This window comes from Hemibagrus wyckioides, linkage group LG01, assembly GCF_019097595.1.
Source record: "Hemibagrus wyckioides isolate EC202008001 linkage group LG01, SWU_Hwy_1.0, whole genome shotgun sequence".
NCBI lineage: Eukaryota > Metazoa > Chordata > Actinopteri > Siluriformes > Bagridae > Hemibagrus > Hemibagrus wyckioides.
The window spans coordinates 6,870,345-6,930,336 of NC_080710.1; the positions used below are offsets into that span (position 1 = coordinate 6,870,345).

At 38.2% G+C, this 59,992-nt stretch overlaps 1 protein-coding gene, 3 non-coding genes and 1 pseudogene across 4 annotated transcripts; 4 read left to right on the forward strand and 1 right to left on the reverse strand.

Moving 5' to 3' along the window:
* Nucleotides 1-24,495: 24,495 nt before the first annotated feature.
* Nucleotides 24,496-24,610, forward strand: LOC131361796 (U5 spliceosomal RNA). The gene has a single exon (XR_009206086.1). It is a non-coding gene; the product is annotated as a U5 spliceosomal RNA (small nuclear RNA).
* A 346-nt stretch (nucleotides 24,611-24,956) lies between these two features.
* LOC131361777 (U2 spliceosomal RNA) lies at nucleotides 24,957-25,112 on the forward strand (annotated as a pseudogene).
* Nucleotides 25,113-25,374: 262 nt separating this feature from the next.
* LOC131361790 (U5 spliceosomal RNA) lies at nucleotides 25,375-25,489 on the forward strand. The gene has a single exon (XR_009206083.1). It is a non-coding gene; the product is annotated as a U5 spliceosomal RNA (small nuclear RNA).
* Nucleotides 25,490-26,295: 806 nt separating this feature from the next.
* Nucleotides 26,296-26,409, forward strand: LOC131361781 (U5 spliceosomal RNA). Its single transcript, XR_009206080.1, has one exon. It is a non-coding gene; the product is annotated as a U5 spliceosomal RNA (small nuclear RNA).
* Nucleotides 26,410-45,371: 18,962 nt separating this feature from the next.
* On the reverse strand, nucleotides 45,372-50,558 carry tgif1 (TGFB-induced factor homeobox 1). Its single transcript, XM_058389209.1, has 3 exons — nucleotides 50,262-50,558; nucleotides 48,530-48,759; nucleotides 45,372-46,933 (listed from the first exon to the last, which is right to left on the reverse strand). Exons 1-3 carry the CDS (start codon nucleotides 50,275-50,277, stop codon nucleotides 46,439-46,441), a joined length of 741 nt encoding a protein of 246 aa, XP_058245192.1. The 5' UTR covers nucleotides 50,278-50,558; the 3' UTR covers nucleotides 45,372-46,438.
* Between the last annotated feature and the right edge of the window lie 9,434 nt (nucleotides 50,559-59,992).

Sequence of the window (59,992 nt, forward strand, 5' to 3'; positions counted from 1 at the left end):
CTGCACACATGCGATTGTCTGAAAAACCGCTTTCCCTTGCTCGTAGAGCGCTGAGACTTGCGGAATCGCATTTTCAGCGCCAGAGAAGCACAATGCAGAGAGCACACTGCACTGAGGCAGGAAACGAGCCAGTTCGATGAAAAATGATGAAAGTTGACTATGTTAAGTGAATTTTCACGGAATATCAGCTTTTCCATGATTCATATGATTTTTTGCACTTTGATGAAAAAAATCATATTTCATATCAAAATTCATTTTTTTTATGATTTTCCTATGTTTATTATGAATTTTGGCATTTTAACGTAAACAATCACATTTCATATCATAGTCGACCCCAAACATGTGACAAAAGTCAAAGAAAACTGCCCCATTCAGCTGCACACATGCGATTGTCTGAAAAACCGCTTTCCCTTGCTCGTAGAGCGCTGAGACTTGCGGAATCGCATTTTCAGCGCCAGAGAAGCACAATGCAGAGAGCACACTGCACTGAGGCAGGAAACGAGCCAGTTCGATGAAAAATGATGAAAGTTGACTATGTTAAGTGAATTTTCACGGAATATCAGCTTTTCCATGATTCATATGATTTTTTGCACTTTGATGAAAAAAATCATATTTCATATCAAAATTCATTTTTTTTATGATTTTCCTATGTTTATTATGAATTTTGGCATTTTAACGTAAACAATCACATTTCATATCATAGTCGACCCCAAACATGTGACAAAAGTCAAAGAAAACTGCCCCATTCAGCTGCACACATGCGATTGTCTGAAAAACCGCTTTCCCTTGCTCGTAGAGCGCTGAGACTTGCGGAATCGCATTTTCAGCGCCAGAGAAGCACAATGCAGAGAGCACACTGCACTGAGGCAGGAAACGAGCCAGTTCGATGAAAAATGATGAAAGTTGACTATGTTAAGTGAATTTTCACGGAATATCAGCTTTTCCATGATTCATATGATTTTTTGCACTTTGATGAAAAAAATCATATTTCATATCAAAATTCATTTTTTTTATGATTTTCCTATGTTTATTATGAATTTTGGCATTTTAACGTAAACAATCACATTTCATATCATAGTCGACCCCAAACATGTGACAAAAGTCAAAGAAAACTGCCCCATTCAGCTGCACACATGCGATTGTCTGAAAAACCGCTTTCCCTTGCTCGTAGAGCGCTGAGACTTGCGGAATCGCATTTTCAGCGCCAGAGAAGCACAATGCAGAGAGCACACTGCACTGAGGCAGGAAACGAGCCAGTTCGATGAAAAATGATGAAAGTTGACTATGTTAAGTGAATTTTCACGGAATATCAGCTTTTCCATGATTCATATGATTTTTTGCACTTTGATGAAAAAAATCATATTTCATATCAAAATTCATTTTTTTTATGATTTTCCTATGTTTATTATGAATTTTGGCATTTTAACGTAAACAATCACATTTCATATCATAGTCGACCCCAAACATGTGACAAAAGTCAAAGAAAACTGCCCCATTCAGCTGCACACATGCGATTGTCTGAAAAACCGCTTTCCCTTGCTCGTAGAGCGCTGAGACTTGCGGAATCGCATTTTCAGCGCCAGAGAAGCACAATGCAGAGAGCACACTGCACTGAGGCAGGAAACGAGCCAGTTCGATGAAAAATGATGAAAGTTGACTATGTTAAGTGAATTTTCACGGAATATCAGCTTTTCCATGATTCATATGATTTTTTGCACTTTGATGAAAAAAATCATATTTCATATCAAAATTCATTTTTTTTATGATTTTCCTATGTTTATTATGAATTTTGGCATTTTAACGTAAACAATCACATTTCATATCATAGTCGACCCCAAACATGTGACAAAAGTCAAAGAAAACTGCCCCATTCAGCTGCACACATGCGATTGTCTGAAAAACCGCTTTCCCTTGCTCGTAGAGCGCTGAGACTTGCGGAATCGCATTTTCAGCGCCAGAGAAGCACAATGCAGAGAGCACACTGCACTGAGGCAGGAAACGAGCCAGTTCGATGAAAAATGATGAAAGTTGACTATGTTAAGTGAATTTTCACGGAATATCAGCTTTTCCATGATTCATATGATTTTTTGCACTTTGATGAAAAAAATCATATTTCATATCAAAATTCATTTTTTTTATGATTTTCCTATGTTTATTATGAATTTTGGCATTTTAACGTAAACAATCACATTTCATATCATAGTCGACCCCAAACATGTGACAAAAGTCAAAGAAAACTGCCCCATTCAGCTGCACACATGCGATTGTCTGAAAAACCGCTTTCCCTTGCTCGTAGAGCGCTGAGACTTGCGGAATCGCATTTTCAGCGCCAGAGAAGCACAATGCAGAGAGCACACTGCACTGAGGCAGGAAACGAGCCAGTTCGATGAAAAATGATGAAAGTTGACTATGTTAAGTGAATTTTCACGGAATATCAGCTTTTCCATGATTCATATGATTTTTTGCACTTTGATGAAAAAAATCATATTTCATATCAAAATTCATTTTTTTTATGATTTTCCTATGTTTATTATGAATTTTGGCATTTTAACGTAAACAATCACATTTCATATCATAGTCGACCCCAAACATGTGACAAAAGTCAAAGAAAACTGCCCCATTCAGCTGCACACATGCGATTGTCTGAAAAACCGCTTTCCCTTGCTCGTAGAGCGCTGAGACTTGCGGAATCGCATTTTCAGCGCCAGAGAAGCACAATGCAGAGAGCACACTGCACTGAGGCAGGAAACGAGTCAGTTCGATGAAAAATGATGAAAGTTGACTATGTTAAGTGAATTTTCACGGAATATCAGCTTTTCCATGATTCATATGATTTTTTGCACTTTGATGAAAAAAATCATATTTCATATCAAAATTCATTTTTTTTATGATTTTCCTATGTTTATTATGAATTTTGGCATTTTAACGTAAACAATCACATTTCATATCATAGTCGACCCCAAACATGTGACAAAAGTCAAAGAAAACTGCCCCATTCAGCTGCACACATGCGATTGTCTGAAAAACCGCTTTCCCTTGCTCGTAGAGCGCTGAGACTTGCGGAATCGCATTTTCAGCGCCAGAGAAGCACAATGCAGAGAGCACGCTGCACTGAGGCAGGAAACGAGCCAGTTCGATGAAAAATGATGAAAGTTGACTATGTTAAGTGAATTTTCACGGAATATCAGCTTTTCCATGATTCATATGATTTTTTGCACTTTGATGAAAAAAATCATATTTCATATCAAAATTCATTTTTTTTATGATTTTCCTATGTTTATTATGAATTTTGGCATTTTAACGTAAACAATCACATTTCATATCATAGTCGACCCCAAACATGTGACAAAAGTCAAAGAAAACTGCCCCATTCAGCTGCACACATGCGATTGTCTGAAAAACCGCTTTCCCTTGCTCGTAGAGCGCTGAGACTTGCGGAATCGCATTTTCAGCGCCAGAGAAGCACAATGCAGAGAGCACACTGCACTGAGGCAGGAAACGAGCCAGTTCGATGAAAAATGATGAAAGTTGACTATGTTAAGTGAATTTTCACGGAATATCAGCTTTTCCATGATTCATATGATTTTTTGCACTTTGATGAAAAAAATCATATTTCATATCAAAATTCATTTTTTTTATGATTTTCCTATGTTTATTATGAATTTTGGCATTTTAACGTAAACAATCACATTTCATATCATAGTCGACCCCAAACATGTGACAAAAGTCAAAGAAAACTGCCCCATTCAGCTGCACACATGCGATTGTCTGAAAAACCGCTTTCCCTTGCTCGTAGAGCGCTGAGACTTGCGGAATCGCATTTTCAGCGCCAGAGAAGCACAATGCAGAGAGCACACTGCACTGAGGCAGGAAACGAGCCAGTTCGATGAAAAATGATGAAAGTTGACTATGTTAAGTGAATTTTCACGGAATATCAGCTTTTCCATGATTCATATGATTTTTTGCACTTTGATGAAAAAAATCATATTTCATATCAAAATTCATTTTTTTTATGATTTTCCTATGTTTATTATGAATTTTGGCATTTTAACGTAAACAATCACATTTCATATCATAGTCGACCCCAAACATGTGACAAAAGTCAAAGAAAACTGCCCCATTCAGCTGCACACATGCGATTGTCTGAAAAACCGCTTTCCCTTGCTCGTAGAGCGCTGAGACTTGCGGAATCGCATTTTCAGCGCCAGAGAAGCACAATGCAGAGAGCACACTGCACTGAGGCAGGAAACGAGCCAGTTCGATGAAAAATGATGAAAGTTGACTATGTTAAGTGAATTTTCACGGAATATCAGCTTTTCCATGATTCATATGATTTTTTGCACTTTGATGAAAAAAATCATATTTCATATCAAAATTCATTTTTTTTATGATTTTCCTATGTTTATTATGAATTTTGGCATTTTAACGTAAACAATCACATTTCATATCATAGTCGACCCCAAACACGTGACAAAAGTCAAAGAAAACTGCCCCATTCAGCTGCACACATGCGATTGTCTGAAAAACCGCTTTCCCTTGCTCGTAGAGCGCTGAGACTTGCGGAATCGCATTTTCAGCGCCATAGAAGCACAATGCAGAGAGCACACTGCACTGAGGCAGGAAACGAGCCAGTTCGATGAAAAATGATGAAAGTTGACTATGTTTATTGAATTTTCATGGAATTTCACTTTTTCCTTGTTTCTAATGAATTTTTGGACTTTGATGAAAAAAATCATATTTCATATCAAAATTCATTTTTTTTATGATTTTCCTATGTTTATTATGAATTTTGGCATTTTAACGTAAACAATCACATTTCATATCATAGTCGACCCCAAACATGTGACAAAAGTCAAAGAAAACTGCCCCATTCAGCTGCACACATGCGATTGTCTGAAAAACCGCTTTCCCTTGCTCGTAGAGCGCTGAGACTTGCGGAATCGCATTTTCAGCGCCAGAGAAGCACAATGCAGAGAGCACGCTGCACTGAGGCAGGAAACGAGCCAGTTCGATGAAAAATGATGAAAGTTGACTATGTTAAGTGAATTTTCACGGAATATCAGCTTTTCCATGATTCATATGATTTTTTGCACTTTGATGAAAAAAATCATATTTCATATCAAAATTCATTTTTTTTATGATTTTCCTATGTTTATTATGAATTTTGGCATTTTAACGTAAACAATCACATTTCATATCATAGTCGACCCCAAACATGTGACAAAAGTCAAAGAAAACTGCCCCATTCAGCTGCACACATGCGATTGTCTGAAAAACCGCTTTCCCTTGCTCGTAGAGCGCTGAGACTTGCGGAATCGCATTTTCAGCGCCAGAGAAGCACAATGCAGAGAGCACACTGCACTGAGGCAGGAAACGAGTCAGTTCGATGAAAAATGATGAAAGTTGACTATGTTAAGTGAATTTTCACGGAATATCAGCTTTTCCATGATTCATATGATTTTTTGCACTTTGAAGAAAAAAATCATATTTCATATCAAAATTCATTTTTTTTATGATTTTCCTATGTTTATTATGAATTTTGGCATTTTAACGTAAACAATCACATTTCATATCATAGTCGACCCCAAACACGTGACAAAAGTCAAAGAAAACTGCCCCATTCAGCTGCACACATGCGATTGTCTGAAAAACCGCTTTCCCTTGCTCGTAGAGCGCTGAGACTTGCGGAATCGCATTTTCAGCGCCAGAGAAGCACAATGCAGAGAGCACGCTGCACTGAGGCAGGAAACGAGCCAGTTCGATGAAAAATGATGAAAGTTGACTATGTTAAGTGAATTTTCACGGAATATCAGCTTTTCCATGATTCATATGATTTTTTGCACTTTGATGAAAAAAATCATATTTCATATCAAAATTCATTTTTTTTATGATTTTCCTATGTTTATTATGAATTTTGGCATTTTAACGTAAACAATCACATTTCATATCATAGTCGACCCCAAACATGTGACAAAAGTCAAAGAAAACTGCCCCATTCAGCTGCACACATGCGATTGTCTGAAAAACCGCTTTCCCTTGCTCGTAGAGCGCTGAGACTTGCGGAATCGCATTTTCAGCGCCAGAGAAGCACAATGCAGAGAGCACACTGCACTGAGGCAGGAAACGAGCCAGTTCGATGAAAAATGATGAAAGTTGACTATGTTAAGTGAATTTTCACGGAATATCAGCTTTTCCATGATTCATATGATTTTTTGCACTTTGATGAAAAAAATCATATTTCATATCAAAATTCATTTTTTTTATGATTTTCCTATGTTTATTATGAATTTTGGCATTTTAACGTAAACAATCACATTTCATATCATAGTCGACCCCAAACATGTGACAAAAGTCAAAGAAAACTGCCCCATTCAGCTGCACACATGCGATTGTCTGAAAAACCGCTTTCCCTTGCTCGTAGAGCGCTGAGACTTGCGGAATCGCATTTTCAGCGCCAGAGAAGCACAATGCAGAGAGCACACTGCACTGAGGCAGGAAACGAGCCAGTTCGATGAAAAATGATGAAAGTTGACTATGTTAAGTGAATTTTCACGGAATATCAGCTTTTCCATGATTCATATGATTTTTTGCACTTTGATGAAAAAAATCATATTTCATATCAAAATTCATTTTTTTTATGATTTTCCTATGTTTATTATGAATTTTGGCATTTTAACGTAAACAATCACATTTCATATCATAGTCGACCCCAAACATGTGACAAAAGTCAAAGAAAACTGCCCCATTCAGCTGCACACATGCGATTGTCTGAAAAACCGCTTTCCCTTGCTCGTAGAGCGCTGAGACTTGCGGAATCGCATTTTCAGCGCCAGAGAAGCACAATGCAGAGAGCACACTGCACTGAGGCAGGAAACGAGCCAGTTCGATGAAAAATGATGAAAGTTGACTATGTTAAGTGAATTTTCACGGAATATCAGCTTTTCCATGATTCATATGATTTTTTGCACTTTGATGAAAAAAATCATATTTCATATCAAAATTCATTTTTTTTATGATTTTCCTATGTTTATTATGAATTTTGGCATTTTAACGTAAACAATCACATTTCATATCATAGTCGACCCCAAACACGTGACAAAAGTCAAAGAAAACTGCCCCATTCAGCTGCACACATGCGATTGTCTGAAAAACCGCTTTCCCTTGCTCGTAGAGCGCTGAGACTTGCGGAATCGCATTTTCAGCGCCAGAGAAGCACAATGCAGAGAGCACACTGCACTGAGGCAGGAAACGAGCCAGTTCGATGAAAAATGATGAAAGTTGACTATGTTAAGTGAATTTTCACGGAATATCAGCTTTTCCATGATTCATATGATTTTTTGCACTTTGATGAAAAAAATCATATTTCATATCAAAATTCATTTTTTTTATGATTTTCCTATGTTTATTATGAATTTTGGCATTTTAACGTAAACAATCACATTTCATATCATAGTCGACCCCAAACACGTGACAAAAGTCAAAGAAAACTGCCCCATTCAGCTGCACACATGCGATTGTCTGAAAAACCGCTTTCCCTTGCTCGTAGAGCGCTGAGACTTGCGGAATCGCATTTTCAGCGCCAGAGAAGCACAATGCAGAGAGCACACTGCACTGAGGCAGGAAACGAGCCAGTTCGATGAAAAATGATGAAAGTTGACTATGTTAAGTGAATTTTCACGGAATATCAGCTTTTCCATGATTCATATGATTTTTTGCACTTTGATGAAAAAAATCATATTTCATATCAAAATTCATTTTTTTTATGATTTTCCTATGTTTATTATGAATTTTGGCATTTTAACGTAAACAATCACATTTCATATCATAGTCGACCCCAAACATGTGACAAAAGTCAAAGAAAACTGCCCCATTCAGCTGCACACATGCGATTGTCTGAAAAACCGCTTTCCCTTGCTCGTAGAGCGCTGAGACTTGCGGAATCGCATTTTCAGCGCCAGAGAAGCACAATGCAGAGAGCACACTGCACTGAGGCAGGAAACGAGCCAGTTCGATGAAAAATGATGAAAGTTGACTATGTTAAGTGAATTTTCACGGAATATCAGCTTTTCCATGATTCATATGATTTTTTGCACTTTGATGAAAAAAATCATATTTCATATCAAAATTCATTTTTTTTATGATTTTCCTATGTTTATTATGAATTTTGGCATTTTAACGTAAACAATCACATTTCATATCATAGTCGACCCCAAAATTGTGACAAAAGTCAAAGAAAACTGCCCCATTCAGCTGCACACATGCGATTGTCTGAAAAACCGCTTTCCCTTGCTCGTAGAGCGCTGAGACTTGCGGAATCGCATTTTCAGCGCCAGAGAAGCACAATGCAGAGAGCACACTGCACTGAGGCAGGAAACGAGTCAGTTCGATGAAAAATGATGAAAGTTGACTATGTTAAGTGAATTTTCACGGAATATCAGCTTTTCCATGATTCATATGATTTTTTGCACTTTGATGAAAAAAATCATATTTCATATCAAAATTCATTTTTTTTATGATTTTCCTATGTTTATTATGAATTTTGGCATTTTAACGTAAACAATCACATTTCATATCATAGTCGACCCCAAACACGTGACAAAAGTCAAAGAAAACTGCCCCATTCAGCTGCACACATGCGATTGTCTGAAAAACCGCTTTCCCTTGCTCGTAGAGCGCTGAGACTTGCGGAATCGCATTTTCAGCGCCAGAGAAGCACAATGCAGAGAGCACACTGCACTGAGGCAGGAAACGAGCCAGTTCGATGAAAAATGATGAAAGTTGACTATGTTTATTGAATTTTCATGGAATTTCACTTTTTCCTTGTTTCTAATGAATTTTTGGACTTTGATGAAAAAAATCATATTTCATATCAAAATTCATTTTTTTTATGATTTTCCTATGTTTATTATGAATTTTGGCATTTTAACGTAAACAATCACATTTCATATCATAGTCGACCCCAAACATGTGACAAAAGTCAAAGAAAACTGCCCCATTCAGCTGCACACATGCGATTGTCTGAAAAACCGCTTTCCCTTGCTCGTAGAGCGCTGAGACTTGCGGAATCGCATTTTCAGCGCCAGAGAAGCACAATGCAGAGAGCACGCTGCACTGAGGCAGGAAACGAGCCAGTTCGATGAAAAATGATGAAAGTTGACTATGTTAAGTGAATTTTCACGGAATATCAGCTTTTCCATGATTCATATGATTTTTTGCACTTTGATGAAAAAAATCATATTTCATATCAAAATTCATTTTTTTTATGATTTTCCTATGTTTATTATGAATTTTGGCATTTTAACGTAAACAATCACATTTCATATCATAGTCGACCCCAAACATGTGACAAAAGTCAAAGAAAACTGCCCCATTCAGCTGCACACATGCGATTGTCTGAAAAACCGCTTTCCCTTGCTCGTAGAGCGCTGAGACTTGCGGAATCGCATTTTCAGCGCCAGAGAAGCACAATGCAGAGAGCACACTGCACTGAGGCAGGAAACGAGCCAGTTCGATGAAAAATGATGAAAGTTGACTATGTTAAGTGAATTTTCACGGAATATCAGCTTTTCCATGATTCATATGATTTTTTGCACTTTGATGAAAAAAATCATATTTCATATCAAAATTCATTTTTTTTATGATTTTCCTATGTTTATTATGAATTTTGGCATTTTAACGTAAACAATCACATTTCATATCATAGTCGACCCCAAACATGTGACAAAAGTCAAAGAAAACTGCCCCATTCAGCTGCACACATGCGATTGTCTGAAAAACCGCTTTCCCTTGCTCGTAGAGCGCTGAGACTTGCGGAATCGCATTTTCAGCGCCAGAGAAGCACAATGCAGAGAGCACACTGCACTGAGGCAGGAAACGAGCCAGTTCGATGAAAAATGATGAAAGTTGACTATGTTAAGTGAATTTTCACGGAATATCAGCTTTTCCATGATTCATATGATTTTTTGCACTTTGATGAAAAAAATCATATTTCATATCAAAATTCATTTTTTTTATGATTTTCCTATGTTTATTATGAATTTTGGCATTTTAACGTAAACAATCACATTTCATATCATAGTCGACCCCAAACATGTGACAAAAGTCAAAGAAAACTGCCCCATTCAGCTGCACACATGCGATTGTCTGAAAAACCGCTTTCCCTTGCTCGTAGAGCGCTGAGACTTGCGGAATCGCATTTTCAGCGCCAGAGAAGCACAATGCAGAGAGCACACTGCACTGAGGCAGGAAACGAGCCAGTTCGATGAAAAATGATGAAAGTTGACTATGTTAAGTGAATTTTCACGGAATATCAGCTTTTCCATGATTCATATGATTTTTTGCACTTTGATGAAAAAAATCATATTTCATATCAAAATTCATTTTTTTTATGATTTTCCTATGTTTATTATGAATTTTGGCATTTTAACGTAAACAATCACATTTCATATCATAGTCGACCCCAAACATGTGACAAAAGTCAAAGAAAACTGCCCCATTCAGCTGCACACATGCGATTGTCTGAAAAACCGCTTTCCCTTGCTCGTAGAGCGCTGAGACTTGCGGAATCGCATTTTCAGCGCCAGAGAAGCACAATGCAGAGAGCACGCTGCACTGAGGCAGGAAACGAGCCAGTTCGATGAAAAATGATGAAAGTTGACTATGTTAAGTGAATTTTCACGGAATATCAGCTTTTCCATGATTCATATGATTTTTTGCACTTTGATGAAAAAAATCATATTTCATATCAAAATTCATTTTTTTTATGATTTTCCTATGTTTATTATGAATTTTGGCATTTTAACGTAAACAATCACATTTCATATCATAGTCGACCCCAAACATGTGACAAAAGTCAAAGAAAACTGCCCCATTCAGCTGCACACATGCGATTGTCTGAAAAACCGCTTTCCCTTGCTCGTAGAGCGCTGAGACTTGCGGAATCGCATTTTCAGCGCCAGAGAAGCACAATGCAGAGAGCACACTGCACTGAGGCAGGAAACGAGCCAGTTCGATGAAAAATGATGAAAGTTGACTATGTTAAGTGAATTTTCACGGAATATCAGCTTTTCCATGATTCATATGATTTTTTGCACTTTGATGAAAAAAATCATATTTCATATCAAAATTCATTTTTTTTATGATTTTCCTATGTTTATTATGAATTTTGGCATTTTAACGTAAACAATCACATTTCATATCATAGTCGACCCCAAACACGTGACAAAAGTCAAAGAAAACTGCCCCATTCAGCTGCACACATGCGATTGTCTGAAAAACCGCTTTCCCTTGCTCGTAGAGCGCTGAGACTTGCGGAATCGCATTTTCAGCGCCAGAGAAGCACAATGCAGAGAGCACACTGCACTGAGGCAGGAAACGAGCCAGTTCGATGAAAAATGATGAAAGTTGACTATGTTAAGTGAATTTTCACGGAATATCAGCTTTTCCATGATTCATATGATTTTTTGCACTTTGATGAAAAAAATCATATTTCATATCAAAATTCATTTTTTTTATGATTTTCCTATGTTTATTATGAATTTTGGCATTTTAACGTAAACAATCACATTTCATATCATAGTCGACCCCAAACAGGTGACAAAAGTCAAAGAAAACTGCCCCATTCAGCTGCACACATGCGATTGTCTGAAAAACCGCTTTCCCTTGCTCGTAGAGCGCTGAGACTTGCGGAATCGCATTTTCAGCGCCAGAGAAGCACAATGCAGAGAGCACGCTGCACTGAGGCAGGAAACGAGCCAGTTCGATGAAAAATGATGAAAGTTGACTATGTTAAGTGAATTTTCACGGAATATCAGCTTTTCCATGATTCATATGATTTTTTGCACTTTGATGAAAAAAATCATATTTCATATCAAAATTCATTTTTTTTATGATTTTCCTATGTTTATTATGAATTTTGGCATTTTAACGTAAACAATCACATTTCATATCATAGTCGACCCCAAACATGTGACAAAAGTCAAAGAAAACTGCCCCATTCAGCTGCACACATGCGATTGTCTGAAAAACCGCTTTCCCTTGCTCGTAGAGCGCTGAGACTTGCGGAATCGCATTTTCAGCGCCAGAGAAGCACAATGCAGAGAGCACACTGCACTGAGGCAGGAAACGAGCCAGTTCGATGAAAAATGATGAAAGTTGACTATGTTAAGTGAATTTTCACGGAATATCAGCTTTTCCATGATTCATATGATTTTTTGCACTTTGATGAAAAAAATCATATTTCATATCAAAATTCATTTTTTTTATGATTTTCCTATGTTTATTATGAATTTTGGCATTTTAACGTAAACAATCACATTTCATATCATAGTCGACCCCAAACATGTGACAAAAGTCAAAGAAAACTGCCCCATTCAGCTGCACACATGCGATTGTCTGAAAAACCGCTTTCCCTTGCTCGTAGAGCGCTGAGACTTGCGGAATCGCATTTTCAGCGCCAGAGAAGCACAATGCAGAGAGCACACTGCACTGAGGCAGGAAACGAGCCAGTTCGATGAAAAATGATGAAAGTTGACTATGTTTATTGAATTTTCATGGAATTTCACTTTTTCCTTGTTTCTAATGAATTTTTGGACTTTGATGAAAAAAATCATATTTCATATCAAAATTCATTTTTTTTATGATTTTCCTATGTTTATTATGAATTTTGGCATTTTAACGTAAACAATCACATTTCATATCATAGTCGACCCCAAACATGTGACAAAAGTCAAAGAAAACTGCCCCATTCAGCTGCACACATGCGATTGTCTGAAAAACCGCTTTCCCTTGCTCGTAGAGCGCTGAGACTTGCGGAATCGCATTTTCAGCGCCAGAGAAGCACAATGCAGAGAGCACGCTGCACTGAGGCAGGAAACGAGCCAGTTCGATGAAAAATGATGAAAGTTGACTATGTTAAGTGAATTTTCACGGAATATCAGCTTTTCCATGATTCATATGATTTTTTGCACTTTGATGAAAAAAATCATATTTCATATCAAAATTCATTTTTTTTATGATTTTCCTATGTTTATTATGAATTTTGGCATTTTAACGTAAACAATCACATTTCATATCATAGTCGACCCCAAACATGTGACAAAAGTCAAAGAAAACTGCCCCATTCAGCTGCACACATGCGATTGTCTGAAAAACCGCTTTCCCTTGCTCGTAGAGCGCTGAGACTTGCGGAATCGCATTTTCAGCGCCAGAGAAGCACAATGCAGAGAGCACGCTGCACTGAGGCAGGAAACGAGCCAGTTCGATGAAAAATGATGAAAGTTGACTATGTTAAGTGAATTTTCACGGAATATCAGCTTTTCCATGATTCATATGATTTTTTGCACTTTGATGAAAAAAATCATATTTCATATCAAAATTCATTTTTTTTATGATTTTCCTATGTTTATTATGAATTTTGGCATTTTAACGTAAACAATCACATTTCATATCATAGTCGACCCCAAACATGTGACAAAAGTCAAAGAAAACTGCCCCATTCAGCTGCACACATGCGATTGTCTGAAAAACCGCTTTCCCTTGCTCGTAGAGCGCTGAGACTTGCGGAATCGCATTTTCAGCGCCAGAGAAGCACAATGCAGAGAGCACACTGCACTGAGGCAGGAAACGAGCCAGTTCGATGAAAAATGATGAAAGTTGACTATGTTAAGTGAATTTTCACGGAATATCAGCTTTTCCATGATTCATATGATTTTTTGCACTTTGATGAAAAAAATCATATTTCATATCAAAATTCATTTTTTTTATGATTTTCCTATGTTTATTATGAATTTTGGCATTTTAACGTAAACAATCACATTTCATATCATAGTCGACCCCAAACACGTGACAAAAGTCAAAGAAAACTGCCCCATTCAGCTGCACACATGCGATTGTCTGAAAAACCGCTTTCCCTTGCTCGTAGAGCGCTGAGACTTGCGGAATCGCATTTTCAGCGCCATAGAAGCACAATGCAGAGAGCACACTGCACTGAGGCAGGAAACGAGCCAGTTCGATGAAAAATGATGAAAGTTGACTATGTTTATTGAATTTTCATGGAATTTCACTTTTTCCTTGTTTCTAATGAATTTTTGGACTTTGATGAAAAAAATCATATTTCATATCAAAATTCATTTTTTTTATGATTTTCCTATGTTTATTATGAATTTTGGCATTTTAACGTAAACAATCACATTTCATATCATAGTCGACCCCAAACATGTGACAAAAGTCAAAGAAAACTGCCCCATTCAGCTGCACACATGCGATTGTCTGAAAAACCGCTTTCCCTTGCTCGTAGAGCGCTGAGACTTGCGGAATCGCATTTTCAGCGCCAGAGAAGCACAATGCAGAGAGCACGCTGCACTGAGGCAGGAAACGAGCCAGTTCGATGAAAAATGATGAAAGTTGACTATGTTAAGTGAATTTTCACGGAATATCAGCTTTTCCATGATTCATATGATTTTTTGCACTTTGATGAAAAAAATCATATTTCATATCAAAATTCATTTTTTTTATGATTTTCCTATGTTTATTATGAATTTTGGCATTTTAACGTAAACAATCACATTTCATATCATAGTCGACCCCAAACATGTGACAAAAGTCAAAGAAAACTGCCCCATTCAGCTGCACACATGCGATTGTCTGAAAAACCGCTTTCCCTTGCTCGTAGAGCGCTGAGACTTGCGGAATCGCATTTTCAGCGCCAGAGAAGCACAATGCAGAGAGCACGCTGCACTGAGGCAGGAAACGAGCCAGTTCGATGAAAAATGATGAAAGTTGACTATGTTAAGTGAATTTTCACGGAATATCAGCTTTTCCATGATTCATATGATTTTTTGCACTTTGATGAAAAAAATCATATTTCATATCAAAATTCATTTTTTTTATGATTTTCCTATGTTTATTATGAATTTTGGCATTTTAACGTAAACAATCACATTTCATATCATAGTCGACCCCAAACATGTGACAAAAGTCAAAGAAAACTGCCCCATTCAGCTGCACACATGCGATTGTCTGAAAAACCGCTTTCCCTTGCTCGTAGAGCGCTGAGACTTGCGGAATCGCATTTTCAGCGCCAGAGAAGCACAATGCAGAGAGCACACTGCACTGAGGCAGGAAACGAGCCAGTTCGATGAAAAATGATGAAAGTTGACTATGTTAAGTGAATTTTCATGGAATTTCACTTTTTCCTTGTTTCTAATGAATTTTTGGACTTTGATGAAAAAAATCATATTTCATATCAAAATTCATTTTTTTTATGATTTTCCTATGTTTATTATGAATTTTGGCATTTTAACGTAAACAATCACATTTCATATCATAGTCGACCCCAAACATGTGACAAAAGTCAAAGAAAACTGCCCCATTCAGCTGCACACATGCGATTGTCTGAAAAACCGCTTTCCCTTGCTCGTAGAGCGCTGAGACTTGCGGAATCGCATTTTCAGCGCCAGAGAAGCACAATGCAGAGAGCACACTGCACTGAGGCAGGAAACGAGCCAGTTCGATGAAAAATGATGAAAGTTGACTATGTTAAGTGAATTTTCACGGAATATCAGCTTTTCCATGATTCATATGATTTTTTGCACTTTGATGAAAAAAATCATATTTCATATCAAAATTCATTTTTTTTATGATTTTCCTATGTTTATTATGAATTTTGGCATTTTAACGTAAACAATCACATTTCATATCATAGTCGACCCCAAACATGTGACAAAAGTCAAAGAAAACTGCCCCATTCAGCTGCACACATGCGATTGTCTGAAAAACCGCTTTCCCTTGCTCGTAGAGCGCTGAGACTTGCGGAATCGCATTTTCAGCGCCAGAGAAGCACAATGCAGAGAGCACACTGCACTGAGGCAGGAAACGAGCCAGTTCGATGAAAAATGATGAAAGTTGACTATGTTAAGTGAATTTTCACGGAATATCAGCTTTTCCATGATTCATATGATTTTTTGCACTTTGATGAAAAAAATCATATTTCATATCAAAATTCATTTTTTTTATGATTTTCCTATGTTTATTATGAATTTTGGCATTTTAACGTAAACAATCACATTTCATATCATAGTCGACCCCAAACATGTGACAAAAGTCAAAGAAAACTGCCCCATTCAGCTGCACACATGCGATTGTCTGAAAAACCGCTTTCCCTTGCTCGTAGAGCGCTGAGACTTGCGGAATCGCATTTTCAGCGCCAGAGAAGCACAATGCAGAGAGCACACTGCACTGAGGCAGGAAACGAGCCAGTTCGATGAAAAATGATGAAAGTTGACTATGTTAAGTGAATTTTCACGGAATATCAGCTTTTCCATGATTCATATGATTTTTTGCACTTTGATGAAAAAAATCATATTTCATATCAAAATTCATTTTTTTTATGATTTTCCTATGTTTATTATGAATTTTGGCATTTTAACGTAAACAATCACATTTCATATCATAGTCGACCCCAAACATGTGACAAAAGTCAAAGAAAACTGCCCCATTCAGCTGCACACATGCGATTGTCTGAAAAACCGCTTTCCCTTGCTCGTAGAGCGCTGAGACTTGCGGAATCGCATTTTCAGCGCCAGAGAAGCACAATGCAGAGAGCACACTGCACTGAGGCAGGAAACGAGCCAGTTCGATGAAAAATGATGAAAGTTGACTATGTTAAGTGAATTTTCACGGAATATCAGCTTTTCCATGATTCATATGATTTTTTGCACTTTGATGAAAAAAATCATATTTCATATCAAAATTCATTTTTTTTATGATTTTCCTATGTTTATTATGAATTTTGGCATTTTAACGTAAACAATCACATTTCATATCATAGTCGACCCCAAACATGTGACAAAAGTCAAAGAAAACTGCCCCATTCAGCTGCACACATGCGATTGTCTGAAAAACCGCTTTCCCTTGCTCGTAGAGCGCTGAGACTTGCGGAATCGCATTTTCAGCGCCAGAGAAGCACAATGCAGAGAGCACGCTGCACTGAGGCAGGAAACGAGCCAGTTCGATGAAAAATGATGAAAGTTGACTATGTTAAGTGAATTTTCACGGAATATCAGCTTTTCCATGATTCATATGATTTTTTGCACTTTGATGAAAAAAATCATATTTCATATCAAAATTCATTTTTTTTATGATTTTCCTATGTTTATTATGAATTTTGGCATTTTAACGTAAACAATCACATTTCATATCATAGTCGACCCCAAACATGTGACAAAAGTCAAAGAAAACTGCCCCATTCAGCTGCACACATGCGATTGTCTGAAAAACCGCTTTCCCTTGCTCGTAGAGCGCTGAGACTTGCGGAATCGCATTTTCAGCGCCAGAGAAGCACAATGCAGAGAGCACACTGCACTGAGGCAGGAAACGAGCCAGTTCGATGAAAAATGATGAAAGTTGACTATGTTTATTGAATTTTCATGGAATTTCACTTTTTCCTTGTTTCTAATGAATTTTTGGACTTTGATGAAAAAAATCATATTTCATATCAAAATTCATTTTTTTTATGATTTTCCTATGTTTATTATGAATTTTGGCATTTTAACGTAAACAATCACATTTCATATCATAGTCGACCCCAAACATGTGACAAAAGTCAAAGAAAACTGCCCCATTCAGCTGCACACATGCGATTGTCTGAAAAACCGCTTTCCCTTGCTCGTAGAGCGCTGAGACTTGCGGAATCGCATTTTCAGCGCCAGAGAAGCACAATGCAGAGAGCACGCTGCACTGAGGCAGGAAACGAGCCAGTTCGATGAAAAATGATGAAAGTTGACTATGTTAAGTGAATTTTCACGGAATATCAGCTTTTCCATGATTCATATGATTTTTTGCACTTTGATGAAAAAAATCATATTTCATATCAAAATTCATTTTTTTTATGATTTTCCTATGTTTATTATGAATTTTGGCATTTTAACGTAAACAATCACATTTCATATCATAGTCGACCCCAAACATGTGACAAAAGTCAAAGAAAACTGCCCCATTCAGCTGCACACATGCGATTGTCTGAAAAACCGCTTTCCCTTGCTCGTAGAGCGCTGAGACTTGCGGAATCGCATTTTCAGCGCCAGAGAAGCACAATGCAGAGAGCACGCTGCACTGAGGCAGGAAACGAGCCAGTTCGATGAAAAATGATGAAAGTTGACTATGTTAAGTGAATTTTCACGGAATATCAGCTTTTCCATGATTCATATGATTTTTTGCACTTTGATGAAAAAAATCATATTTCATATCAAAATTCATTTTTTTTATGATTTTCCTATGTTTATTATGAATTTTGGCATTTTAACGTAAACAATCACATTTCATATCATAGTCGACCCCAAACATGTGACAAAAGTCAAAGAAAACTGCCCCATTCAGCTGCACACATGCGATTGTCTGAAAAACCGCTTTCCCTTGCTCGTAGAGCGCTGAGACTTGCGGAATCGCATTTTCAGCGCCAGAGAAGCACAATGCAGAGAGCACACTGCACTGAGGCAGGAAACGAGCCAGTTCGATGAAAAATGATGAAAGTTGACTATGTTAAGTGAATTTTCACGGAATATCAGCTTTTCCATGATTCATATGATTTTTTGCACTTTGAAGAAAAAAATCATATTTCATATCAAAATTCATTTTTTTTTATGATTTTCCTATGTTTATTATGAATTTTGGCATTTTAACGTAAACAATCACATTTCATATCATAGTCGACCCCAAACACGTGACAAAAGTCAAAGAAAACTGCCCCATTCAGCTGCACACATGCGAATGTCTGAAAAACCGCTTTCCCTTGCTCGTAGAGCGCTGAGACTTGCGGAATCGCATTTTCAGCGCCAGAGAAGCACAATGCAGAGAGCACACTGCACTGAGGCAGGAAACGAGCCAGTTCGATGAAAAATGATGAAAGTTGACTATGTTTATTGAATTTTCATGGAATTTCACTTTTTCCTTGTTTCTAATGAATTTTTGGACTTTGATGAAAAAAATCATATTTCATATCAAAATTCATTTTTTTTATGATTTTCCTATGTTTATTATGAATTTTGGCATTTTAACGTAAACAATCACATTTCATATCATAGTCGACCCCAAACATGTGACAAAAGTCAAAGAAAACTGCCCCATTCAGCTGCACACATGCGATTGTCTGAAAAACCGCTTTCCCTTGCTCGTAGAGCGCTGAGACTTGCGGAATCGCATTTTCAGCGCCAGAGAAGCACAATGCAGAGAGCACGCTGCACTGAGGCAGGAAACGAGTCAGTTCGATGAAAAATGATGAAAGTTGACTATGTTAAGTGAATTTTCACGGAATATCAGCTTTTCCATGATTCATATGATTTTTTGCACATTGATGAAAAAAATCATATTTCATATCAAAATTCATTTTTTTATGATTTTCCTATGTTTATTATGAAATTTGGCATTTTAACGTAATCACATTTCATATCATAGTCGACCCCAAACATGTGACAAAAGTCAAAGAAAACTGCCCCATTCAGCTGCACACATGCGATTGTCTGAAAAACCGCTTTCCCTTGCTCGTAGAGCGCTGAGACTTGCGGAATCGCATTTTCAGCGCCAGAGAAGCACAATGCAGAGAGCACACTGCACTGAGGCAGGAAACGAGTCAGTTCGATGAAAAATGATGAAAGTTGACTATGTTTATTGAATTTTCACGGAATATCAGCTTTTCCATGATTCATATGATTTTTTGCACTTTGATGAAAAAAATCATATTTCATATCAAAATTCATTTTTTTTATGATTTTCCTATGTTTATTATGAATTTTGGCATTTTAACGTAAACAATCACATTTCATATCATAGTCGACCCCAAACATGTGACAAAAGTCAAAGAAAACTGCCCCATTCAGCTGCACACATGCGATTGTCTGAAAAACCGCTTTCCCTTGCTCGTAGAGCGCAGAGACTTGCGGAATCGCATTTTCAGCGCCAGAGAAGCACAATGCAGAGAGCACGCTGCACTGAGGCAGGAAACGAGCCAGTTCGATGAAAAATGATGAAAGTTGACTATGTTAAGTGAATTTTCACGGAATATCAGCTTTTCCATGATTCATATGATTTTTTGCACTTTGATGAAAAAAATCATATTTCATATCAAAATTCATTTTTTTTATGATTTTCCTATGTTTATTATGAATTTTGGCATTTTAACGTAAACAATCACATTTCATATCATAGTCGACCCCAAACATGTGACAAAAGTCAAAGAAAACTGCCCCATTCAGCTGCACACATGCGATTGTCTGAAAAACCGCTTTCCCTTGCTCGTAGAGCGCTGAGACTTGCGGAATCGCATTTTCAGCGCCAGAGAAGCACAATGCAGAGAGCACACTGCACTGAGGCAGGAAACGAGCCAGTTCGATGAAAAATGATGAAAGTTGACTATGTTTATTGAATTTTCATGGAATTTCACTTTTTCCTTGTTTCTAATGAATTTTTGGACTTTGATGAAAAAAATCATATTTCATATCAAAATTCATTTTTTTTATGATTTTCCTATGTTTATTATGAATTTTGGCATTTTAACGTAAACAATCACATTTCATATCATAGTCGACCCCAAACATGTGACAAAAGTCAAAGAAAACTGCCCCATTCAGCTGCACACATGCGATTGTCTGAAAAACCGCTTTCCCTTGCTCGTAGAGCGCTGAGACTTGCGGAATCGCATTTTCAGCGCCAGAGAAGCACAATGCAGAGAGCACACTGCACTGAGGCAGGAAACGAGCCAGTTCGATGAAAAATGATGAAAGTTGACTATGTTAAGTGAATTTTCACGGAATATCAGCTTTTCCATGATTCATATGATTTTTTGCACTTTGATGAAAAAAATCATATTTCATATCAAAATTCATTTTTTTTATGATTTTCCTATGTTTATTATGAATTTTGGCATTTTAACGTAAACAATCACATTTCATATCATAGTCGACCCCAAACATGTGACAAAAGTCAAAGAAAACTGCCCCATTCAGCTGCACACATGCGATTGTCTGAAAAACCGCTTTCCCTTGCTCGTAGAGCGCTGAGACTTGCGGAATCGCATTTTCAGCGCCAGAGAAGCACAATGCAGAGAGCACGCTGCACTGAGGCAGGAAACGAGCCAGTTCGATGAAAAATGATGAAAGTTGACTATGTTAAGTGAATTTTCACGGAATATCAGCTTTTCCATGATTCATATGATTTTTTGCACTTTGATGAAAAAAATCATATTTCATATCAAAATTCATTTTTTTTATGATTTTCCTATGTTTCTTATGAATTTTGGCATTTTAACGTAAACAATCACATTTCATATCATAGTCGACCCCAAACACGTGACAAAAAGTTAAAGAAAACTGCCCCATTCAGCTGCACACATGCGATTGTCTGAAAAACCGCTTTCCCTTGCTCGTAGAGCGCTGAGACTTGCGGAATCGCATTTTCAGCGCCAGAGAAGCACAATGCAGAGAGCACACTGCACTGAGGCAGGAAACGAGCCAGTTCGATGAAAAATGATGAAAGTTGACTATGTTTATTGAATTTTCATGGAATTTCACTTTTTCCTTGTTTCTAATGAATTTTTGGACTTTGATGAAAAAAATCATATTTCATATCAAAATTAATTTATTTTATGACTTTCTTTTCTTTATTATGAATATTGGCATTTTAAAGTAAACAATCACATTTCATATCATAGTCGACCCCAAACATGTGACAAAAGTCAAAGAAAACTGCCCCATTCAGCTGCACACATGCGATTGTCTGAAAAACCGCTTTCCCTTGCTCGTAGAGCGCTGAGACTTGCGGAATCGCATTTTCAGCGCCAGAGAAGCACAATGCAGAGAGCACGCTGCACTGAGGCAGGAAACGAGCCAGTTCGATGAAAAATGATGAAAGTTGACTATGTTAAGTGAATTGTCATGGAATATCAGCTTTTCCATGATTCATATGATTTTTTGGCACTTTGATGAAAAAAATCATATTTCATATCAAAATTCATTTATTTTATGACTTTCTTTTCTTTATTATGAATATTGGCATTTTAAAGTAAACAATCACATTTCATATCATAGTTGACCCCAAACATGTGACAAAAGTCAAAGAAAACTTTCCCATTCAGCTGCACACATGCGATTGTCTGAAAAACCGCTTTCCCTTGCTCGTAGAGCGCTGAGACTTGCGGAATCGCATTTTCAGCGCCAGAGAAGCACAATGCAGAGAGCACGCTGCACTGAGGCAGGAAACGAGCCAGTTCGATGAAAAATGATGAATGTTGACTTTGTTAAGTGAATTTTCATGGAGTATCCCTTTTTCCAAGTTTCTAACGAATTTTTGTACTTTGATGAAAAAAATCATATTTCATATCAACTTCGTATTGTTTATGATTTTCCTGTGTTTAATATGAATTTTGTCATTTTAAGGTAAACAATCACACTTCATATCATAGTCGACCCCAAACATGTGACAAAAGTCCAAGAAAACTGCCCCATTCAGCTGCACACATGCGATTGACTGAAAAACCGCTTTCCCTTGCTCGTAGAGCGCTGAGACTTGCGGAATCGCATTTTCAGCGCCAGAGAAGCACAATGCAGAGAGCACACTGCACTGAGGCAGGAAACGAGCCAGTTCGATGAAAAATGATGAAAGTTGACTATGTTTATTGAATTTTCATGGAATTTCACTTTTTCCTTGTTTCTAATGAATTTTTGGACTTTGATGAAAAAAATCATATTTCATATCAAAATTCATTTTTTTATGATTTTCCTATGTTTATTATGAATTTTGGCATTTTAACGTAAACAATCACATTTCATATCATAGTCGACCCCAAACATGTGACAAAAGTCCAAGAAAACTGCCCCATTCAGCTGCACACATGCGATTGTCTGAAAAACCGCTTTCCCTTGCTCGTAGAGCGCTGAGACTTGCGGAATCGCATTTTCAGCGCCAGAGAAGCACAATGCAGAGAGCACACTGCACTGAGGCAGGAAACGAGCCAGTTCGATGAAAAATGATGAAAGTTGACTATGTTAAGTGAATTTTTACGGAATATCAGCTTTTCCATGATTCATATGATTTTTGGCACTTTGATGAAAAAAATCATATTTCATATCAAAATTCATTTTTTATATGACTTTCTTTTCTTTATTATAAATTTTGGCATTTTAAAGTAAACAATCACATTTCATATCATAGTTTACCCCAAACATGTGACAAAACGAACGAACAGAATGATGTCCCTTCCCCTTCTCAAACCCACTCAAAGCCCAAAACCAGACCAGAGAACACTTGATATTAGCCAAAATGCCAAGACGCAATAAACTTTTGTGTCCTCTCCTTAACGGACACCCTCAGGCCACACCTATACAGGCATGCATGAAGTCACATAAGCAAATAAGACCCAACTCCTGGAAACTATCCATTTAACCTTGAAGCATACACAACTTTGCCAGAGCAAAGCTCATAAAAATACATTAAACTCATTGATGTTTCTCTCCACAGAAAACTTTACTAACAGGCAAAAGAGTAATGCATGACTTAAAACAGAACAGAACTTAAACACAAACAAACAAACAAACAAAAAAAGACAAGTGGCACCAGGAAACCCTTGTCGGAGAAACAATGCTCGATGAGAGTAAGGCCGGCCCATTGGGTTGGATGAATGGAGAAAGGGTGGGGAAAGGTTGACGAGCAACAACTGACAGTGGTGAGCAGTAGGAGGTCAAGATAGCCTAGGGAACAGGGCGGGTTGAATGCCGACATAATTTGGTAAGTAAGTAAATCAGTAAGTCAGTAAATCAGTAATTGATTTTTCTTCATTTTACTTCAGTAAACGGTGCACCAAGCCTCAAAGTACTGCAATACCAGGCTGATCCACGAGCAAGCCCCTTTTCTGCCTCCCAGCTCTAAAAATCTGTTTAATATAGAGGACATATGAGAAATTAAACTGATTAGAACAGATTTTTTTTTCCAATCCAAATCCTATCCATTCCTAACCATTCACCTTCTCAAGGCCAGACTAAGGATTGTAACTTGAACCCAGACCAAGGCCAAAAAACCAGAGCAGTGAACACAATAGATCCTAGCTAAAAAGCCTGAGAAGCAATCCTACATGTATTTTTGTGAACTTTGCTCTGGCAAAGCTGTGTATGCTTCAATGTTAAATGGGTAGTTTCCAGTACTTGGGTCTTATTTGGTTATGTGACTTCATGCATGCCTGTATAGATGTGGCCTGGGGCTGTCCGTTAAGCAGAAGACGTAAAAGTTTATTGCTTCTCAGCCTTTTGGCTAAGATCAAGTGTTCTCTGGTCTGGCTTTGGGCTGTGACTGTATTCACATTGCACTTCTTAGTCTGGCTTTGAGAAGACAAGTGTGACGGAAAGGATATAAAAAAAAAGAAGAAAAAAAAAAGGGGCCGGCCTTACCCTGATCAAGCATTGTGTTTCCCCGACAAGGGTTTCCTGGTACTGCTTGCTTGTTTTTTTTTCTTTATAGCTCTGATTTCTCTTAAGTCACATATAAATCTTTCATATTTTACTAAAGATTTCTGTGGAGAGGAACATCAATGTGTTTGATGTATTTTTATGAGATTTGCTTTGGTAAAGCTGTGTATGCTTCAATGCTAAATAGGTAGTTTCCAGGAGTTTGGTCTTATTTGCTTATATGACTTTATGCATGCTTGTATAGGTGTGGCCTGAGGCTGTCTGTTAAGCAGAGGAGTTAAAAGTTTATTGCTTCTTGGCCTTTTGTTCAAGTGTTCTCTGGTCTGGTTTTGGGCTTTGACTTGGTTTGAGAAGGAGAATAGATGGAATGGGGTTTGTGTAGGATCGCTTCTCAGGCTTTTTAGCTAGGATCTATTGTCTTCACTGGTCTGGCTTTTTGGCCTTGGTCTGGGTTCACATTACAATCCTTAGTCTGGCCTTGAGAAAGTGAATGGTTAGGTATGGATATGGGTAGGATTTGGATTGAAAAAATAAAAATCTGTTCTTATCAGTTTAATATCTGATACGTTCTCTATAGTAAGCAGATTTTTAGAGCTGGGAGCCTGAAAAGGGGCTTGCTACGGATCGGTCTGGTATTGCAGTACTTCCAGGCTTGGTGTACCGTTTTCTGATATAAAATAATGGAGAACAAATTACTGATTTACAGACTTAATTACATACTTACTTACTTACCAAATTATGTCTGCGTTCAACCCGCCCTGTTCCCTAGCCTATCTTCGCCTCCTTCTGCTCACTACTGTCAGTTGTTTCACGGCAACCTTTCCCCACCCTTTCTCCACTCAACCAACCCAAGGGGCCGGCCTTACCCTCATTGAGTATTGTGTTTCTCCGACAAGGGTTTCCTTTTCGTGCTCGGCTTTTTTCTTTATAGTGCTGGTTTCTCTTAAGTCATGCATAAATCTTTCACCTTTTATTAAATATTTCTGTGGAGAGGAACATCAATGAGTTTGATGTATTTTTGTGAGCTTTGCTCTGGCAAAGCTGTGTATGCTTCAACGTTAAATGGGTAGTTTCCATGAGTTGGGTCTTATTTGCTTATGTGACTTTATGCATGCCTGTATAAGTGTGGCCTGAGGCTGTCCGTTAAGCAGAGGAGATAAAAGTTTATTGCTTCTTGGCCTTTTGGCTAAGATTAAGTGTTCTCTGGTCTGGTTTTGGGTTTTGACTGGGTTTAAGAAGGAGAATAGATGGAATGGGGTTTGTGTAGGATCGCTTCTCAGGCTTTTTAGCTAGGATCTATTGTGTTCGCTGGTCTGGCTTTTTGGCCTTGGTCTGGGTTCACGTTACAATCCTTAGTCTGGCCTTGAGAAGGCGAATGGTTAGGTATGGATATGTGTAGGATTTGGATTGAAAAAGAAATCTGTTCTTATCAGTTCAATATCTGATACGTCCTATATATTAAACAGATTTTTAGAGCTGGGAGCCAAAAAATGTGCTTGCTACACCTGGTATTGCAGTGTTTCTAGGCTTGGTGCACCATTTTCTGATGTAAAATGAAGGAGAAAATATGACTGAATTACTGATTTACTGACTTATTTACGTACTCATTTATTTACCAAATTATATCTGTGTTCAAACCGCCCTGTTCCCTAGCCTATTTTCACCTCCTTCTGCTCACTACTGTCAGTTGTTGCTCGTCAACCTTTCCCCCTCCCTTTCTCCACTCAACCCACCCAAGGGGCCGGCCTTACCCTCATTGAGCATAGTGTTTCTCCGACAAGGGTTTCCTGGTGCTTTTTTTTTTTTTTTTTTTTTTTTTTAATATATATATATATATATATATATATATATCCTTGGTTTCTCTTAAGTCGTGCATAAATCTTTCACCTTTTATTAAAGATTTCTGTGGAGAGGAGCATTGATGAGTTTGATGCGTTTTTGTGAGCTTTGTTCTGGCAAAGCTGTCTATGCTTCAATGTTAAATGGGTATTTTCCAGAAGTTGGGTCTTATTTGGTTATGTGAGTTTATGCATGCCTGTATAGGTGTGGCCTGAGGCTGTCCGTTAAGCAGAGGAGATAAAAGTTTATTGCTTCTTGGCCTATTAGCTAAGATCAAGTGTTCTCTGGTCTGGTTTTGGGCTTTGACTGGGTTTGAGAAGGAGAATAGATGTAATGGGGTTCGTGTAGGATCGCTTCTCAGGCTTTTTAGCTAGGATCTATTGTGTTCACTGGTCTGGCTTTTTGGCCTTGGTTTGGGTTCACGTTACAATCCTTAGTCCGGCCTTGAGAAGACTAAAAATACCAAAATTCATATTTTTATCACTTTCCTATATTTCTTATGAATTTTGGTATTTTAATGTAATCAATCACCTTTCATATCATAGTTGACTCCAAATGTGAAAAAGTCAAAGAAAACTGCCCCATTCAGCTGCAACATGCAACGGTCTTTCCCTTGCTTGTAGAGCGCTGAGACTTGTGGAATCGCATTTTCAGCGCCAGAGAAGCACAATGCAGAGAGCACAGTGCGCTGAGGCAGGAAACGAGCCAGTTCGATGAAAAATGATGAAAGTTGACTATGTTAAGTGAATTGTCATGGAATTTCCATGTTCCTTATGATTTTTTGCACTTTAATGTAATAAATCAAATTTCATATCAAAATTCACATATTTTTTTTATCACTATTCCCTTGTTGCTTAATAATTTTTGCATTTTAATGTGTAATGTGGCAGGCAAAGTTATAATTATTGAGTGTGATGAAGTTATATCTTTAAGCCAAAACAGAAATGTTGGGGACTTAGGGGGGGTTTGGGAAGTGTGTCATAAAACATTTCACATTCCTGTGTACCTCCCCCTCTTCAATGAGGCAATGGTGGAACTATTTTCTGGATCTCACCAAGAATGTACATTATTTTACCCTTCAGGTTCTAATCTCAAGGCATACTGAACAAATATGATGATATACTTACTGAGGATTATTATCTCAAAGCTGCCCTACAAATAGCGTGGAAGACGGAGAGCCCATGCTTATGAGTATGAGGAGCACAGTCTGAGAGAAGCCAAGTTTATTCAGCTAGTGGACTTTGTTGACCGACAAGCAAAGGTAATATCAAATCCACTCTTTGGATATTTGGATGCTTTGTTGGTGATAAGAAAAAATCTAACAAGTCTCTTCAATGAACCAAGCAGAAAAAGGAAGTAAAAAAGGCAGCAGATTTGTAACTGATGTGGAGCATGTTGGTGGTAATCAAAAGGATTTGACTACGACAATTCATGGTGGATCAGTTATCAGTGCTTTCACTAAACCTTGTGCATATTGTGAGAAAAGCCATACCTTGGAACAATGTTACCAGTTCAGCGCTAAGCAATATAAGGACAAGCCATATAAGGACTTTTTGAGAAAGAACAGATTTCGCTTTGGGTGCCTAGTGAAAGGACACGTTAGCAGAGTCTGTACAAGAAGAGTCACTTGTCACTTGTGTGCAAAGAGACATCCGAGCATGTTACACATGGCCACACAATTCAAAGCTCATGAGAAAGCAACAGTAAAAGTTGACAAAACTGAAACAGTTAATACTTTACCTGCCACAATGAATCATGAAACAAGTGCATGTACTGGGGCCAGAGACAACTGTATTCTTGCCATAGTACCTGTTAGAATAAAGTCCAAGAAGAGTGATAAGGCAGTGGAAGTGTATGCATTTCTGGACCCAGGCAGCTCTGCAGATCAAGGTAGAAAGGTGACATGATGCTGAGCACCATGTAATCTAGGACACAAGTAGAAAGTTGATTTGGAGATCAGTGGACTGGAAGAAAACAACTTCTGTTGAGCTTTCAAAAGTGTTTACCCAAAAGAGTATTCCAGTGTCAAGGAAAAACATTCCACGACAACACGACATTGATAAGTGGCCTTATGTCAGTGAAGTGAAATTGCCTCACTTAGATACTGAAGTTGAAATCCTCATAGGCAACAAGGAATACAAGCTTCTAGAACCATGGAAAGTAATAAACAGTAAGCACAATGGGCCATATGCAGTAAGGACTGCTCTTGGATGGACTTTGAATGAATTTCAAGATCAGTTTGAAAGAGCAACCTGTTACACGAAGAGGAATCCTGTCATTTACAAGTTCTATCTATGTCACCTTGGGTTTTCTTGCACCAGTTATACTACCAGCAAAGATTATATAATGCAGCAGTTGTGCAAAGAAAGACCGGCGTAGGACAATGACATTCCTGCACAGTTCGCAAAAGAATAGAAAACCTTGATGCAACAATCTGTTGTTGCATCATTTGAGTGAGTTCAGTGTAGCAAGATGCATAAAACCAATTGACTTTGGGGTACAGCAACAGCACAACTTCATCACTTCTCAGATGCAGGTGAAGCAGGTATGGAGTTGTCTCATAGCTCAGATTGGTAAATGCTGATGGATTTACCAATGGACCTTGTGCTTAAATGATGGGGAAGTCTCATGTAGCACCACTGAAGCAGACCACCATTCCACGTATGGAGCTGACTGCAGCAGTGGTTGCTGTGAACACCGACAAGATGCTGAATAGTGAAATGGAACTAGAATTACTTAAATATGTATTCTGGACTGACAGTACAACTGTACTGAGATATACTGACAGTGAAAGACTTCAGTTCAAAACTTTTGTTGCGAATAGAGCGTCATACAATAAGAATAAGAGAGTCAACCAAGCCACAGCAGTGGAGGTATGTCACTACCTCACAAAATCACGCTGATTGTGCATCCAGAGGTCTTTCATGTGAAAAGTTCATGAAGACCACAAACTGGATCCATGGACTTTCCTTTCTTAAAGAACCAGAGAGTATGTGGTCTGAGAAAATTCTGGATTCCATCTGCAAATTCCATTGTGAGGAAGTTTCTCTCTAGGTGTGTGACATGTAGAAAGATCAGAGCAAAGGCTGGTGAACAAAAGATGTCTGAACTGCCGCAGGACAGAGTGGTACCAGATCAACCACCCTTTACAGCTGTAGGGCTAGATTATTTTGGACCGTTTGAAGTTAAACAAGGTCGGAGCAACGTTAAAAGATATGGTGTATTGTTTACTTGTTTGACAACAAGAGCTGTGCATATTGAAGTTGCAGAGACATTGGACACAGACTCCTGTTTGAATGCCAAATCCGACACTTTGTGAGCAGGAGAGGTCAGGTGTCTATCATGAGAAGTGACAATGGTACTAACTTTATAGGTGCTGAGATTGAACTACAGCAAGCCATTCAACAATGGAATCAGTTGAAAATTGAGACCATTCTCATGCAAAAGGGAATACCGTGGATATTCAACCCACCTTCTGGGTCTCATTTTGGTGGAATATGGGAAAGACAGATAAGATCAGTAAGAAAGATTCTGAGATCTGTACTGAAGGAGTAGACACTTACTGATGAGAGTTTGCATACATTCCTGTGTGAAGTGGAAGCAATAATAAAATGATCGACCACTTACCATTGGTACAGTTGATCCCACAGATCTGGAACCCTTAACACCCAATCATCTGTTGTTAATAAAAAGGCAACCAAACTTGCCTCCTGGACTTTTCAAAAAAGAGGACATATATGCTCGTTGCAGATGGAAACAAATTCAGTACCTTTCTGACTTGTTTTGAAAGCGGTGGGTACATGAATATTTGCCTTTGCTCCAGGAGCGTCACAAATGGACTTAAGTGAGAAAAAAACCTTTCAGTTGGAGATGTTGTTTTGATAATTGATGACTCGTCTCCAAGAAATTCATGGGTCTGTGGAAGAATAGTAAAAGTGTTCCCAGATAAAAAAGGACTTGTAAGACGTGGGTTAGTTAAAACCAAGACTAATACCCTGGAAAGGCCCACTGACAAGTTATGCCTTATATATGAAATTAAGTGAGGATGATATAATTGTATCTGTGTGGACTAGCTTCATTTAATGCTACATACTCATTTGTTTTAATTTATGTTTCTGTTAAACACATTACAGCGATCAGCCATAACATTATGATGATATTATAATATTGTGTTTGTCCCTCTTTTGCTGCCAAAACAGCCCATAATGGGTCACATCATGGACTCCACTAGATCCCTGAAGATATGCTTTGGTGTCTGGCACCAAGATGTTAGCAGCAAGTCCTATAAGTTGCAAGGTGGGGCCTCCATGCATCTCCACAGATGTTCAACTGGATTGAGAAAACTGCGATGCACTGTGTATTCTGACACATTTCTATCAGAACCAGCATTAACTTCTTCAGCAATTTGAGCAACAAATTAGCTTGTCTGTTGGATTGGATCACATGGGCCAGCCTTCACTCTCCACGTGCATCCATCCAAGCCTTGGCCACCCATGACCCTCTCACAAGTTCACCACTGTTCCTTCCTTGGACCACTTTTGATAGCTACTGACAACTGCAGACCGGGAACACCAGGTGATGACTTAGCTACTAGATGGAGCGTTTAGCCTGTTAGTATGCTCCCTGGTCTTGGCTCTGATTAACTAAACCTGTTCTGAGACTATGTGCTATAGAAATGAGAGCAGCACCGTGCCAAGTGGAATGGACACCATCCCACCCTAACAGGCTAGCCTTGTCCTCAGTCAGTCAGTCCAGATCAGGAACAGCATTTCCAGCACCACCACGCTGAGTACTGGAGCTCCTCAGGGCTGTGTGCTCAGTCCACTGCTGTTCACTCTGCTGACTCACGACTGTGCAGCAATGCACAGATCCAACCACATTGTCAAGTTCACCGATGACATGACCGTGGTGGGTCTCATCAGCAAGAACGATGAGTCAGCTTACAGAGAGGAGATGCAGCAGCTAACAGCACGGTGTAGAGCCAACAACCTGTCTCTGAACGTCGACAAGACTAAAGAGATGGTTGTTGACGTCAGGAGAGCACAGAGTGACCATTCTCCACTGTCCATCGACGGATCCTCTGTGGAGATCGTCAAGAGCACCAAATTCCTTGGTGTTCATCTGGCAGAGAACATCACCTGGTCACTCAACACCAGCTCCATCACCAAGAAAGCCCAGCAGCACCTCTACTTCCTGAGGAGGTTGAGGAAAGCCCATCTCCCTTCCCCCATCCTGACTGTGTTCTACAGAGGGACCATAGAGAGTGTTCTGAGCAGCTGCATTACTGCCTGGTTTGGGAACTGCACCGTCTTGGATTGCAAGACCCTTCAGCAGATAGTGAGGACAGCTGAGAAGATCATCGGAGTCCCTCTCCCCTCTATCAAGGACATTTACACTGCACGCTGCATACGCAAAGTTAACAGCATTGTGGGTGACCCCACATACCTCAAGCCATCAGGCTCCTCAACACCCAGGACTGAACTGTACAAAACTCTCTCTCTCTCACACACACACACACACACTCTGGACTGAACTGTACATAACTATCTGTCCCTCACACACACATACACACACCCACACTCTCTCTCTCTCTCTCTCTCTCTCTGTCTCTCTCTCTCACCTGTGTGGACACACACTCACACACATAACTTATATTGTTCGATACTTATTGCACTACCTCAACCCCTGTGTTTTTTATCTGCTGCTATATTTATGTTTATTTCTATTTTGCATCTCAACTGCTGCTATATTGTATTTTTGCACAATACATGTTGTCAGACCCCAAAGTCATCTCATTTTATTACATTTCATTGCACATTCTTTTTCTTTTTTTCGGTGCTAAGTGTCCTGTGTTTTTGTGTTGTCTTTTTTTGTATTTATTATTTTTGCACTGTCTTGTCGTTGCTTTGTTTGCACCTAGCTGCACACTTACACTTTATGCAGCTTGGACGAACTTTCGGTCCTAGCTTTGTGTTGTTATTGTGTTTGATCATTATGTTGTATGTTTATGTAGCACCAGGTCCTGGAGAAACGTTGTTTAATTTCACTGTGTGTGTGAAGGAAAGAGTGAAAGAGAGGCTAAAACAAATAGCTAATGATCACCCCTTGCCAAATACACAAGCAGCTGGACCATTCAACCATTCCGCTCTCTCTCTAAATACTTTTCCAAAATTTCAATTTTCAAAGTACTTTTTTGATTCTTGATATACAACCTTGATTCTTGAAATGAATGAAATAGCCTTTATTTGTCACATATACATTACAGCACAGTGAAATTCTTTCTTCGCATATCCCATCCTTGGAGGTTGGGGTCAGAGCGCAGGGTCAGCCATGATACGGCACCCCTGGAGCAGAGAGGGTTAAGGGCCTTGCTCAAGGACCCAACAGTGGCAACTTGGCGGTGCTGGGGCTTGAACCCCTGATCTTCCGGTCAATGACCCAGAGCCTTAACCACTTGAGCCACCACTGCCCCTTGATATACAACCTTGCCAAAACATCAAAATAAAAAAACATGTAATATTAAAAGAATGGAAAAACAGTGACAAAATGCAAAGATGCAAGGTGCCAGAGTATACTCTTAAAAGAAATGGTTCTATTTAGGACCAGAGATGGTTCTATCACCCCCTTCATATATGGCACCCCATAATGGTTTTATATAGAACCATTTTAATGGGTTCATTAAAAAGAACCCCAAATGGTTCTTTAAATCCAAATTAGATGGTTCTTTTTAGAACCATTTAAGGGTTCTTTATTATTAAAAGTTACTTATTACTGAGTAAGAAAATATCACCAACCCAGAAACAGCAAAACTTTTAATTATTTTACATTTAAAATGTTTAATTACATTCATGTATAGATGATAGCAACCACCCCACCCCCGACAATCTGACAATGCCCAACGCCATTGGATCAGAGCACTGTCAATCATTGCCTGATTCGCTGCCTGTCATTTTAGCAGTGGTGGGCTGTGCATTTCACACCTAAGCCTTCACTGGTGTCCTTCCTGAATTAATCCACCTCTATACCATGGCAATAGATACTAATCAACCGTTAAATAACAAAGTAAAAAAAAAATTAGGCTACATTATTTCACACCACACAAGGAATAGTCAATTTTATTTAAAAAAGTGCAAAAGAAAACCCAAAAGCATAAAGGGTTCTTGAAAAAGCTTACCAACTATTTTTAAGAATCAAAAGTATGAAAAATTACTTTCAGTTACAGTCTATCGTTCAAATATAATACAAAGTGTTTTTCAAAGGTTGACTGTACAGAAAGTTATTTAAATTGCTTACAAATATTTAAAATATTATTTGCTTATTAACTAAAATGCATTAAACTTTCCAAAGCTAGCCTACTGATTATTAGATCTCTAGAGCTTCGTAGATCTCATCAAATCAGCCCCTCTCTCGCTCAGTGGTGTCACAAAACTCCTTCACCCTTGCCATACAGAATTGCACATCCAATGTTTTGTTCTGCAGTATTGCAAAAAGCACATCTGAATGCTCGAAAATCCCACTGAACACGTGAAGCAAAAAGCAAAACTGAAAATCATCCAGACGCGCATTAAATCCATCAGCACAATGCACAGAGTCCTCGTCATACTCATCATGATGTTCCTGTATGTGGTGAAACAGCTCTTTTAGTGCAACTCTCAAAGACTGCACTGACCAGTCACGAAGTGTACTGCCACCGCGTTGGTGCCACACGAGGAAGGCGCCGCTGGCAAATGTCCAATAGTTGCGTGCGCCTAGGGGATCTGGAGAAAAATGCAGCAAGGCCATTTAGGTGGGCAAAAAAGATCTTGCATTCTTTATGCTTTGTGGCCCCTTGAGTCAATACTAAATTCAGGCAATGGGCATAGCAGTGTATGTATAAGGCCATAGGTGCTCTCTCCTTAACTTTAGCCTGCACCCCATTTAGTCCAGATGACATGACAGCTGCGCCATCAAAACACTGTGCCACAGTTTTATCTATACTTTCATATTCCTCCAAGAAACAGACAATAAGAGCAGCAATGTCATCGGCTCGCTTGCCACTAGTAACGTCCTCAAATCTGACAAACCGCTCCTTGACACCTGTGTCCGTCACATAATGCAGGACCAGCGCAAGCTGTGCTGCATTACTCACATCTGTGGTCTCGTCTACCATAAGAGCGACAAAAGGTGCCAAATTGATCTCCCTTTTTATCTCTTCTCCCTTCACTTCAGCAATAGCATTAATCAGGTCATTTTGTATTTTGCCTGAAGTCCCACAAAACACTTTGTTAGTGGACAGGTGGTAATGTAAGTCTGTGTTGTTTTCAGCAAGAAAAGAAAGAAGCTTTATGGAATAAAGAATATTTATGGATGCAGCGCTTTCATTGTGTCCTCTAAATGAAAGTTCCTGTTTACCCAAAAATGTAACACAGTCTTTTCAGTATTTCCCTATTTTTCTTCACCTTTTCATTGTGTAGCTCCGTTTCCTTGAGCACTTGTTCAATGAGCTGTAGATCCACCCGGGTTTCCCCAAAGATTTTCAGAAGTAGGGTTGCTTGTAAGTGTCTGGCTGTGCTTTGGTGTCTCAGTGCTGCCTTGGTTAGGCAACTCAAATTTGCAAACCCAGTGTGGCTCCAAACACCATGTCGATCAACTGCAAATAACTGATTCTGAAGGCCTTATGGCAGATTTCTTTCACCCTGGCAACACATGATGTCAGCGACTAGCTGAAATACGATTGGATAAATACTCATCATAAATATACACCTGGCCCTGTGATGGACTGGTGACCTATCCAGGGTGTACCCCTGCCTTTCACCCAATGTGTACTGGGATAGAATCCAGCAGACCCCCATGACCCTAATTAGAAATAAAGCGGGTATAGACAATGGATGGATGGATAGATATACACCTCTGGATGCAGCGCAACCAAGAGAAAAGCTATGTAGAGAATAGACTATTGGGAATAATTTAATACACATTCATGGAAAGATATATTAAATATATTAAAATGCAAGTCAGTGATTCAGATTGCTGCTGTTTAGGCCAGCAGAGAAGGCCTTGCTGGCCCTGACAGCCCACCACTGCATTTTAGCAATGTTCAACGCTATTTCAATTATTTCTTAATATTATATTTATTTATTATTTTATTAATTCTTTCAATTAATAAGAAAGATGAAGCCAACTACTCAAACAAAAATTTGTTTTCAGAATTACAAATGACCTCACAATGCTACATCAGTGCTGTTAGCCAGCCAGACAGCAGCACAGCTAACGTCAGCCAAGCGCCTACACCCAGTTCCTCCCCCTCCCTGAGAGAGGGTGCCGACAGTGACAGAGACAAAGATGTAGTGTGTATTGGCACAGGTTTTATGCCGGATGCCCTTTCTGACGCAACCCTCCCATTTTTAACTGGGCTTGGGACAAGCACTGCATCCAGTGGCTGGGGTTTGGGCACTGGCTGGGACATGAACCCCGGCCTTCCACATGGTAGGCTGGGGTTCATTTTTTTACCTACCACTGAGCCACCAGTGCCCTGTTAAAGTAAAAAAAAATTCATAACAAACATTGAAAAAGTGATTTTTCCATCAAAAGTCAACTTTGATCATTTTTCATCTAACAGGCTTTCCTATCACAGCGCAGCATGCTCCTTGCATTGTGCTTCTCTGGCACTGAAAATGCAAAAAGTCTCAAGGCACTTCAAGCAAGGGAAAGTGGTTTTGCTTTTTTCACATGTTTGAGGTGAACTATTAAATATGATTGTTTACATTAAAGTGCAAAAATTCATAACTTCTTGTTGATCTTTCGGCTGCTCCCTATGTGTGTGAGGGGTCACCACAGTGGACCGGCTGGTTCATACAAGTAATAGGTTTTACACCGGATGCCCTTTCTGATACAACCCACCCATTTTTAACCAGACTTGGGATCAGCACTGCATCCAGTAGCTGGGGTCTGAACCCAGACCTTCTGCATGGCAGGCAAGAACCCTACCACTGAGCCACCAATGACCATTGCATGCACTTATCTATACATAGTCTAATTATAGCAACCTATCTTGGTAAATATTAATCTTTTTCTCTTACTAACGTACCATTTTGCTTAAGAAGACAAGTATTAACCCCTGGAGTTGCACTTATTGGAGTTTCAAAAATTGGGGTGCTATTCAATGACATTGCAAAGCTTGTGGGAAGAGAGTGAGTAAATTATATGGTAAATTTCTTTGAAAATTATTGTTAAAAACGTGGCATAAGGCTAAACTGAGTAATATTTTTATATTTGCATGAACAGTTGCTTTAATTCAAGTGCCTCAAATGTTAATGAAACTACAGAAGATTCTATACTATCTACACAGTAGAGGAAGCTGGCGTTTTCTTTAAATAGTGCTGGCAATAAAATGAGTGCAGCATTCCTAACAAGACCTACAAACAGATACAAATTATTGTACATTATGGACAGAAATCAGTTAAAGAGATAGTTTACCCAAAAATGAAAACTCTGTCATTATTCACTCACTATCTCGTCATTTCAAACCTACATGGCTTTCTTTTTTCAGTATAACACACAAAAAAATATATTTTGACTTCTACTGTATAAACACAAAGCCAGTGCAGGTCAAAGGGGAGCCACTGTTGTTTGGTTACCATCCTTCTCCAAAATATCTTCTTTTGTGTTCTGAAGAATAAAGTCATACAGATTTGAAATGACGAGGTAAGTAAATGATGACAGAATTTTCATTTTTGGGTAAACTATTCTGTTAATACTAACATTATTTTAATACATGTTCTCACTCATATATTTCATAGGCTACAACCTTTACATTGACAATGTGGACAATGCAACTTTAAACTGGGCATGGAACAGATAGTTTTGATTGGCGAAAATATATGGTGTAGTTACCTTCTGTGGTTTCCTTTGCTGCCCCAATGAGATTGGCATAGAGTTTTTTTACTTCCTCCATTTGCACTCCTGATGATGTTTGGGACAATTTCATTTAGAGATGTTTCCATGTTCTTTGCCAAGTCTGTTCCAAACCTCATTGTCATTTCATTCATCATCTTAAATACAAAACATTTGTTTACTTCAGGTGCATATACCCAAATTACACACTTTCAGCCAAACAAGTTCCTTAAAGTGAGCATGAACTGGAGGTTGCAAATGACTAACATATAGTGATGTATTTCCGAGACAGAAAGTTCAAGCTGTCTTATTGTTATTGACAATTTAATTAACAATGACAAGGGAATAAAGGAAAACTATCTTAATTCATTTAAAAATCGGGGCAAAATCAATTTAACTTAACTTTCTGAACCGATGGCTCATGAAGCCCATTTAGCTACACAGCAGAATTTTTAACTGAGGTAAACATTACCCGTTTTGCTTCTTTTGCTTCCATTTTGCTTCTGCTTGCTTCATTACCCATTTTGCTACCCATTTTGCGATTTAACACAAAAGCTACTCTAACAAATAGAAATATTAACTGATCATACAAAATATTTCAATAATATGATTTAAATAATGTAAAAACTTAACTTACCTGAGGGTATGAACGGGCAGAAATTCGCAGACTCCTCAGTTTGAAAAAATTAACTGTCACTGTAGTGAGGGTCATCTTCGCCAATCCACCAATAGGAATTTCAGGGGCGATGCAACACATCTACGCCACCAGAGGGTATTTTTATGATTATTTGTTTTTAATGCCCCCTTCGAGTTAGATTAAACCATCACAATATGGTACAGAATAAAATAAAGAAAACACCTGGTTAGTTTATTTATTTCACAAAATGATTTGTCAAAAATCAAACTATAATATATTACGAAATATAAGTTGCATAATGTACAAACTTGCATAAAAAGATCAAATCATACATTGTTTTGACATTATTTGTTGACTCTCTTGTTTTTGACTACAGCAATCATTCTCCTGGGTCTTGACTCAAAAGCTTTGTGAATGTGTTGTGTAGGCCTATAATTATTGTGTAAACTTTTGTTTACGTTTCAGTCATAAAACATGAATTATAATTTTAATAAAAAAGGTTCTTTGCTCTCCAAGGGTTCTACATAGAACCATTTTTTTGGTAAAACGTTCCCCAGTTTGGTTTGTATCTGATAGGTTGGTAATCTGTAGTAATCACTGGAAAAAATTCAAATCAATGTTGGCCAGACAATGTTGCCTTCTCCTTCAGTGGAAGTCCTCTATCCCACCTTCTCACTCACAGTGGCTAAAAGATACAGCGTTTTTCCTTAAGTTTGAGAAAATTAAATATACAATAAGAGGTAATACTGCCATAAATTTCAACCATTTATTTTTATATTTCACAGGCCTAGGTTTACTTTTCTATTGTAAAACTTAAAATGTGAGAGTGTCTTATATTTGTCAATTGAAATGGGCCAGGACCCTTGGGGGTTTGCTTGTTTGTTCTCTTAATTTTTTTTTAAATTGTCAGATTATTGTTATTGTTGTTATTATTATTATTGTTTTTATTATTTTACTTTACTCCTTTTTCATGTAAAACCAAAATGGGATTCTGTAATGTTCATCATTATGTGACTCGTGTATGTAACCAATAAAAAGACCTTCAAAAAGAATTCAAATTATTTTTCTCTTGTATTAACAAGAGGTATCAAGTGAAGCAGAAAGTGTTCCTCTGTGTCTTTTTCCTCTGTAAGAAAAAGTGTGCCAAAGGCCTGTATCAGTTCAGTTAAATTTAGTTCAATTCAATTCAATTCAATTTGCAGAAATGTACACCAGAAGATGCAAAGAAGAATGAAATTGCAAAGCATCTGAATCACAATAAAAAGGCATAAAAAAACAGTAACAAATAACTCTAGGAGAAATACAATACATAACCTAGATACCATAAATAAATATTGTACTTCAGATCAATTAACAGCACAACTCAAACAAATTACACAAGCGAAAATCAGAGTGATTAATCAAGAATGTAAGTCATTACACATTTAGTCTACTGATTATCACCCTTAATCAGAAGTGGTTTACTTCATTCAATAACCTAATGGCACTTGGGTGGAAACTCTTGCTAAGCCTGACAGTATGGCTCCGCAAGCTGTGATATCTTCTGCCAGAAGGCAGGAGAGAAAACAAGTAGTGACAGGGGTGAGTGGAGTCTCAGATGCTGCTGGTGGCTTTCGAAAAGCAACATCTTTGGACCCGGAGCACCATAGGTGGCAGTGTGTCCCCAGTAATTCTTTTAGCCGCCCTCACCACTCTCTCCAAAGCCTTTTTATCCAAAGCATTACAGCACTCATACCAGAGAGGGATACCACTGGTTGAACACTGTCTATGGTGCCTGTATAGAAAGTATAGATAGACTCAGATACACCCTCTTCAACCACAAGAAATGTAGTCATTGGTGTGCCTTTTTGACAAGAGAGGAAGCATGCAGAGATTGGGTTAAATCTTGAACCCCAGGAACATGAACCCCAGGAACATTGCGTGTTGAACAATCTCTACAGCAGTGACACTGATGTAGATGGGGGTATATATGGGATATTTCCTTAGTATTTCAGTATATCAGTATTTCCTTAGTTTTTTCAACATTCAGGATCAGACTGTTACACCAGTTTCTAAAAAGTTCCACCTCCTCTCTGTATGCCTTCTCCTCAGAGTCCTGGATGAGACCCATCACTGTCATGTCATGTCATCTGGATACTTTATGATGTGGTTTGTACTAAACCTTGTACAACAGTCGTGTGTCATCGGAGTGAATAGTAAAGTACTTGAGACACATCCCTGTGGAGAGCCTGTGCTCTCCAATTGCAAAAGGTTTAGATAGATGCTTGGGGATTATTGTTTTAAACAGCAGCCTCATGGAACACTGGCCAAAAACACTGACTAAAATCGAAGAACAGCATCTGAACAAGTATTTTATCAGAAACTGCGACTTTTTGTGGAATCATTTTCCTCAGGGTCCACACTGAATGTCAGCTGAATCATAGCATCTGGTCAGTGAAGTGGCTTGGCTTTTATTGCTGGTTAAGTGCCTCAAACTGACCAAAGTATTACTAATACAGTACTACAGTACTATTGTCACAGGACAGGGGAACAGTCTGGTAATCTCTGGCAGATTGAAATCCTTGACCTGACTAGCCCAGGCAAGCAAGATTGAAAGTAAAGAAAACAAATTATACACATTAGATAAATACAGATACAAGGTTTATTGCAATCAGCGCTGGTTACAAAAAGTGAGTTGCACAACATCCTCTGAACCTCAGTTTCAAGTCCCCATCATTTCATCCTTTTTCCTTATCTTTCAACCCAAAAAACCTCTATTGAAACACTCCATCTGCTCTTCCACACTATATGCTAGTTAAAGTTCTCTTACTATATCAAATCCTAAATCAAAATGAGAAGTGTATCATTGTAAATTGTGTCAGTATGAAAGCAATAACATTCTAGGTTTTACTCAGCTTATGAAATGAAATTTACTTATAAAACTGCTCCTTCAACCTGTATAGAACCTTGGTGTACCTAGCTGTCCCCATTTATTTACAAAAGCAAGTCTCATTTATACAGATACCATAAGAGGTATTAGATGTCTCATAGAGGTGTTAGTTTTGACCAAAAAGATGATAGTGGAGCATTTATATACAGTGCTTTTTTATTACAAAATTGTGTTGTGGGGGTTATTTTGATGTCTTTTATGTGTCACAACATTTTTTCCAATTTTTTATTGAGGTGACTCTTTCCTAGTGTCTTCCTGTAGCAGTGTGATATTGTCTGCATAAAAGAGCTTCCGGGAATGGGGTGCTTGCAGGTCGGCCTAAGCTTGGTGGATGCTGACAGTGATGTTAAAGGGTGGCAAAATTCCTGCTAGGCACCTGATGCTTGTGAAGTTCTCGTAAAGGAGTTGCCAGATGAGCTCATGAGGGACTCGGTCAAATACCTTCTTAAGGTCAAGGAATACCATGTGCACTCAAGGAATGCCATGTGGTGTCTTCATTTTGGAACAGGGCATGGAGCTCAGCATTTAAGGCTATCCCATTGTCCTCTGAAGAGATCTTTATACTGAATGCAGAACCAGCGGCCATCATGGAACGTTAGAGCTCTGTGGTGTAGGCTGCCCTGTCGGCCTCTGGAGGGAGCGCTTGAGCATCGAAGGCCACCCCGTCTGCCAAAGTCAGAACTGTAAAAGAGTCAATCAGCAAACAGATATTAGGGCGAGAACATTGTATCAGTAGTTTCCACATAAATGCCATAATTCTGCAGAAAGAGTTAATGTAATGTATACTACAAATCTAATTTATATGACTTTTTTTTTAAAAATATATCAATTAACTGTAAATTGTGTTGTAGTATTATACTGTAATTCATTTACAGCAAGTAACAAAAATTTTACATGACCAATAAATGTAAATTCTACAGTAAATTTTTTACATTGTAACCATTTTAAACATTTCACAAAGATACACTATATTGGCAAAAGTTTTGGGACATCTGCCTTTACATGAACATGAACTTCATCCTATTCTTAATCTGTAGGGTTTAACATGGAGTTGGCCCGCCCTTTCCTTCAACTCTTCTGGGAAGGCTTTCCACAAGGTTTAGGGAAGCACATTTGTGAGGCCAGGCACTGATGTTGGATGAGAAGACCTGTCTCTGAGTCTTATTCATCCCAAAGGTGTTCTATTGGATTGAGGTCAGTAAAGTTTCTCCACAACCTCCACAAACTCATCCATTTCTTTATGGATATTGCTTTGTACGCAGTCATGTAGGAACTGGAAGGGGTTATCCCAAAACTGTTCCCACAAAGTTGGGAGCATGAAATTGTCCAAAATGTCTCGATATGCTGAAGCATTAAGAATTTCTTTCACTGGAACTAAGGAGCCAAGCCCAGCCCCTGAAAAACAACCCTGCACCATAATCCCCCCTCCACCAAACTTTACACTTGCCACAATGCAGTCAGGCAAATACTGTTCTCCTGACAACTGCCAAACCCAGACTCAGCCATAAAAACCCATTCCATGAAGCTCTCTATGCACTGTTCTTGAGCTAATCTGAAGGCCACACAAAGTTTGAGCTCTGTAGCTAATGAGTCTGCAGAAATTTGGCAACTTCTGCACACTATGCACCTTAGCATGGGCTGACGATGTGATTTTATGTGGCCTACCACTTTGTGGCTGAGTTGCTGTTGTTCCCAATTGCTTTCACTTTGTTATAATCCCACTAACAGTTGACCTTGGAATATTTAGTAGTGAAGAAAATTCACGAATGGACTTATTGCACAGGTGGCAACCTAACATGGTACCATGCTTGAATTTACTGAGCTCCTGAGGGTGACCTATTCTTTCACAAATGTTTGTAGAAGCAGTCTGCATGCCTAGGTGCTGGATTTTATACACGTGACCATGGAAGTGATTGGAACACCTGAATTCAATGATTTGTAGGGGTGTCCCAAAATCTTTGGCAATATAGTCTGAGCATCAAAAGGTGTTTTGCCATTCAGTGTCTTGATCATATGCATCATAGTAAAATACTTTTTTAAAAACGAATTAAAGAGTGAGGCAATGCTTTGAAACTGCTAATAAAAATTATGACAGGATTAAATTTGCAGTCAACAGCAGTCCCCTGGGTCTCCATACTGAGCCAGTTAGTGGGTGGGATATATTAGGCAGCAAGTGAACATTTTGTCCTCAAAGTTGATGTGTTAGAAGCAGGAAAAATGGGCGTGTAAGGTGTAAGGATTTGACCGAGTTTGACAAGGACCAAATTGTGATGACTAGACCACTGAATCAGAGTATCTCCAAAAATGCAATCTGCAATGGTCAGTATTTGTCAAAAGTGATCCAAGTAACAGTGGTGAACCCGTGACAGGGTCATCGTTCTGCTGGGAAACCTTGGGTCCTGCCATCCATGTGGATGTTACTTTGACACATACCACCTACCTTAGCATTGTTGCAGACCATGTACACCCTTTCATGGAAAGTGTATTCCCTGATGACTGTGGCCTCTTTCAGCAGGATAATGAGCCATGCCACAAAGCAAAAATGGTTCAGGAATGGTTTGATGAGCACAACAAGGAGTTTGAGGTGTTGCATCCAAATTCCCCATATCTTAATCCAATTGAGCTTCTGTGGGATGTGCTGGACAAACAAATTCGATCCATGCAACTTACAGGACTTAAAGGATCTGCTGCTAGCATCTTGGTGCCAGATACCATGGCACACCTTCTGGGATCTAGTGAAGTCCATGCCTCAAAGAATTAGGGTTGTTTAGGCACCAACATAACATTGGGCAGGTGGTCATAATGTTATGGCTGATCAGTGTATGTCCTACAGAGAGTTTGGAGCAAGCTTTCCCTTTCCAACATTTGGCTTTACAAGATTGCCTCCAACCTCTGTTTGCATTCTCTTCTGAAGATTGTGCCAGTGGGAGGTCTGCACATGGCAGTCCAGAGGTGGGCAAGCCAATAGTGCAGATTTTTTGCCAAACAAACTGTGATACAAACTTTTTAGGTGAATCCAAGGAGCTGAAATTGGATCCTTCCAGGCCTGGAGTTAACAATTATCTGCTGAGCCAGAGATGGCTGTGGGTTTTCAACCCTCCCCACTCATCTTATATGAGTGAGGTATGGAAACTTATGATACGCATATCATGCTCTATCCATACTGGTGCAAGCTGGAAACCCAAAGCTGAATTACAAAGTCCTCACAACTCTGATGGTGGAAGTGTCAGCTATCATTAATGCACAATCGATTGTGTCCCAATCTCTTTGGTCCCAGAATCACTTCATCTTAACACCCTCTACTGACCTCACACAGAAAAGTGCGGTTGTTTACCTGATGTAATTTTCACCAGTAGAGATTTAATAAAAATAAGGTAAAGGAAAAGAAATAGACACAAATTAGATGCAATAAAGTAGAAATAGAACATCTAGGGCATACTGGGTAAATATGGTGGCAATTTGCAATAGAAAAATGAATACATCAAAAACATAGTGGTCCCATGACATCTCACCTCTGGTGGGGCAGGTAATGTGCTGGTAAAAGTTTGGAACTGCACCTTTTAGGGTTGGCACTGTTAAAGTAACCTACCACAATGAACACAGAGTGCTGTGTTTAATATGGATTGCGAGCCTCATGTATCTTCAATAAAACAGTGTCCATGTCTGCCTGAGGTGAAATATTAATGGTGCCAACTATGAGTAAATTACCACCAACTATGGTGCCAACTGAGTTAATTCAAAAGGAAGGTAGGATGGGAAACATTTGATGGTCAAGAGCTCCAGGTTGAACACCAGCTGTTGTTTACCATTGTTCACACAACCAGACCTGAATCCCATAGAAAACCTATGGGATCAGCTGAGTCGCCGTGTAGAAGCTCGTAACCCTGCACCCCAGAAGCTCAATGACCTGAGGGCCGCCCTTCAAGAAAAGTGGAATGTCATGCCTCAGCAGACAATAAGTCGACTTGTGAACAGCATGAGACGTCGTTGTCAAGCTGTAATTGATGGTCAAGGGCACATGACAAATTATTGAGACATTGACATTTTTTGTTGTGGTATATCCACCACTGTTGTTGGCTTTTGTTTCAATTAATTGTTTGAGATGAGGAAATCACCATTGCATGCTTCTACTTAAATGCCCTACTTTCATGATATAATATCACTGTAGCGTGAACTTTTTACATTTTCCATAAATTTCACCCAAAAGCCAAATATCCTTAACTTTTTGTGAGTAGTGTAGTTGGCAGGAACTTCATCAGGCAGCAAGATAGTGACCCAAAACACACAACAAAGGATTTAATAATGGGAAAAACTGGAAGCTTTTAGACTGGCCAAGTCAATCACCAGACCTTACCCTAATTGAACATGGATTTCACCTAATAAAAAGGAGACTGAAGGGAGAAATTCTCCCCAAAGCACACAAAAGAAGCTGTAGTACAAACCTGGAAAAGCATTACAAATGCTTGATGCAGTTCTTGCAAGAATCTTGTTAAACACATCCTTCTCCAGGCAGCTTCTCCTCTGGGTAGGATACATCCACAGCCAGCTGAGTGCATACCCTCTTTATTTGGAATAATTCAGACAACATCCTTATTGAAAAATAGTGATTGTACAATTTTTCAACTCCAGCAAGGTAGAGTCCCAAGAACACTTTGTAGAAAACAAAACTTTATTTAAACATGTGACCCCTATTTGCCACAAACATTGCACAAAATAAAAGAGGACTCACAGTTAGACACCTTGTCTATGACTATGATGCATAATTTTGGAATTAATTCTGTCTTCCTCCATTTAGTTGATGTAAAAGCATTTTCCTTCTTTCTGTGGGTAGTGATGTCTTAACACAATAAAATATAAAGGCACATTCCATACATGCAAATTATGTAGTGTTCATTCCTCAAGCTCGCTAGGGTGCAAAATGTGTGGAGGAGGTGCAGGTTGGGGCTTTTGGGGGTGGCGTGAAGCAGACAGACATTTAAGTGTATATGTGTGTTTATGTTGAGAGGAGGGGCACATTCACTGGCTGTTTCTACACTGAGTGTTCTGAGAGAATCCCAGATTAAAGTTATGCTACATCTGAAAATACCTCAAGAAAAAAACAACAACAACAAACTAAACACATTATTCAAAAAAAAAGATGACAGAAACAAAATAAAAAACAAGTAAAATTCTATATGTATCAAGGTGGAACAGTAGTGATAACAGTACATTAGAGAATCAGGGTGGCTGAAAAATGATCTGCTATATTGTGCAAAAAAAAATTGGACAGAATAAACTGGAGAACCATTCTCTACAAATGAGGCGGGGCTCAGGGGGTGGGTTGGTGAATCACAGAACCAAATATTTGCAAAAATATAATGGAAAACTATAACAGAAGATACAAGTTTCTCTCCTCAAAATCTACAAAGTCTTTGTGTATATATTTTTGGTCACATGTGCAAAAAAGAAAGATATACATATTTCTATACACAAATGAAATACAAAAAGGTGTGGACTGCAATGGCCCCTTAAACTGAATAGTAATACCAAATTTGAACAGATTTGATTTACATTTAGCAAAAATAGAAATGATTAGGACTTTACGATTCATCAACACTTTCTGTCACCAAGTCACATGCCCAGTCTCCCTGCAATGTACACTTCAAAAAGGGTTTGGGGCCAGGAATTAATGTTTATGAAACATCTATTCTCTACCTATCCATCCATTTCCGGTATTTAAGCGAGCACTCGTTTAGCCTGAAGCTCCAACTCAGCAGCTCTCTTCAAAGCCACATCCACAAGAAGCTGGAAGCCACTGAAGTCCTGTGCTGTCAGGTCAGGAGGGGTAGGTGGTGGGGTGTTGAATTCTGTGCCCAGTCCTGTGCCTGATGGGTAGCTGAAGACTGCTAAGTCTGTGGTCCCGTCGACCTTTGGACCTGTAGCCGTGATGGTAGTATGGCAAATGACAGAGGGACGGGCCAGAGTGGGTGAAGGTGGTGTTGTGGGTGATGCTGTTTTTTTGGGGTAACTGGTGGAAATAGTCACGCTGTCTGGACAAGCAGGTGAGCCAGGCTCACAGCTATCATGTTTAGGTGAGTGTGAGCTGTCAGTCATGCCCTCAGGTGCCTTGCTGGCACGGCGTGAAATGGTAAACTGGTTTGGGTCTTTACCATCCTTTCGTAGCATCTCTGGCAGGAGTCTTCGACGGGCATTAATGAACCAGTTACACACCTGAGACAGCACACATTACATTAGATTATGTAGATGAAAGTTTTCAGTCATTTACGGTTTAATGTCTAACAGGAAATTCAAAATGTGCTAAGAATGGTGAGACTTGAAAATTATGTATTCCAAATATTTTAAAAAGATTTCCAACTTCTTGGTTTTAGTTCCAGTAATTATTGCTAAGCTGGCACTTTAGTCAATCAAATCATCTTGTTAACATACACAGTTAATTGTGTGCTGTTTCCTTATAGATCCTTTTAGTTTTTATATTGATAAAGTTGTCTATAATCAACAGTTATTAAACTTAACTTTTACCCTCTATCCAAAAAACAACAACAAAATGATTATGCAACCATGGCTCATTGTGTTTACAATGGAGAAGGCAGCCTCTGTTAAAGTGTGTGTGTAATATTATAGTCTCTATTGTTTTGCAGACAGCTGTCTGAGTGTGGGGGAATTCCTAATTACTAGTCCCTCTCTATCTCATTGAGGTGGATGTGGGGAGATGGTAATGCCACTGATCATTTCAAAACCCCACCCCCTCCCCACACAAGCATGAGCTAAGTAAAAACAGACTATTGCTAGTCTGTGAAGCATGAACATATTACTGATCAACATCACTGAAACTGCTGTAATTCTGCTACATACTGAACACACTCTAGTCCTGCTCTATTTTAAGTTTACTTTTAATTGAATCTTGGCAGTCATGTCAAAAGTAGAAAGCATTTCTAACATAACATAACATAATATTCTACCTCAGCTGATTGTTGCACATGCTAATATTGCACTAATTTGTACTCTGCACTACTCTGTACACACAATAACACTCACTGTACATCTTCTCTGTACATCTTTGTGTGTGCACTGCACTGTCACTTTACTCCCTGTTAAACTGGACATATATTTTGCCTTATATACAGTTCTACAATATATTTATCTTACATATGCACACTGTACATACTATATTCTTTTGCAACACCATTTCAATGTTGACCATTTTATCTACATATAATTTTATCTACATACATTTATCTATATCTGTATCTTCTGTACATTACAGAGTCTACACATATATTTATTTATTTATTTATATTGTTTTATTTTTCACATATACTATACATATACTATATATATATATATATATATATATATATACATATATATATTTTGTTTTTGCTTTTATATTTTTACACTTTTATATTTGTTATATATACATACATAGACATATATTTGCATATGCATATCTGACAGTTGATTTTCAAGTTTACCATTTTAACTTTTTTCTCCCTATTTTTCCCTATACTTCTTAACTATATCCCCTATCTTTTCATGTCCACACATTTTCTTTTTACTCTTTCCTCTTTCATGTAAGACAGTCGTAAAAAGCATTTCACTACATGTCGTACTGTGTATGATTTCGTATGTGACAAACAAAATTTGAATTTGAATTTTGAATTTGGTCATTCATTAAAATGAAATGTGTAGACTAAACTTTACTGGAGATTATTATTTTGTGCGAGACTGTCTGCCACACACCATTTGACAAAGATTTTTACTTTGTGTGGACTGGCTGCTACACACTGACTAAACAAATTTATTTACCTGAAGTGTGGAAAGATGAGTCTCTTTTGAGAGCAGTGCCTTTTCCTGTTCTGAAGGGTAGGCATTATATCGGTGTTCATAAAGCCAATCTCTGAGAATCTGTACAGATTCTTTAGGCAGGTTGCCTCTCCGTTTTCTTTTGGCTGCAGATCCACGACACGAAGAAAGATCCAGAGGGACATCAATGTTATCCTCATCTTCTGTCTCACTGCCAGAAGTGGCCAGCATACCTACATACCACAAAGAAAACAAGTCCCACCAATTAATTCATGATAAATTATTAGTTAAGAGAAACTTAAAATTCTGTTCAACTTGCTGTGCTGCACAGGTTTAAAAGGAGTGTATATGCTGCTGCTTTAGAATTTGCAGTGAAAAACTACATTTTTGTATAATGCAATGAAATAAGCAATTAGTAATTATGATTAAGTGTGTGGTAGGGTTTGTGTTAGTAGGAAAAAAGACTACTAGCCATCACCCCTTCCTCCCAGAACCCCTCCCCCAATCCTTGTACACACTCCCTCAAACCCCAAAATCATCTTAAAACACACCCAAGCGCTATATATCTGCATATTTATGTGTATGTACAGCTGATCTGCCATATGCATGCAATCATATCCTATAATATGGGAAATAGAGGCAAACTTATAATGACTGCAATTAAACAATGCCGCCAAAAACTTTTGTAGCCCTTGCACACTGAAGATATGCTAATTACACACTGGTCAAGTCATTAACACATAATACTGTTTGAAATTGATATAGTATTATTGTTACAAGTTCCATTAAAAAAGCTGATTTCACACAAAAAAATTAATGCTGATGTTGGTCTCAAGAAAACTAAAGGCTAGCTGCAAACTGATGGGAACAGCAATTCTATATATGCGAACCAAGACACATTATACCACATACTATAAGTAAGTATAACCATTTTCCTGGTCTTTGGCGCGTTTATGGGAAAATGGCAGAGTCGTTTTGGTAGTGAATTGACTAAGACTCTGCAGAAGGGGGAGGGAGGACCTGTTGCAAATCTCAGTTGAACAAAAGAATGTGGCTTCACACACTCATTTCACCCCCCCTCCCCACACACACAAACACAAACACACACTATTTTTAAAGAGGGACATCAAAATTGTTCTACTTCTGTAGTTCGACATGTTTTCGTTGAAAATGGTGCAAATATTACATTAAAACCGAGAAGACGAACGTCTCTATTGTGTGTGAGTAACACGAGGTCGGACACGCGAAAGCGTACCCTGAGGCAACCAAACTACACTCAACAAAGGATTTCGGAATAAACTAAAATCGTATCACGCTTACAGCTCTCATCAAACACTTTTATACCGAAGTAGGTCTTCTGCTATACACATTATTTATTAACTTTCCCCCAAATCCCTCAGAAAAAAACAAATAAGAAACTATGTAAGAAGTGCGACTCAGAGAACGCGTGTCAGCAAAACTTATTAGGTCGACGCACAATAATTTCTTTACCGAGGTGGATGTTAAATATTACATGCATTAGCCTGGAAAGTCAAACCTGGAAAGCGGATCGTTTTGACAGGGAGCCAGCACATGGTGAAAGAAAACGGAGCTGTTTTGTCTGAAAAGGAAACAATAGCGAACACAAGACGCCGGGAAGAAAAGCCAATCGGACAGTTTTTATTATGAGTCTATGTTACGTACTGACACTTAAATCTTAAGCTACAGCTCATTTTGAATGAAAAACACAACATACCCTTTTTAGTCTTCATATCCGTAAAAATGCCTGTTCACGTCCTGCCGTGGTGCGCTGTCGAAATTATTCCTAAAGTGGTGGGTTTTCCGTACTAAATCCTCAAAGGTGTAGATTCCGTAATGTCTGAGGTCGGTTCCCGGTCGAGTAAGTGTTGTAATTCAGTTGTAAGAGAGCTGACACCTTGTCAAGAACCTGGAACAATGTGTTCCTCGGTTCTGCTCTAGCCTGTGTGTGTATGTATGTATGTATGTATGTGTGTGTGTGTGTGTGTGTGTGTTTGATCATGAAGCTGGGTGACAGCTATCTTTGACAGCTGCGTGACTCAACCGTCCAAAGGTCCGCCCACCGAGCGGAGAGAAATCATTCATCCGCGCGGAAAATGAAGTAAGAAAGAAACAAGCGAGAAATAAAAAAACTTGTAAAATGTAATTGACGATTTTGTGACAAACGTATTAAGTTGTTAAAGCTTTTTACTTCTACGCAGTGATGGTGGTATTTTTTATCAGTGCTGTTGCGACAGGAAACGGGAGCAACGGCAAATACTTTTGAATTAATTTTTTTATCTATTCTTAAAAGCAAACTTTATGTATATTAATTGATCATTAATGTTTGTTTGAGGTCTGCTTTTGTGTTCATCCCCGCAAGTGGTCTCCAGCAAACCAAGCATAGGCTGCTGAAGAAATCTATCATGTAAAAAATATTAAACGAGTCCCATTTGAGACACAGTTTGTCTTGTAGCGCTGAAAGTCTGCTGTTTAACAAACCCACTTTGTAAGTACATTCCTGCTACAACGCAAAACAAGCCAAAAGACCGGTCTCTTTCCCCTAAATACGATTGTCAAATGAGCCAATGGACGGATAAATCTAGAGTGACTGACTCTAACAAGCCTCCTGGAAGCCCCACCCCTTCACAGTACTCTTGTTTTGACTTGATTTTCTCGCTTGAAATATGCGGCGCCTTCCAGTGTTGTGAACTGATTCATTTGAAATCGTGTCTATTGAAGTTTTGGACTAAGCTAACCTTTGGCACGTAAATGAGCAACTAAAAAGATTTATAATCATATTTGTCTTGCGAAAATGCTAAAAAAAAAAACAAAAAAAAGAGAGAAGAAGTGCACATTCAGTTTTCGGCTGTAGAAGAAAAAAGACTGGAAACTAACTAAGAATTTGCAAAAAAAAAAAACCCCAAAAAACAAACAAACAAACAAAAAACATTGTGATTAAATTTAATTACATTTACCAGTTACATAGAATGTTGCTTGTTTTGTTTGTGCTCCTGTGTCAGTCAAGGCTCATAAACATTCATGTGAGCAGCACTGGAGCACAGGCACTCAAAAAAGTAAAATGTGGGTCTCACTGAGAAAAGTTTAAATACATGTACTGTAGTATAGTAGGACACTAATATACGTACTTTACATTATCTGTGGTTGTTTTACTTAACTATAAATCAACTCGATATACATAAACAATTGCATATTGCACTGAACATTCCTAATTCAGCTCATCAACTGTGATCATGCAAACTGGGGAAATTCAAAGCACTAACAATAATCATTTTAGATAACCTAGATAATGTGATTTCCATGCTGGTATTACTTGTAAATGTTCCTTATCTAAATGAAATGTTGAGTCCTTTAAAGGCAGCATCTTCACAGCTGGAAGGCATAGTTTGCATTGTACTGTGATGTTTTTTTTCTCTCCCATTTTCCTTTATAGACAAAATAAAATAATGTAATTTTTCAAGCAAGCCTCATTGTGATAAGCAGCCATTTTAATGAGATTCTAGAGCAGAATGATTAGAGACAGATTTTATTTGCGCATGGAGATGGCTCACGTTAGTCAAAACTGGACACAACTATAATCAAGTAGCTGTCTATATTGCATGTCAAAAAATTAATTTCTTTGTTTTTCAAATGAAAGAAATGTAATCCTGATTTTGTTCACATTTTAACAAAATTTGCATAACTCTAATGTATTAGAGTTACCCTTTATATACTGATGCATTATGCCACTGCATGTATTCTGTTTCTCCCCAGGTCTGCAGACCAGACAGGCAAGTCTTCGCTCCCTATGAGCATCAGTACCTTGTGTGCCTATGCCCCATGTTGCCAGTAAACTTCTTGTCATTTCTTTTGATAGAAACCTGCCCTAACCCTGTCATCTAACCATTACAATTTGGCCCTTGCTCAAATCCTTACACTTATTTTACCTGTTTCTACACACATCAACTCTGAGAATGCTGCATCACATGCTGCCTAATATATACAACCTCTTGCAGGAACCATTGTAATGAGATAATCTAATGTTATGGCTGAGCAGTGTATAATACAGATGAAACCTCTATTATATAATATTAAATAGTGTGTAAGCATATTGCTAACTATTCTGAATTTAGCCTAGCAATAATAATATTACTGGCACTATATTAACAATAAAAAGCCACAATTATCAAAATTAATGACTTTATACTGTTACATGCGTATTTAGGTACCAGTAACTGGATCATGATTAGCTAAAGGCTAATTTGTTGTGTTTTTAGCTGATTATTTTTTATTTAAAGTTGACTTCTTTTTTTTTTTTTTTTTAAGTTTTTTTGTTATTTATTGTTGACTTGTTTTTTAAAAGACAATTCTTTTATTTAATTGACCATGCTTTTAACATGCCAAATGCTGCCATAAGATTTGACAATTGTATCTCACTCATCCATTGCTGTATTTTGTAGAATAGGGTTAAATATGGAATGTAGCATCTAGATATTTATATCTATGGTTTAGTCCAGGGGTCTTAAACCCCTTCTAGAACAAGATCAATTTTGAAGTCAAATTTTGAACAGATATCTACCACACCATATATTGCCAAAGCTAACACATTTTACTTTACTAACCATAAAGCAGATCATCTAAAAGTACTAGATTTAGCAATAACAGTGAAACAGTATTGCAGTTCAAATACCAATATGCAACAATACAAAACATGTTAATACAGTTAATGCATGATAGTACAGCATGCACAATTAGAATGTACTATTCAAATAACTAAAATATTTTGAGATTGTCCAAGTGATATTTGTGCCTCTAAAAAAATTGAACTCTAAAAATGCTAATACAGCAATTGCATCTTACATTTATAAGAGTGTGTGAACACTATACCATCCTTGATTGTAGTATTGTTTATACTGTGGGCTATTCATGTTTTTATGGTGATGGTAGAATGGGTATTTTGTCTTCTCCCCTTTCAGGCCCAGCCAACATGTCACTTTCCTGCTTCCAGTTGGCCCCTGGGAGATCACTACTCCTTCAAGTCTTGTTTTGGGACTGATTGGACACCTTTGAAACTTTGTACCCTTAAAACTAATCTAATTATTTTTGCTGTAGAATTTCAGCTTTTATTTCTAGTATTTATATGTAGATGTGCCATTACATCTGTCAGCTTCTGACAGCAAGGCATTAGTGCCAATAATGACCTCAGAAACTACATTGACCTAATAGTTCCTCATAGGCCCTTGGTTGCTGTTGTAGATAGGACACTATTTATTTAGTTACAGTTACATTATTTACTGTCCAGTGTAACCCAAATGAGGATGGGTTCCCTTCTGAGCCTCGTTCCTCTCAAGGTTTCTTCCTTATATAATCACAGGGAGTTTTTCCTTGCCACCATCACTGCAGGCTTGCTAATTAAGGATAAAATAGGGATAAAATCACTGTAAAAAATTGTCCCATTAAAAAACAGTAAGTTACTGGCAGCACAGTTGCCAGCAAGTTACTGTTAAATTAACAGTGTCTTGCTGTTGTTGAAATTTACAGTTTGTTACTGTTTTTGGAAATACAGCATAAAGCTGTTATATTCTACATTAACAGTAAATTACTGTCAAAAGCATTAACAGTTAATACATTTTTATTTTGCACCTTTTTCTTTAATGTAAACTACAAATATGTTATTATATTGAAAAATGGACTGCTAAGACAAAAAGGAATCATTTTTTTTATTTATGAATTTCCCCTTAGAAGTCTTGCTATAAAAACATGTTTTAATACAATTTAGAAATGTATCCTTTAAATCATTAAAAATTTAACACAATGGAGTGTAACTTCAAAACGTGCTTTATTACACCTTTGAAAAACTTGAAAAACAAAAGCCACTTTAATCACAAAATATTCTCCAAATTAGTGGCTGTGGAAAAGCAAGTGGAATGCCTAAATAAACTTAAGCTTCAGAATAAACTTGTTTAACTCAATAAACAAAACATTTATATAACATTAGAAAAAACTAAATGAGTGACTCAGAGAACTACTTAATGAATAAGAATTACTGAATTATCAGGAAATAAGAATTACTGAATGAAGGAAGAATGAAGTCAAAATTTTGGTATTCAAGAATGAACACCTGAATTGTGCAACTAACACACTAAAAGCATGTTTATGTCATGTGTGAAGAGTATGTATAAGGTGTGTTTGTGTGTGTGTGTGTGTGGTATGTCAGTGAATGAGTGGGTTCACTTATATGAAGTCCCACTCAAAGTCCATTAGTTTCTTAAGTAGACTGGCAACCCGAGCGTTGACTGATTTCTTTTTGTGGGCGACCTTCCCCGTCCGCTTTGACAGAACCTGTCCGCCCTTGGTGCCTTTTTCCAGGATTTATACCAATGGACCGCCTGAAAAACAAAATGCGTACATTCAATATGCGCATGCGGCCTCAGCTTAGTACTCCACATTGAAATTATAGTTGAAAACACAGCAGCAAGCCCAGACTGAAAACTTAACTGGATGCTCTCACAGATTATTTGCCCCTCAAAACTAATCGTCCATTTATGAATACAGTTTCCTGTTTTTTCACCTAAAACATTCCAAAGAATAAACAATGTTAGCAGTCACATAACATTAATTTTCTACTGCCAGACTGCAAATGAATGCAAGGGACACTGAAATCATTTTACCTAGTCACAGAGCCCTGTTCTTTTAACATAACAAATGCATTTTAAAATGTTGACTGTGGACTGGTCTGGACAGACACTGAAGTCAACACGTGTATATACTGTGTATTGCGAAATTGTTACAGCAATTTTTATGATTTATTTAACTCAATATTTTGCTCAATATAGTTAAAGGGTTAAAAAATTAAAATGTAGTAATTAGTCACCCTCACCTTCAAAGACTTTTCATTTTCAAAACATTTTAAGCTATTTTTAATATTCTGTCATCATTTCTGTTCATCCATTAAAAGTCCAGTCAAATCCATCATAAATGGATACTCAAACGCGCTAGCCTGGCAGATGAGAACAAACCTCATTGGTTCTCACATGTCAAGCAAGCATGTTTGAGCTTATTTGGTCTATGATTTCAATGATGAATGTTTATGCATGAATAAACAAAATGAAATTCATACATTTACAATAACTTTTTCAAGCATCAAAGGTTTTTTGGGACTTTGAATTGATGAACAAAAATGATGAAAGAATTTTAATAATATATCCATTTGTTTTCCAAAGACGAATCAAGAGTCTTAAAAGAGAAGTTCACTTCCATAACAAAAATTTACAGATAATGTACTAACCTCCTTGTCATCCAAGATGTTCATGTCTTTCTTTCTTCAGTTGTAAAGAATTTTTTTTTTTTTGAGGAAAACATTTCAGGATTTCTTTCCATACGGTGGACTTCAATGGTGCCCATGGGTTTGAACTTCCAAAATGCAGTTTAAATGCAGCTTCAAAGAGCTCTAAATGATCCCTGCCCAGGAAGAAGGCTCTTATCTAGCCAACCATCGGTTATTTTCTAAAAATTATAATTTATATACTTTTTAACCTAAAATGCTCATCTTGTCTAGCTCTTTGTGTATTGTGTATTCCGGTTCAAGACAATTAGGGTATGTCAAAAAACTCCCATCTCATTTTCTCCTCCAACTTCAAAATCTTCCTACAAACCCAGGGGCACCATAGAAGTCCACTATATGGAGAGAAACCCTGAAATGTTTTCCTCAAAAAGCATAATTTCTTTACGACTAAAGAAAGAAAGACATGAACATCATGGATGACAAGGGGGTGAGTAAATTATCTGTGTTGTCCTTTAAGGGCTTGGAACAACATGAGTGTGGGTAAAAGATGGCAGAATATTTATTTTGAATGAACTGTCCCTTTCAGTGTTGTACAAAAACATTTACCATGCTTGCTGAAATACAGAAAAAACACCGTTTCATTAAAGAAACAAAACAGCAACACTAGTAAAGATAAACTCCCCTCAGAATACAGTTATGTACAAATTAGAACAAGCTTACCGAAATTTGCAAGCTTAACGTTACCGAAATAAACGTTTTGTCTAATGTACTGAAGGTATATTAGGCAATAAATGAAAAGATAGCAAGTTAAAATTAGCAAACAAGATGACGATAATTTTGGTGGACGTATAAAACAGTTAGAATAACAGCATCCACAATTATTAGTTAATTGCACAGTTATTTGCAATTGCAAACGTGTATGTTGTGTAAAGGGAGCAAGGCAAACGTGTACTCTCCGGTTAAGTCACAGTATAAAGTCGGATGAAAATCCACATGTTCTTGCTACAGTTTTCTGTTCCCAAAATACTGTGCAATAAATACAGTAAAATACCGTAAAATTTTGTCTACGTCATTTCACCAACCGTAAAAAACAGTAATGCACTGCTTCTGACCATAACAGGATTATACTGTTAAAATTTTGCCGTAAATTAACAGCAACATTTAGAGTGTAGTTAAATCATTTAATTAAACTTTTTTCACCTTTTTCTGTTTCTTTACTTTTCTAAAGCTGCTTGGAGACAATGTCCATTGTAAAAGCCACTATACAAACAAATTGAATTGAAAAGTAAATGACAGAACATATCACATTTTGTAAAAACACACATTTTTATGACTGACAAGTTTCTTGTTACCCTTATATGTCCTGTTAAATTGATTGAATAAATATCTTTGAAAAGTTTACTCTTGAATCTATTCTTATGTTTCACCTGTGAATACTGCATTTGTTTTTTACAAGGATAAGCCAAACAGGAAGATCAGCAGATCAGCTGTCTGTGGGAGATAAGTAAAATATTTTGAAGCATTTACACAAAATTTGAGAATAGCCAATACTAATACAAATTTGGAATATCACAAAAAAGAAAGAATCTTCTGGTGTACTGGGCAACAGACACCTAACTGGTCAGCAACAGTGACATGGCCAACAACTTTTAAAGGAATGTGTACCATTCAAATAAGACTTCAAGAGCCAAAATATTGAAGCCATACCAAAATATGCAAACCACTCATCAGCAGTAAGAACTGGAATGTCAGATTGGAGCCACAAATGTTTTGAAATGTTTACCAAAGTAATGGAAAGACCAGTGTGGAGGAAGAGAGTATCTGCTCATGATCCTAAACATACAATCATACATAAGCTTATCTATGAAACATGGTGGAGGTAGTGTCATAGATTGGGCTTGCATGACTGCTCTGCAACAGGCTCACTTACCTTTACTGATGATGTAACTCATTACTGTAGCAGCACAACAAATTCAAAAGGTAAAACATTTGGAGGAACAGAGCAACTTCATTATGCAACAAGACAATGATCCAAAATACACCGAAAACACAACAAAGGACGTTATCAGAGGGGACTGTATTTTCCTCCTCTAAATGGCTTATTTTAAATGATCTTACTCACGCAACTCTCTTTAATTCCACAAGATGTCTCCCCATTCCTTTAGATCATCTAGTTACCTTTTACTTTATCTAAAGCAATCAAGGCAGATGAGAACTTCAGTCAGAATCAGAAAAAGGGTTTATTGGCCAGGTATGTTTTTAAGGGATTTGATACCAGTCAAACAACTTTTTTCCTGGACCATGGTGCTAAATAAAACAATACAGGGCTACAAAAGGCAACACAGAGCTACATAAAGCAAAAAACAACTCAGAGCTAAGGACTACGGAGTAAGTTGTTCTAGCCGCATAAAGTGCATAGTGTGCAACCTAGAGGACAGACAATGCAGACAAACAATACAATATGCTACAAGACAGATACATAAAATGCTATGTACAGACTATATTTAGCACTGTGCAAATAAGGGTTGTAAACTGTGAGAAGATTTTGTAAATGTACACTTGCAATAGCAGCACTTTATTTTGATGTGCAAAACAGCATTAAGGTTTTTTTTTATTATTTGTGTGGTGCTTTAAACATACTGTAGATTTATATTAAATGAGTGTATGTGTTTTTGTTTGCATGTCAGTTTAGTGCAGTTCAGTTCTGAGCATTGAGGAGTCTGATGACTTGAGGAAAGAAACTGTTGCTGGTTGTGAGGGTCAAAATACTTTGGTACCTCCTTCCAGACAGCAGGAGGGTGAAGAGTGTGTGTGAGGGGTGTGTGGGGGCATCCACAATGCTGTTGGCTTTGCAGATGCAACATGTGGTGTAAATGTCTGTGATAGAGGGAAGAGAGACTCCAATGATCTCAGCTGTCATAACTATCTGCTGCAGGGTCTTGCGATATGAGATGGTGCAATTCCAAAACCAGGCAGTGATGCAGCTGCTCAGGATGCTCTCGATGGTCCCTTTGTAAAATGTGGTCAGGATGGGTGGAGGGAGATGGGCTTTCATAAAGAAGTAGAGAAGCCAGTGCTCAATGTGGTGGTGCTGGAGAAGTTCCAATCTGGACTGAATGAGGTCTCCCAGTCAGGGAGTCCATGATTCAGTTGCAGAGGGAGGTGTTCAGGCTCAGCAGGCTCAGCTTCTCAATCAGGTGCTGGGGGATGATTGTATTGAATGCTGAGCTGAAGTCTATCAACAGCATTTGTACATATGTGTTTTTATTGTCCAGGTATGTGAGGGCCAGATTGAGGGTTGTGGCAATGGCGTCATCAGTGGAGCATTTGGAAGATACGCCAACTGCAGGTGAGGATTGCAGCTAGGTCTTGATGTGCCTCATGACAAGCCTCTCGAATCACTTCATCACAATGGGTGTGAGTGCAATGGGATAATAGTCACTGATTCAAGACACTGTAGACTTCTTCGTCACAGGGACAATGGTAGTGGTCTTGAGGTACATTGGAACAGGGAACAGACTGCTTAGGGAAATGTTGAAGATGTCAGTGAAGACATTCACTGGATGTTCTGCACATTCCCTGAGCACTCTGCCAGGAATGTTGTCTGGTCCAGCAGACTTCTATGGGTTAACTCGGCATAGAGTTCTCCCCAGATTAGCTGTGTTTAGACAGAGCATCTGGTCATTGGTAGGAGGGCTGATCTTCCTTTCAGCTGTGTTGTTCTATACCTCAAACCAAGAGTAGAAGTCATTCAGTGCATCAGTGTGCATCACTGTCACAGGTAGGTGGAGTTGTCTTAGTTAGTGATTGCCTGGATGCCCTACCATATGTGTCAGGTGTCACCACTGCCATGGAAGTGGCTGCGGATTCTCTGGGCATGTGTGTGCTTTGCCTCTCTGATGGCTCCTTTTGGCCTTGTTGGACCAGCTCCCAATTAGCTCAAAGCACCTATTACACCCCACACTGCAACATGTTCCCTCTAATCCTCCAGTGCTGCTTGACTGGAAAATCTCTCAAGGTATGCATCAAGATTTTTCTCTGTTCTAGGACCTAGGTGGTGGAATATACTTCACAAAATATTTGGTGCATTTCATGCTTTTTTTACCTTCCAATAGACTAATGATATTCTTAGTCTGTATTTACAGTATATTCGGGATATACATTTTAAATTTATAAACTTATCC

Excerpts from the sequence above, each read along its gene's own strand:
- tgif1 (XM_058389209.1), bottom strand. Across the intron at positions 46,934-48,529 it reads CTCATCTTTCCACACTTCAG|GTGTGTAACTGGTTCATTAA; the intron begins GTAAATAAATTT and ends GTGCTGTCTCAG.